The 70520-nt window shown below is 50.9% G+C and overlaps 1 protein-coding gene across 4 annotated transcripts; it reads left to right on the top strand.

The window, feature by feature from the left end:
* The first annotated feature begins 2709 nt into the window (after nt 1-2709).
* Nucleotides 2710-60237, top strand: SYT6 (synaptotagmin 6). Of its 4 annotated transcripts, none has more exons than XM_029230166.1 (7): nt 2710-2872; nt 13389-13737; nt 15541-16096; nt 48727-48847; nt 53340-53511; nt 54722-54872; nt 60166-60237. In XM_029230166.1, exons 1-7 carry the CDS (start codon nt 2710-2712, stop codon nt 60235-60237), a joined length of 1584 nt encoding a protein of 527 aa, XP_029085999.1. The 4 variants fall into 4 exon arrangements, with proteins under 4 accessions (XP_029085999.1, XP_029086000.1, XP_029086001.1 ...); XM_029230167.1 differs by lacking the exon at nt 60166-60237 and adding an exon at nt 58425-58442; XM_029230168.1 differs by lacking the exon at nt 60166-60237 and adding an exon at nt 58425-58442 and having other exon boundaries at nt 54722-54851.
* The last annotated feature ends 10283 nt before the right edge of the window (nt 60238-70520 follow it).

Genomic DNA, 70520 nt, shown 5'->3' on the forward strand with positions numbered 1-70520 from the left:
TTCTAGAGAGGAAAGGGTCCCATCTTTACATGAGGATATTTTTTCTGCTTTGTGTCTGGTTATGTGACCACAAGTATCAGCAATTAACTGTGGGGGAGAGGGCAGGAAAATGACCACTAAGGCAAAGCTTTGTTCTTAATGTAAGAAAAACCACCTTTCTCTTTTCTCTCTCTTTCTGAATGAGTGTCCCTTTATACATCCCTTTACATGCATGCCAGTTCTGTCTCTCTCTCTGCTCTCTGAATCTATCTCCTCTATTTGTCTCTTTGCATGTCTCTCTCATTCTCTGCCTCTCCAGGTGTCTCTGTCTTTTATCTCTATCTCGGTCTCTGTCTCTCTTGTTTCGCTCTCTCATTCACACGCACACAGTCACTTGCACAATCCAGATTCAATGGTTATTGACTGGGGAGCCCCAGCCCCTTTCCGCAGTCCAGTCAGAGCAGAACCTTTTTCTCCCCGTTAGGATGAGAAATGCCAAGTCCGGAACTGCTGCCGGGGCACCAGAGACGCTGCAGAACCGCCTGCTGAGTGTGGAGGCAGAATCCTGGAACAATGAGAAATTATCTGTTAATTCTCGGTTCCTACCACCTGCTCTGCTCCGAACAGGCTCCTTTGCCTTCAGTTTAGATGCAAATTCCCCCACTCGTTGTAAAGCAAAATATTGATTTCCCTGCATCAGGGGCCTGGGCCCTTGGAACAGACCTGTGTTTTTTCATTTTCTGTAAAGGCAACACAAGGCGCTTTGTTCTGCAAATTTCCCCGGGAATTTGAGAGGCGGAGGGAGAAATCGCCGCGGAGTGAGAGTTGCCATAAACATGGGCAGAGAGCGGTTCTTCTCCATTTGTTGTTTTACATAAACACAAACCAACCCCCTCGGAAACTGCTAATGAGCGTGTGACAAGGGGCCTCTGAGCTCCAGTCTCTCCCAGCTACTGAGCTCTGCATAGGGTGGTGGAGGGAAAAGTGATGGGGCCTCTGGGCCCCTCAGGTGAGTTCTAAGAGCACTGGGAGAAGAATGGGGACTCCACAGCCTCACCTGTTCTTGGAACAGCAGCTGAGCACCTCCCACAGGAAGGCAGCCTGGATTGCATTGTGTGGCTGGGATCATGCCTGCTCAGTCCCTCCTGCCTGAGTTCCTAGCCCTCCCCTGTCGCAAGCTCCTGAAGTCAGGGTGGAAGCTTCGAACCCACCGCAATTGCCCGCCCCACCCCCCCTCCCTAACGGGGTGCCCACGCGACGGTCGCACCAACTGGGCCTTCAGCACCATGGACAGAGCTAGGAAGCGCATGGGGGAGAGGAAAAACCGCCCAGTTAGGCCACGGTCCTCTTAGGCCTTGGCTTGACCCTCTGTACCCAGGGCATGCCCAGGGCAGTCAAGTGTCGTCTAGCGCGGCTGGTGCAGATGGAGCACGATGGACGCCGCCAGGAGCTGGGGCTCTGAATCTCCTGCCTCCGGAACGTGAGTCACCTCCCGAGCCACTTCCAATTAGCGTGTTAATTAGGAGGAAAGACCCTCCTCCTCCATCCGCCACCCAGGTACACACCAGCCCCGTGGCTTCCAGAGGCTCCAGCTAAAGTTTCCTTCCCAGCTCCGGGAAGGCAAAGGGACCTGAGCCTGGGGTTTCAGGTGAACCGCACAGAGGGAGAGGCCCACCCGCCGACCAGCTGATGACGCAAGACTTCTGTGACAGGGCCCCTCAGGGCCGCGACCCGGTGGCTCTCCACAGACATCCAGGCTGAGTGAGGCGCCTAGGAGCCCCTCAGTCAATCTGCTCCTGGACCTCACGCCACGATTCCTGGAGGGAATTGTTCTGCCCTATCTAGCCTCAATCCTCCCGTTTAGTTTTCGGTCTTCCTGGACCTTGTTACGCTTAATAGCAAGCGTAACATCAGTGGTGTTGCACGGATGCGGAGAGATGGGTCTGGCGGGAACTGAGAGCCCTCTTGAAACACCCCCCATTCCGATTCGCCAGAAACTTTCCCTTCCCGTTGCCATGGAGAGAGACGGCCGCTGCCTCCCGTCGCCATAGCAACGTGCGGGTACCGCGGACCTCAGGATTGCGGGGCTCAGAAAGTCTTTTTGCAGTTCGCATCGCCCCGCAGTCTTAGGGTTTTCTGTCTTCGAAGCTGCGACTTGGGCCAAGTCTGACTAATTTCTCCCATCAGGAACCTTGGCCAAGGTCCTCCCACCCCCTGCGGGGTCATCCTTCTTTCTGTAATAGGTTTGTCTATTTCATTTCCACTTGTGTGGCATGTGGCAATTTACCAAGTGTTTTCACAAGCACTATCTTTATATCCCCAGGCAACCCGTGAAACACTCGTAATTATTATACCCCTTATAGAGAGAGGAAAAATTGAGGCTCAGAGAGGCCCAAGGTCACACCAGGCCGTGAATGCGGAGCCAGATCCCAGGCTCTTTCCCGAGTGTTGCACCCTCCAGGATGCAGAACAACCTGGCTCCCCCGCCTTGAACCGCCCGGACTCAGACTGGTCGCTGAGTGTAGAGGGGGCGGCCGTGAGGCGCCAGACTTGCCAGCTGCTGCGGGATGCCACGTGAGGGGCGGAGACCCTGCGGGGAAGTGATTAAAAGCCGAACGGAGCCCGAGGGGGCCGCTGCGGGGAGGGTCTTCTTGGGGACGCCTTGCCCCGCCCCAGTCCGGCCGCGGCGCGGTTTCGGGCGGCTGCTTGGAGGGCTGGGGTATCCAGGGCATGAGCGGGGTGTGGGAGACCGGGGAGCCTCGGTGCCAGGCGGCGCTCGCGGTCCTGGCCTCGCTGTGCCGGGCTCGGCCGCCTCCTCTCGGGCTGGACGTGGAGACTTGTCGGAGCTTCGAGCTAGAGCCCCCAGAGCGGAGTCCGAGCGCTGCCGACGCAGGTAACAGAAAAGCCGAGGCCCCCTCCCTTCCCGGATTCTCGCCCTGGCTGTCCCCGCTCCCCAAAGCCCCAACCCCGGGAACCCCGGAACCTAGATGGAGAACTCCGGCGCAGGATTCTGGATTCGGATCCAGCCTCGGCCAGTGCCCTGGCCCATCGCCTGCAGGGCAAGCAGAGAGACGTGAAGGGGACCCGGGAGGGAGAGAATCCCACTGCCCCCTCCTGTGTGACTCTGCGGGGCCCCCGCGGAAAGCCGGGCTCCCGGGACGCGGCGCCCCAAGGGGCCTCAGTTTCCCTCCTGTCTCTCTGCTCGCTCTGCGGGCGATCTGCCAGTGGAGGGGTCTATAGAGCGAGCAGGAGACCAGGGACATCCCGGCTGAGGAAGTAACTCGTCTCTTCGGGGGTGTCGACGTCCCTGGGTGCGTCTGTCGGTCTGTCCGTTAGCTTATCTGTTCTCTCGGGGAACGGGGCCCGAGCGCCCTGGGTCTCTCAGGGAGAAACTTGGATCTGCGGCTGGCACGAGGTCTTTGTGTCCGGGTGTCTCCGGCTGCGAGTGGCTTTCTGCGTCTCCGCTGGGGGGCGGGGGGCGGGGTGGGGGAGGGTGTCTCAGCACCCTACCCCCTACCCCCCGCCCCTATAACTTGCTCCCTCGGTCTCTCTCTGACTCACTCGGACTCGGGGCCGGTGCGCGACTGAGCCGGTGCCTCTTGCCGACTTTGCCAAGCGGGCGCCTCCTGCCCGAACGGTGCGGACCCGGCGCCGGACGCAGTCCCAGGCGGCCGGCGAGCCCAGGCGGGAGCCCGCGCCGGTCGAGCTCCCCGGAGCCGGTGAGTCTGGAGCCCGAGCCCCGCGGGGCCCGGGCCCGGCGCACAGCTGCGGCGTCTCCCGGGAGTCGCGACAGCGGGAATGGCGTGTCGCGCCCTGGCGGCCGGAGCCGCGGGTGGGTGGGCAGCTTGGCGGCCGGCCGGTGGCGGTTATTTACCTGTCTCACCGGCGCCGCGCGGCCGCGCTCGCCCGCTACAGCCGGGCTTCTTTGTCCGGATCCCGACGTCTGGAGGGTCCTGGGCGGAAGGGAGTACCGGGTCGCGTTCCCTCTGCGCGGGGAGAGGCTGGGAGCAGTGCGAAGCCTCGAGAGAATGCGGAGTGGGGGTGGGGAGATCCTGCAGGGACCAAGGCGCCGGGGGTTCCTTTGGCTCCGCAGACTGCACCCCTCCTTGTACCCCGACGCTGACCCCAGTGGCACTGGGCCTAGAGGTACGCTGGGGTCGCTCCGCGGCTGCGCACCACCCGCGCGGGAAAGCGAGGAGGGGGCCTCGAGAGGCGGGAATTTCGTCTCCACACGCTTCTCCTGGGACCGGAAGCCGCGGTTTTTGGAGGAGGTACAGGTGGGGTAAGCTCCCCAGAGGCCGCAGGTTCCAGGGCCCTGTTTTCACTTGAGGTTAGAGGTCGGAGATACAGATAGGTTCTAGGTTAGGAACAGTGCCGCTGGGGGATGGGGGAGAGAGAAGAGGGTGGTGGGCCAGGGGAGGCTTGTGTGCGTGAGGTGGAGCTGTGTCCAGCCTCGGGGCGCGTGGAGCCCACCTCGGCCCTGTGTGGGTTGTAGGGGGGCGCTGCTCCCTCTCTCTCTCTCTCCCCGGCCCTGGCAATGTTTAATCAATGGGTCGATTACTGCAGCAGAAGGGACTGAGGTTAGACATGCAGAAGAACTTTTAGAGCGTGGTACAGTGATGGAGGTTGAAGAGGTTGATTCTTCTTGAAGAATCTCTGAGCAAATTAGGCCCAGCAAGTATTATCAGACTTCGGTTCTCCGTGCCCTCACCATCTACACCACCCAGCTCCCTATATCCAACAGACACACAATTTTCCCCAAGTCAGGGTGTCTCTTCCTTCCTGCCTCCCCAGCTCCTTCCATCCTTTCCTCCAGTGATCCATCTCCAGTGGGGCCCTTAATGCTGGTTCTGACCCCTCCGATCCTAAAGGGGCTAATTCAAGGTGAGAACACACCTGTCGAGTTCCGTCGGGTATGGAGGCTGTTTCTCCTGTCTGTTTAGCGCAGAAATGCTAAGAGTGGAGGGGCGGCTGGCATATGTGTGTAGCACATCCTGATACAGGGAGGCACTGGTGTTCTGACTCCAGAGGGACACCCCATAGTCTGGAATGACAGGTACCTGGATGGCCAGGCTGCGGGTGAGAGAAGGCTGAGGGGTGAGAGCCAGCAGGCCCAGATGAATCAGTGTGCCTTTCCTGCAGGCTGCTTCAGAAAGCGAGGTTGAGTTGTCAGCCTTGGGGAACTTTAACTTTGGCTGCTGAATCACAAGTCTGAGTAAGCCCTGGGGCCAAGCTGGGGCGGGGGAGGGCTGAAGGGGATGGGGCAGGCCGAAGGACACCCTTGATCATAGCAGAAGAAAGAAAATGGTTGAGTGTGGCTTTGGGATCTTGGGGGTTTAGGGGAGCATGGCGTCTGGGGAGTTGCTGTGGTATTCGGGACCAGGGCCCACAGGTATCACATCTCCCAGCCTACTCCCTGCATCCCAGAGCCACTGTCTGGGTCCAGATTCTCCAGTCAGAGAAACGCTGCATCTTTTCATTTGCAGTTTTGTGAAAAATGCAAGTGACAAGAGCATGCCCAGTTCCCTTTACCATTGTATGTTTTCCCCTGCCTTCACTCCTTCTCTAAGTCTCTAGCTCATGGGATTTCTAGTAACACCCTGAGATTCAACAACAGAGATTCAGACTCTGCTATCATTTACTGTGACACTCCTATATGCCAAGGTCTGTGCTAGGAACTGCACAGGAAATCTCAATCAGACCCTGACTGGGAAACATCTCTACACAAACTGTCCAAGCTGAAAGCAAGTCCCATCTTCTTTTTATAAAAAAAAAAAACTCTAAAGGTAAAGGGTCTGCTCTCCTTCTTAATATCCACCCCCACAACCCCACCCCAGGGGAAATTGGCAGGCAGTTCGTCACCTTTCTTTATGTCATTTGCCTTATGGAGGTGAATAAACTTTTTCCATGAGCCAAGTTGAAGAGAGTTAAGTGTGGGTAGCATGGGTTCTGCGTTGTATGGTTCTCAAGGTAGTGAGCAGAAGTAAAGAGTTGTTCCAGAAAATGCAGGAATCTGTTGAGAGAGCCTGAGCTGCCCTGCCCCTCCCAGACTGGTAGGCAGGAATGGTTATTCTCCGGCTTACCTATGGCCATGAGATGTATGTGATGTTTGTTCACTTTTCTAATGACTATGGAGATGTTCTGTGATTCAGCCACCTGGCTTTAAAGTTGGCCTTTTGCAGCACAGGTATTTTTCCTGCTTGTGATGCCAAATTAAATGCACAGCATCTCATCAAAATACAAAAGTCCTGTTTCTATAACTGAGTCACTCCCTCACTCCTTGATGGAAGGAAGGAATTCTGCAGATTTCGCCTTCTTTGGGGAAAGGTGCAATGCACAATCCTTTAGAACCCATGGTGATGCTATTCGGACACTATGGTGTGTCTCGGGCTTTACAATTCTAGAACCAGGGTCCAGTATCTAGGGGTTGTAGAGCCCTTGGATTTACAGGTCTAGAAGTTCTCTTCTCTCTGTGTGGAAACTTCAAGAGTGGGGATGGTAGATCCAGAATGCTGCATCCCTCCAAGCTCTGTATAAAAGCTGTGTTCTCTTCTAACTGTCCTAATGTTACTCTGTCCTCCCTGTCCACAGAGTTGGGGATGTATGACTGAAAATAAGGAGGAGTAAGACTGAGGCATGTGGATCAGGCCAGGTTTCCTTGGTCTCTGTAGGGCTGTCTGGAGCGGGGTGCAGCAGGCTAAGAGAAAGACCTGACCCAGCTAAGTGGCACCCCTGCTGGTCCAGCTTAGGAAAAGAAGCCTCTAAAAATGGAAGGACTCAGCCACACTTGAACTGAAGGCAGAGGGGCTGAAAGTAGAAGTGAGCAGGGCATCCAGCCCTGAATGCTCCAGGTGTCTGACACTACCTCATCCCTCCCTTCTCTCTGTGCGGGGCGCTGAACTGTTTTTCTCGCTCCACTAGGACCCAGGCAGACCTCTCTTCTCACTAGTTGCAGGTATAAACAGGGAGAGGGGAGTAGAGGGAAAAGAATGAAGCTGTCTGCCTCTCCCCCCATCACCCCAGGCTTGATTGCCCCATTCAGAGGGGCTACATGCCCTGACCAATCAGGCAGAAAGGCACAGTTATACCATCTGCCAAAATACTAATAATTGCTAAATTAACGCCAATGCTCTAACACTCCACATTAGTCTCTGATTTATCCCTGAATCCCCTAATGATGGTGGAAACAGGCTCCCGGTCATAAAGCTTGGTGCGGCCGTAATTAACCCAGCATTGTCTTCCTCATCACAGCTTTTCCAAGAGCATTAATTCCTTCTCTGTCTGGACTCTGCTAATTATCCCCATCGGTAGTTCGGCCTGGATCTCAGAGAGGAAGCAAAGGCTTTCTGCTCCCCCTCCCCCAAACCCTAAATTTTAATTATACTACGTTCTCCTAATAAATTTACAAGCCACAGCAGAGCTTATTATTAATGGAGAACGTCTGTGAGCCTCAGAACAGAATAGCCCCTGTTGCCCCCAACACATACACACACGCTCAGGTATTTCTCAGGTACATCTCTGAATGGGACTTTTCCAGGGGCCATTGGTTATTTGCCTGGTGGCTGTAGTGTCTGCATCTTCCAGGGAAGGAGAGAGAAATGGAGGATGGGGAGGGTGGTCATAATCCTAGTCCCCGGGGCTCTGCCCAGGTTCAGAGGGTCAGGCCAAAAAGTAGATTATGCAACCCACCCTCTCCTGATTATAGTGAAGAAATACCTCTCTAGCTTCTCTGCCCAGGCTTCTCCTCTGTAGTTCTTCAGCTCAGCCTTCAGACCCCTCAAGGGCCCGGCTCAAGAACCTGGGCTTTGGCATCAGAAAGTCCAGGTTCAAATACCAGCTCTTCCACTTAACTGAGGTACACTTGAACAAGTTATTTTGTTAACATCTCTAAACTTAGTTAATTTAACTTAACTGAATTTCTTAGGGAGGATGTGAAGGTTAAATGAGATCACTGAGGGCCACAGTGCTTACCATGTAGAAATAAATAACAAATACTATTACTAGTATTAGTAGTAATGTTTCTGCCCAGAGTCTTTTCCCTTCCCAGACTACCCGCTGCTCCTTCCAGGCTTTAGGGCCTCTGAGTTTCTTGCTGATTGGCCTCTGGGTTGTGCTGGTCTATCTCTCCATCTGTGTCTGAATGGCAGCTCCTTGGCCAAGGCAGCTCCTGCTCTGCAGAGCCTGGCGTTGCCCGTTTCCGAGGATCCATCAGCAGCCCCAGACCCTGAAGCTAGCCTTCTCCAGCTTTGAGGGGAGCAGGGAAAATGGTCCTTTCTTTTCACTTCCTCTCCCCAGTTTATCTTTTCAATTACAATCTGTTAGCGAGAATGTCTGTTACTATTACAAAATGGATCTTCCTGACATGGAGGCCCATTAGAAAAATGGAAACAATAGCAAGCGATGAGGACTGCTGATAAATCCTAACACTGTGGGTGGAGAGAAGAGGAGGGGGCACTGGGGCACCAGGGCTCTGTCTCTGGAGAAAGAAGTGTCACTGGGGTGATAAGAAAGCCCTGGGTTGCTAATTAATAGCTTACCATTTTCCAGAAAGAGAGGGAGGCCATGAGCCATCACGCCTGTCAGACAATCTCACTTAAGGTGACAAGCAGGTCCTGCCTTGATGGCATTCAGGGGACCTTAACTTCCCAGGAAAGAAGGAGCCTGAGGTCTCTCAGGTGCTTTGCCCTCTGGTCCTGGGTCCCCTTCCCTGCCTCAGATGGCCAAGCTTTGGGTCCCTCCTGTACCCAGTAAACTATTATCCTCCACCAGACAAACAAACAACAGACAAACACAAACAAAACAAAACAGGAAGAAGTAATAGCAGCTTACTTTGGGGAGCATTCACCATGCATTGGGCACTGTGCTCAAAGCCTTAGTTTATTTAATATTCACAATGATTCTGTGAAGTAGTGATAATTAGAATCCCCATTAAATAAAAGAGGAGACCAATGTTTGGAGAAGTTAAGTAACTTGCTCAAGGTCACGCAGTTAGAAATGTGGGCGGGTGTGCTCTGTGGTCATTCTGGCACTGGTGCTCAGCTGAGATGTCTGCCTGGTGTCTGAGCACCCAGTGATGCCCACTTCCCCAGCCCAGGCTAGAAGCCACATGCCCTGCACAGCGCCAGGTCACTGGGTGTGTTTCTGAAGCCGAATTCCACAGCTATTTGCTCTCCCAGAGGCTGCTGGGTGACTGGCCAATAGGGTTTCCGAAACCAGGGACCCATGGAATACTGATCCCCTCTGATACCTCCATGAAGATGCTTTGCACCTAATACTGAGTAATGGACTTCTTTCCCCCAGTTTCCAAGAAAACTTTGCAAAAGCATAGCATGTTCTCGGTTGAACATTTTTCTTCCATGAATTTCTTCTCATTGCTTTGGAGCTTGCTCCTGTTCACCAGCTGGCTGGTGACAGTAATGACAAAACAACTGAATAAGTAGCAAGCAAATGAGTGTTGACAGAAAAACTTGGAGATGTGAGATCTTTGATATATTATGTATTATGCCTTGAGATACAGAGACACCTAGCTATATATGAAATCGTTATATTATTTCTACTAGTAAGGCGGTTCCTAGTTTGTAATGATAAAGTTAAAGCTATCTCTGTTTATTAGTGTTCATGGTTTGCACGTGTTCTGCCCACTAAACAAATTTCAGAACTAGGAGATGTCCAAAATCATATTGGGCAGAGCTAGATAATTCGAATAAAAATAACAAATATTTATTATATGGCTTCCTACATTCTAGGCACTGTCCTTAGCAATTTTGATGCACTTGATCTCATTTAAATCTCACAATGACCCTATGAGGTAGATACTATTACTGTACCCATTTTACAGATGAGGAAACCGAGGCTGGGAGAGATTAAAACCAGTAGAGATGGACATTGAATGAGCCCAGTCTGACTTTAGAGCAGTGCTTCTTTCTCTCCAGCCTGAAGGGGAAATAAAGAAGGAAAAAGACAGAGAGGAAGAATACAAATAAATACGAAGAGCACTGGGTCAGGACTCAAAAGGTGGCTGAATTGCCCGTCAAAATTCTATCTGCCTCATAAGGTTGAGGTTCAAACAAGACATGAGTGGGAAGAAGGCTTTGAAGGCTGCTGTGCACCTGTGATTTACTAGAGGGCAACACATCCTGGTGGGTTGGTCCCAGCAGGCCTAGGGTAGGAAGGCACATATCTTAGGTCATCTGGGCCTTTGGACAGCCCTTGGGCCATTATGTACCTTCAGCCAGGCTACACGGGCTGGCTGAGTTCAAGGCCACATGTAGTGATTTTAAAGGGGCTAAATCCTATACAATCATACCCATCCTGGCCTAATTCTGGTCTTACCAGCCTTGCTCACCACCTTGTTCCCCTGTGTGGGTGAACCCACTCCGCATCAGGACCCAATTCTCCTTGCATTGCCTGCCTGTGAGATATCCCAGAAGAAGATTCTCCATTCCAGAGGAATGGCCTCCTGGTCTTACGTAACCAGTATTGAGCGCTGGGTGCCAATTCCCAATAATCCATACCTCTGCCTTCCCTAATCACATCTCTGAGGGAATAACAGCCAGGGCGGGGGTCACGTGGAGACGCATTCAAAATAGCAACCACACGGAGGAAAAATTGATTCCTCCACCTCTCTTTTCATTTATGAATTCAGTTTTTTTGTCAGGCTGAACATTTAAATGCACTCTCCGCTCTCTGGATTTCCCCCATTCTCCCGCTTTCTCATTAAAATTCTAACTATTACCAGAGCAAGCAAGATGTATGATCAAAGGAAAGCAAAACCCTAGAAATACCTTTTGTTTTAAGGTGACCCATATTGCAGAGACTGCACCCGGAACAGAGGACAGATGTGGAGGGCCCAGAGATGGCCAGATGCTTAGAAGAAGGACACCCGTATCCGTGGTAGCGTTCCTGGTGAACCCCAAGGGGATCCAGGCCTAAAAAGCAGTCTTCAAATCATTTAGATCATGAACTCATAACAGCAAAAGCTATTTTGATTTAATACCTCCAATATGTGTTTTTTGTTCCCACGTTCTATACACACATACAGAGGGTGGTATTGTAGAGCTGAACTGTCTGGGTTTTATCTCAGTCCAAACACTTACCAGCTGTGTGACCCTGGGCAATCTATTTAACCCTCTGTGCCTCAGTTTCCTCATCTGCAAAGTGAGGATAATAATCTTTACCTATTTCACTGGAGAGTATTAAATGAGTGAATACATAAAAAGCGCTCTGTACCTTGGACATAGTAATGTTCAATAACTCGACTAAATCCAACAATAAAATGGTATCATTCCTATTACTGTCAACCTGTATATTACAATTTTGCTTTCTTATTTTTAAGATAATAAATAAATATTAAGCAATCTGATATTTTTTCTCTTGTGCTCCCAGGATGCATGCACACCATAATTGCAGACCTTCCGTCTAGAAGTTAAATAGGAATCAGTTTTTCTGGTCCCTGGCAGTCTCTGGTGGACTAACCTCAGTTCCTATATTGGGGAAAGACTCCGCTGTCTCCATGCAGGGACCTGGGGGCTGGAGTAGGTTGCTAAGGACTTGAGGATCCTGTGCTCTCATCCCTTATTCCTGCAGGTGGTAGCTGGTCAAGGCCAGTACCCTCCAACCAGGGAGCTGGGAGGCAGTGCTAACTCCCCAGAGAGGGTGGCTGATGTTCTGGCCTCCTTCTCAGGTGCCTTTGGATGGGGGACAGCTTTCGCGGGGGCCCATGTGCCGTGAGAGTACTCTTGATCCCCCAGGGAGGGACTGGGTATCTCTATACTCCCAGTCTAGCTTAGCACCTAGAACATGGCAAGTGCTCAGTAAATGTTGGCTGAGAGATAATGACAGCTGTTTTATGTGCCATTGATTGACTCATTCATTCATTCATTCTCATGTGTCAGTTTCTATGCTGAGCCCTGAGTCAGACAAATATAAAAAACACAGGGCTATAGTAGCCTATAGTTTAATCAGGGACAAACAGTCTGGGACAGTGGGATGAGCCCCAGGCTGGGCAGTGGGCATCTGTACCCTGGTCCAGGCTCTGTGTCTGACCTGTGACCCCAGGCAAGTCCTTTCTCTGGACCACTTCTCCCATCTGCAAAAGCACAGCCTCACTTGTAGGGTCATTTCTCACCTTAAATCCCAAGATTCTTAAGGCATGGGGACAGGATAATCCAGAGACTACAAACTCACAGGCCTGCAGGGGCCAGGGAGGTAACAGTGAGAGCAGCTGGTGAGCACGCAGCCTTCTGAAGGGCATCGCCAGTTCCCACCATGTGGAAGCATAGGTCCAGTTAGCAAGTCCTCAGGCCTTTTCCAGAGAAGCCAGAAATCTGGTGTGATGACGATGATAGTGATGATGGAATTGCTCAACGTTTCAATCATCATGTAAGCCAGACGAGCCTCCTCTGCTGGCTTGTCTACAAGTGACCTTTGTGCAAACCCATCATTGGTTCAAGGCCTCTGACATCTCAGAGTAAGAAGAGGCCTTGGGCTCAAAGGTTCATTCCTAAAGGTGGGGTGGGAAGCCTGCTTAATAATTTCTCCCAGAGGGAGACATCCTTCACAGCTCTCCTGGGGTATTGGGCATCCTACTGGGGGCAGAGGTGGCCTGGGTGTGGGACAGTGAATGCCTGCCTCTGAACAAATCACGACATTCAGTTTTACAGCAAAGCTCTCACATAGCCACAGGAATGGGGGGAAAGGACAGCTATCGGAATCATCTGTATTTAGCTTTGAAGTCAACTGTGTGGATCAGATTCCGACTTAATACAAGTATTTATTGAGCCTACTATGTGCAGAGTTCCGGGAGTACGGCAGAAGCATTAGACCTAATCCCCCTCCTTGAGGAGATTATGCCCGATCTCATTCACTTCAAGTCAACCTACTAACTATACATTAGCTCCTGCTGTGGGCTTGGCAGGCGCCGGCTAAGGGAAGGGAATGAGGGTCCCCAAGGCCCCACAGCCTGTGGAGGAAGAGAGCTGTCTGCAAAACCAACCCTGCTGTAAATCTGGCCATAGTGACAGCTCTAATAGAAATTCAAACAGCATCCAAACGTGAATGCTTCACGAATTTGCACATTTGCTTAGGCTGCTATTTAAATTACGCTCCCTTCCCTATACACGTGCCCATGGGGAGGGGAGGCAACCCAGGTGCTCCCCAAGCTGGCGGTGGGGGGAGGGGCAAAGCTGGAGAAATGAGACCGAGGTGAACCCGAGGCTGCAGGTATTTTACAAGGTGGATACGGAGCATCAACCCTACAACCATCCCTCCTCTACCTGGGCAGCCTTCTCATGACCACTCTTTTCTCTTCTTCCGTCTCTGTCCCTTCTGTGTGGCCCCTCTTTGAACACCCTTCCCTGCTTCTCCCCTCCTGTGTCTGTCCCTGTCGCTCCCCGCCTGGCTGAGGGCAGGCACCTCTGTCAGCCTCCTCACAGTGGTAGTTATTGTGTGTGGCGTGGCCCTGGTGGCAGTTTTTCTCTTTCTCTTTTGGAAGCTGTGCTGGATGCCCTGGAGGAACAAGGAGGCCTCCAGCCCCTCCTCTGCTAACCCCTCCCCGGAGGCCCTCCAGAGCCCCAGCTCCAGAGGCAACATGGCGGACAAGCTGAAAGACCCCAACACCCTGGGCTTCCTAGAGGCAGCCGTGAAGATCAGCCACACGTCCCCAGATATCCCTGCCGAGGTGCAGAGGTCGGTCAAAGAGCACATCATGCGTCACACACGGCTGCAGCGACAGACCACAGAGCCAACGTCATCCACCAGGTAAGGGGTGGACCCCTCCCTTCCCTACCTCCACATTCCTGGATCCAATACATTAATGAGATTCCGGCCTGTGAGGATCAGAGACCAGAAATAATCATGTGCATATTCTGGTTGGAGAATATGTCCGATGATGTGCTCCTTGGTGGGTGATCAACTCGGAGGTGGGCGCCAGGAGAGGGGAACCTTTGAGGTGGGGTGCTGTGCAGGTGGTAAGCCCTGGGATGTGTGTGGGTGCGAGGTGTTGGCTTATCCGGAGGGAAGGAAAGACTTCAGGCTGAGGGAAGAGAACATGCAAAGGCGCAGAGGCATAGAAGTTCATGATGTGTCTATGTCAATACAGCCTCCTAGATGGAGGCTGCAGTGCGTGGGAGATAAAGCAAGAGATTCCTAACACTTTGAGAATGAGGATAGCTTTTGACAGCGTTCCCCGTATGACAGCAATTGTATACATGGCATTCTTTAACTGAAAAAACAAAATGACAACAAAAAACAACCACCACATAATGAGAGAAACCTACTCCAAATTCAGAAACACTTTTAAATGATGTGGTACGTGCAGGTATAAGGCATTGTATTTATTAAAAACTTGGGGCGACGCAAGAGGGAAGAGATATGGGAACATATGTATATGTATAACTGATTCACTTTGTTATAAAGCAGAAACTAAGACACCATTGTAAAGCAATTATACTCCAATAAAGATGTTAAAGAAAAAAACAAAAAAAACTTGGGGCTCTTGTGGATTCCTGGGTCCGGGCCCCCAGGGGACCAGCCAAAGGGAAGCAGGCCTGGTCTTCAGATTGAAAGCCAGAAATGATGAACGTGCTGGGTCACGTTTACAGAGTTTGTTGTTTGACCTCAGGCAAGTTGCTTTCCTTTCCTGAGCCTCACTTTTCCCAACTGTAAAACAGGGCTAATGACTCTCATAAGGGTATCCATGAGGAGCCAGTGAAAGAATCCGTGTGATAATAAGAGCTTAGTATAGGGCTTCCCTGGTGGCGCAGTGGTTGAGAGTCCGCCTGCCGATGCAGGGCACACGCGTTCGTGCCCCAGTCCGGGAAGATCCCACATGCCGCGGAGCGGCTGGGCCCGTGAGCCATGGCCGCTGAGCCTGCGCGTCCGGATCCTGTGCTCCGCAACGGCAGAGGCCACAGCAGTGAGAGGCCCGCGTACCGGGGGGCGGCGGGGGAAGAGCTTAGTATATACCTGGCCCTGTTCTAAGCACTTTATTGTATTTATTCATTTCACCCCCACAGCAATCCTATGCAATTGCTACTTTTATTATTCTCATTTTATAACACAGAGAGGTTAAATAACTTGCCCCAGGTCATACAGCTAGAACGTGGCAGAGCCGAAATTAACCTATGCAGTCTGACTCCAAAGCACAATAAATGTTAACTATGGTGGTGGGGATGGTAGTGGTGGGGATGAAGGAATGCCACGTGGAGGGTGGGAAAGGATGGTCCTTCTCAGTCAGGGAGCTTATGGTTTAATGGGGGAACCAGACTCATGCCTACCAGGAAAGAAACCTAGAAAGCAGGTAGCAGGAAAGCAGGAAAAATGATAATGATCACAATGGCTAACACTTACTGAAGCTCGTTATGTACCAGGCTCCATTCCAACTACTTTTCATATATTAAGTCATGCACACCGAGTGTGTGCAGAGGGAAAGGGGGTCAACTGGCAGGAGGAAAAGGGGGCCTCACAAGGGGTAGGATGAGCCAGGGCCCTGAGCCATGCCTGCTGGCATTCCCCCACTACTTCCCCCACCTCACTCTCTCACCCCCTCCTGCCCTCCGCCAGGCACACGTCCTTCAAGCGCCACCTGCCACGGCAGATGCATGTCTCCAGCGTGGACTATGGCAATGAGCTGCCCCCTGCGGCGGAGCAGCCCACCAGCATTGGCCGCATCAAGCCCGAGCTCTACAAGCAGAAGTCAGTGGAGGGGGACGATGCCAAAACTGAGGCCAAGACCTGCGGGAAGATCAACTTCAGCCTGCGCTACGACTACGAGAACGAGACCTTGATCGTGCGCATCCTGAAGGCCTTCGACCTCCCCGCCAAGGACTTTTGTGGCAGCTCTGACCCTTACGTCAAGATCTACCTCTTGCCTGATCGCAAATGCAAGCTGCAGACACGGGTGCACCGCAAGACCCTGAACCCCACCTTCGATGAGAACTTTCACTTCCCCGTGCCCTATGAGGAGCTGGCTGACCGCAAGCTGCATCTCAGTGTCTTCGACTTTGACCGCTTCTCCCGCCATGACATGATCGGGGAGGTCATCCTGGACAACCTCTTTGAGGCCTCTGACCTGTCCCAGGAAACCTCCATCTGGAAGGACATCCAGTACGCAACCAGTGTGAGTACCGCCCTGCTCCCTGGGCTTCTTGAGGATTTGCAGTCCTGGATTTGACTGGGATGTGTCCCGCATCCTCCTCACCCCTAGAGACAAATGGGCCTCTGCCCTTCAGGGTACGAAGGGGACGCTGACTAATAGCCCAGCCCACTCTGGGGAAGTCCTTGCCCTGGGGCCCACGTTGCGGGGTGGGGGGGGGGGCAGGGAGCAGAGCCCCCATGTGGGTGGGAAGGGAAGGGAACATATCTATGGCTTCTGATCGCATGTTCTGAAGTGGTTCTCTCTACCTGCCAGGCCTCAGGTCTACCACCTATAAAATAATATATGTCTTTAATCATGGGTAAGGATTGGGCCAGGCCCGTAGACTGACTCAGACAGCAGTGTGAGCCATGGGCATTGGTGTGTACTGGAAGCCCGGCACAAGCAATCAAGAACAGGCTGTATTAATTGGGATAAACCAGGTTATGCCGTAGCCACAAACGATCCTAGGATTTGGTAGCTTAAAGTAGCCAAAGTTTAGTTCTCGATCATGTTACATGTGCTTTGCAGCTTGGCCATTCTTCCTTGTTACTTAGGGATCCAAGCCAACAGAGGCTCCGTTTTGACCTGTGCCCCTATAGTTACCACCTGAGGAGGAAGAAGATGTGGCAAATCATGTGCTAGTTCTTAAAGCCTCCGTGCAGAAGTGGCACATGTCACTTTCACTCATATTTCATTAGCCAAAGCAAGACACATGCAACTCCTACTATCAAGGGGGCCGGGCAAAGCGATCCTACCATGTGTCCAGAAGGGGGACTGGAAGTACTTAATGACCAGCACTAGTGACTACCATGCAGCAGAGCCCCTGCTCTTAGGCCCTGCTTGCCTGGGCCAGTCCGGGAGTTGGAGCGGGGCGGGGGGGCTTGAAGGGAGACCTGGCTAATCCACACATGCGGGAAGGGGATGCTTGGCTGTTCATGATCAACTGGAGTTAACCATGACGGTGTCAAGGAGCTGGGGCTCAAGTTGACTTTTAAGAGGGAGGACAGGTTTGGCACAGAGAGTTAAGAGGGCATCTCCAGAGCCCTTTGGTCCAGTGTAGACAGTGTTCTCCAGTCCCCTGGGTGGCAGTTGAGGAAGCTGTGTAATTGCATCCCACAAATGTAGGTAGCATGCCTCTCTCTAAGCCCAGCCAGACAGCTGAGAGCCCTGCAGGGGTGTTGCCACCAAACACCAGTGGCCTTGTGTCTGGTGTCTTGAACGCTAACTGATCATCTCCTGGGATATTTCTTGCACTATTTGCCTGAGTGCAGACCCTCCCTTTGGACAATCAATACTCAATATCTATGGGCTGAACTTGTAAGGAGAGAGGCTGGGAGAATCAGCCCCACTCTGGTGGGAAAAGGATAAGAATCGATTTGTTCAAAGAGAGAAAGCTTGGTGGACTCCGTTTCTGCTCCAGAGAAGGTCTCTGGGACAGCCCATTCTCCTAGCTGCTGCGGACTTTGACCAGCCCAGTCCGATGTCTCAGTGCCTCCCCTACTTTTGCTCTCCCGAAATGTCATCCGCAAGAACAGCACAAGCAGCGGGGCCGGCAGACAGGGCGGGCAGACGGGGCGGGCTGGAACAGCAGCTGTGTGCCAGCCTGAAACCCAAGAGCTCCGCTTTATAAATCACTCTGAAGTTTACATCTGGTGCAGCTCTTCCCTCGTGGTCTCGTAAGGCAGCAGCTTCATTATCGTGACTATACAGGTAGAGAAAAGCGGCTCAGTCCCCCCCATACTGAGGCTGAGGCCCAAGTGCTCAGAGAGAGGTAGGTGTGAGGGCCAGGGGCTGTGGGAAGCAGGACTCAACTCAGCCCTCTGAAGAGCCTCCCTTCTCCTCTCCAGAGGCCTCCCTTTCCTGTAAGTTGAGCTCCAGGCACGATGAAAGCCCTAGTCCTGGAGCATGCGGTCCGTGCCCAAGGATGCCCCTCACCTGAATGCTAACTTCCTACATCCTAGAATTCTGTGGCTGTCCCTGCACTCGTCCCACACCCCTTCCTCAGCCCCGCTTCAGAAAAAGGCAGATCGTCCGAGAGGAGCGGGACAAATCATTGCCACCCTCATCATCCTCAGTCAGTACCACGCTAGCCCTCCTCCATCTCCTCCTAAGCAGGACTGTGCCAGGAGCCGGGGAGCTTGGGGGGCTGGGATAGAAGGCAGCCTCTTTGACCCACAGAACTTTAATGCAGTAGCTAGTGATGCAAATACCGTGAGGCTGTAAGATCTGAGAGCTAGGACAGCCAGGGAAGGTTTCCTGGGTGGGGAAGGAGAATTCAGGTGGGTAGGGAGGGACTGTTCTATATAACTTGATAGGCAAAAGCAGGAGGAGTCTGGGCCCAGGAGTTTCTGAAGCAGAAGATCAGGTGATTTGCTCACACTCTCTGTCTTGCTCGCAGTTTGTCTGCACTGAATGTTCTGCCTGGTGAGGCCCCTGGGGCCCTCCCATCCACAGCCTCCCCAGCAGGCCAGCTCTCAGGGGTGGGCTCTTTATCCTGGGGGGTGAGGAATCAGACAAAGGAAAGGAAACGGAAATAAAAGACTGGTGCTTTTACCTGTGCTTACTCTAAAATTGTAATTATTTTGAGGCCAGAGAGGCCCAAGCCCTAGTAACGGGGAATGATTGAGCACTCAGTGTACATGAAATCCTGCAGCCAGCACTGTGGGGCGCGGTGCACATGAGCACAGCCGGCTCCCATCTTTCCTGCATGCCAGATTCCTGCCAGATTTCATTCCTAGAGCTGCATTTTGGCCCCCAGCTCCTCCGGCCTGCAGGCTGGTCGCCGAACACGTCCAGCATTTCTGCCTCTTGCCTTTGCTCCCAAGGTTTCCTCTGGCAGACAGGCTTTTCCCCCACCTCTCTGCGTGGCCCAAACCAATCCACCTTTCAAAGCTTCCCTGAAGTCCTTCCGCTCTCACAGCAATCACTCCTCTGGATTTATTTTCTGGGTCCCTCATTTATACACTGAGTCATATTCTGCCTTGCAGAGTCCCCAGTGGCTCAGGAATGGCTTGTGTCCCACATTTGACTGTCTCTTGTATTTTCCCTGAAGGCTGAGCGTGTCATTTTATGCAAGCGTAAGAACTCAGCATGTTCTTGTTGAATGACAGATGGCTTAGTTAATTCAAACAAAACTACGTATTGGTGCACAAGGAAAGGATTATTAAAGAAGCAATGGAATTTGGGTGCAGTTAACCTGGGAAGGCTTCCTGGAGGAGAAAGTCAAGTAGTATTTTGAAAGTGAGTAGAGCCAGGCATGGTGGGGAGAGACCTGGGCTGTGCATTCCTGCAGAGAGATGGTTCAGGTAGATGGTTTATGTCTGGAGTAGCAAAGAGATTAACCAGCCTGGACTGAAGTAGAGGGTCAGGGACCCACAGTCTGGACTGAAGTGGAGGATCAGTGACCAATAGTCTGGGTAGAAGGAGAGGCCCTGTGAGAAGTGGGCTCGGGAGGCTGCTCTGATGTCACAGGAGTCCATGAATGCTGTCCCCCTGGTACTCCTCATACTTGTGTGGGAGAATCAGGTGCAGCCCTGGCAGGTGGAACCAGGCAGGTTCCTTGTTTTGGCCGCTGCCCCAGTGCCCAAGGTGGTCTGAAGTAGCAAAGCCTGGAGCATTTGTGCTGTTTTCTTACAACCACTGAGCATGGAGCTTCAAGGCTCGTGAAGGGGAGGTGTTCATCTGGGGAGGCTAGCCCTTTGTTAATTGCAAACCTTAAGCCCCGAGGGCCACTCCCCTCAGCATCCCCAGGTTGTTCTGGATGGAAGCCTAGGCTGTAATGGAGCTAACATACACCCCACCAGAGGGCGAGAAACAGGCAAACAAGATGTGCTAGGACAGTCAGAGGTCTCTGCTGTTCCCTGGAATCAAGAAGCTCAGGCATGGGCAGGTCTGCCACTGAGGCTCCCACCTCTTGCCTGGCTTGAGGTCCTCTGGTGGTCTCCGGGCATTGCCCGTGGTCTCCTGGGCATTGCCCGTGGTTTGCCATTTTCTCTCCACACAGAGCTTCGATTGGCTGAAATCATTCTGTTCTTCCCTTCCCCCTCTCCAGCCCCCAGTCTCATTATTTCTATATGAAGCTGTAGATTTATCATTAAAATAGAGCCGCCATCACCAGGGTTTGGTAACATCTCTGTATTCTTGTAGTTATTGTTACAGAGGCCTCAGACCCCAGTGCACACAAGTATTCCTGTTGCCATTCCAGCTCCTTCATGGAGGCTGTAATTGGGGCCATAAATATGTGTTGTGCTTGGTGGCATTAATGGACTCGGCCAACTTCCTGCCTTACCAGGTCCCCGCCAGGTCAGAATGAGTGTGTGTGTGTTTGTGTGTGTGTTTGTGTGTGTGTGTGTGGGTACAGGTATGTGTGTGTTTTAGGGGTGATGGAGTGCTCTGTATAATTCCAGGGAGCCTGGACTCGGAGTCTGCAGGGAGGAGGGGGGGCCTTATGTGGTAGAACAGTCTCTTTTCTAGCCTGGGAATGAGCTGAGCTGTGTACAAAGAGCTCAGGCTTTGATACCAGACAAACCTGTGTTGCATTCTAGCTTCTGCACTTTCTAGCTTTGAGACCTTGGGGACATTGTCTAAACCATGCCTCAGTTTCTACATCAGTAAAATGGGGATAATGATGGTACATACCTCATAGCGGTATTCTGTGTAGTAAATTAAATAAAATGCACAAGATGCCTAGGGCAGCACTGTCACAGAGCAGCCTCCTGAGCCCCATTCTTACAGTGCCTTTCCTTCTAACTCGGCCTGTGGGTCACTATTTGTACCACTCCCAGGCCTGATCCCCCACTTTTTTCCAGATCACCTATTCCAACAGGTTGTTGGTTGTTATTATTCCTGTTTTATTTATTTCTGTCTTTTACTTCTTGTCCTATCATGTGTTCTCTGTGTGACCTTGGAAAAGTGATTTGCCCTCTCTGAGCTGTGGTTTCCTCAGAAACTAGTTTCCAAGTTGTGAGATTCTGAGATTCTCAGCTTCCCCTATAGAGAAGTGGTTGGCTCTCTTGCTTTCAGAGCAGGGATACCCAGTCCCTGGAAGTGTGGTCTCCCTAGTAGAGGCCTAAACCCCAGGCTGACAGGCCACAGGGCAGAACTTCCAGACACACCCTCCTCCTTTCAGTGTCAGTAAGAATCAGTCCTCTCTTTAAGCCCCTTGGAAATGTCCTCCGGGGAGTTCCTGCCACAAGCAAGTCCCCACCAGCAAGCTTCCTTCCTCCTTTTCCCACGAGGCACAGTCCTGCAAATGGGCTCAGCACCCTCCCCACCTTTCAGATCCCCCATTTACTGGTTATTAATATGCAGGTTATTATTTGAGCTCCTACTAGGAGCCAAGAGCACAACCAACCTTATCGCATTTCATCCTCACCATAAGGCTTATTATTGTGCCCTGTATGTAAGTAAAGAAACGAAGGTTCCAGGTTCAGTGACATCCAGTGTCACCCAGACAGAAGGTGCTAGAGAGCCAAGACTCAAGTCCAGGTCTTCAACAGAGCCCACATCCTTGCATGGCTAGAGGGGAGTGAGTGTGATTACATTGCTCCTTGGACAGAAGATAGACCCTGAAACTGTGCAGCTCGTCAGGGGATCCAGACGAGTGACTGGTTTGATTTTCTCTTTGTGGCCTGGATCATTCCTCTCGTTTCAGGGGGCAGCTTTTGTGCTGACACTTGGATTCCGTTACCATCTCCCCAGTGTTCTTCCTGCGGCACTGAGTTTGACATTCATTCCTCTTTCATTCAACAAACATGTATTGAGTGTCAGCTATGTGCTGTCAGTTTGATCACTGAGCATGTGTTGGATACAGAAGCTGGGCTGGGCTGTGGAAAGGATGGCAAAGAAAAAGCCCCACCTCTGACCAAGCTACTGGGAAGTGTGGAGCATGCCCAGTGACCCCCAAACCCCTCAACCCCCTTGCACACAGGGCACACACTTGGGGACAGAGCAATTCAGGAAGCTCGCAACCAAATCATGCAAGCCATGTGCAGAAGTGTTGAGGCGAGATGGAGAAAAGAAATCAGAGTCAGATGAGACTGGTCTGGGAAAGCTTCTAGAAGAGGAAAGTTTTAGGCCAGGATTTGATGGCAGTGAAGGAAGAGAGTGTTGAAAGAGGGAGGGTCAGAGGGAGGGGAGTGTGTTTCTCTATTTTCTTTGGATTGGGGGAAGGATCTAGAAAGAACTTCTCTCGAATACAGTGGGTTCCTTTTCTTTGTGCAGTAACTACTTGTGGTGTAATTACCGTGTACCAGGCACCAGGCCAGCACAGGGGATACCATAACTTCAACTCAGTCCAGTCCTCAAAGCCTCACAGCCCTATGGGGAGTCAGGAGAGCACCTCCACCATCCCAGGGGACACACAGGTCCCAGCATGCTGATGGAAGGCTGGCCTCCTGGAATGAAATTGCCTTCCTTGCCAGAAAAGAGTTAGTTGCATTCTTTTCTCACACCCACATACTCAAGTCCAGTGTGATCCAAGGGTAGCTTACAAGAAGCCTTTTCAAGTAGAGCCAAAGAATCGGCACAATTGATTCGCTGTGACTCAGTCAATCACCTGGGATGAAGCCTCCCAGACGCTCATTGACCAGCAGCTTGATGCAATGCCTTCAAAGTACCCACCTTGGATCTTAGGCTCCCAGTTCTATCCTGGCTAGGAGCCGGGCAGGAGAAGGAGGGAAGCATCATGAACCTTCATCCACTCAACATGTCTTCAGTGATCTCTTAAAGAACTTATTCGGGTCCAAGAACACTGGGTATTGAAGGACAAATATAGTCCTTGCTTTTAAGGGGCTTACAGTTGGGTGGAGCTTTCGGAGCAAGTAAAAATGTAATCCAAAGGACACAATTATTTAAGTTGCACGAAATGGGAGAAGGGGAAAATAGAGGTGATTGCTGAAGCTGGGAGAGTAAGGGAGTGGAATGGGAGATGCAGATGGCAGAAGGAGAATTTGAGAACAAGAACTGAGTTTGGGGAACACCCAGAGTCAAGAAGAAGAAGGACAGGGACCAGAAAAGGGTACCAAGCAGGGGGAGATCCGAGAGAAAAGAAGAGAACTGAGGAAGGCAAAGGAGGGATAGTTCAGGAACTAGGCAACCGGAAGTGATGTGTTCCAGCATCTGTGGGGTACCAAGCACCGTCTTAGACACTGGGGATGCAGTGGTAAATGAAGCTTACACTTGTGTGGGGGAGACAATGAGTATGTGAGATAAATAGTGTGGCTGAGAGTGGTAAGTGGCCTGGAGAAAATAAAGCCAGGAAGCAGCGGGGTGGGAGGGGGGCGGTTTTGGGGTTGGGAGGGTGGCTGGAGGAGAGGATTGCAGGGTAAAACAGGGTAGGCGGGGAGACATCCCCAAGAGGAGGCCATCTGAGTAGACCTGAAAGACAAGAGGGAGAGAACCATGCATATATCTGGAAGAAGAGAGGTCCAGGTGAGAGAATGGTAAATGGAAAGACACTGAGGTGGGAGGATGCCTGGCTTTTTCAAAGAACCGTAAGGGTCCAGTGTGGCTGAAGCAGAAATGGGACTGGGGAGAAGAGAGAATAAAAGATGAAGTGAGAGAGGTAAAGGGGCAGGAAAGGTTCATGGAGTTCCACAGTCAAAAGTTTAAAAGCATCACTAGAGTTGATGGGTTGGGAACAGACTCTACAACAAGGGCAAAGACAGGGAAATCCGTTGGGAGGCTATTGCCATGAAAAAGAGACAGTGGTGGCTTGGACAAGGATGGGGGGTAGAAATGTAAGATGTGCTTCATTCTGGATGCATTTTGAAAGTAGAACTAGCAGTATTTGCTGACAGATTGGGTGCACGGTCTAGGGTGTAGAGAAAGAAAAATCAAGGTTGTCAGCCTGAGTAACTCAGGAGGGAGTCGCCATTGACTGAGTTGGGGAATGCTGGAGGAAGAACCCATATGGAGAGGAAAGTCAAGAGCTCAGGTTTGAACATGTTGTAGTTGAGATACCGTTGGGACATCCAACTGGAGATGTTGGATAGAAACTTGGATACAGAGTGTGGAATCCAGGGATTTCCCTGGTGGTCCAGTGGTTGAGAATCTGCACTTCCACGGCAGAGGGCACGGGTTTGATCATCCCTGGTCGGGGAACTAAGATCCCGTATGCTGCGTGGCCAGAAAAAGAGTGTAGAGTCCAAAAGAGAAGCCTCGGCTAACCAACTGAATTTAGGGGATGTCAGCATATAGATGGTGTTAAAAGCCATGAGACTAGTTGAGATCCCAAATTTAGAGAAAAGACCTGAGACTGAGCTTTGGGACACTCTAATGTTTAGATGTGGGGACCATGAGGAAGTAAAAGAGACTGATAACCCCCAGCCAGTGAAATAGGAGGAAAAACAGGAAAGTACAGTGTCCTAGGAAACAAGGACAGTGTGTCCAGGATGAGAGAGGGAAGGATCAAGTGTATCAGACACTGCAACGGATCAAGTAAGATGCAGACCGAGACGTGACCACTTTGTTCAGCATCAGCCTTGCCAAGAGCTGTTTGGTGGAGCCCCATTGGAGAGGTGGCCATTTGCGAAGATTGGGACGTGGGTTGTATCATTTTGGGGGAACTCTTTTTTATCATTTATGTATCATTTAGGGAGACAAGATTTCAAGGCCTAGGAAGGCTGGTTTTGCAGTGTGCCAGCAGGCTAGCTCCATGTATGGGCCATACTTGGGGAAAAGGTGGGGCGGGGATGGGGGAAAGTGGGTGAGCAGCCCCAGTTCACGCAGAGCAGATCAGGCCAAGACAGCACGTTGCATCAGGAATTTGCAGCGAGTCTAGGTATCCCTAGAATTCTGCCTTGAATTCCCGAGTGTCTGGACTCTTGCAAGCAGAACCAAGCCAGGATAAAAGCAGAGAGAGAGAACCTTCTAAAAGAGATCAGATCAGGGTCACATGGAAGCCCCAGGAGGTGTGAAAGAAGCAAGGCTGGGCCTGGGCTGCCCGCCAAACCCATGAAGACTGTTCCCCAAGCCCTCCAGCCAGAGCTGCTCTGAATCATGTATGAATCCGGCCAGCCCTGCCTACTCTTTGAGTGGCCTGGGCCCCCGCGAGCCCTGGCTGTGCCCTCCCGGCAGCCTGACCCCACTGCCCAAGTCAGAAGCCCTGGGTCACTCCAGGGCTGCAGGCCTCTCTTGTTTACTTTCTGCTCAGCTGGAGCTGCTTGTCTCTGCTAATGTTCATTTACCCACACACTCCCTGGGGCCTGGCCTCCTTATACTCATTATTCTCTGGAATGCTGAGCTCTCCTCCTGCACCCACACCCTCAGGCTTGGGGAAGGGCAACAATGTCCAGTCCCTGCCCCCACGCAGTTTATTCCTTCAGCCCCTGCCAGTGCAGAGGGCAGCTGGCTGGGCTCTTTCCTCTGCTCTCCTCCCTGAAGAGGGGGGGAGGGGAAGGGCCTGGTTGGTTGCCTCCCGCAAGGATGCCATGTGATGTGAGGGATGTCGAAGCCAGGAGCAGCTTTTCCTGCTCCAGAATAAGACCTGCAGCCCCGCCCTCCAAGCTCATGTCCTATAATGACCAGGAGGAAGTTGGAAGGGGGTGCGCCAGGGGTCCCTCCATGCTTAAAGCTCAGGTACTGAGAACGTGACTCAACCCGCTAGGCCCCAGGTTCTGCAGCCAATGTGACCTTGACTTTTCTGGGAAATACTCAAAGGGCCAAGGCTCCTCTAGCAAAGGGTTGCTGAAAATCCATCAAGAACCTAGAAAGGGGGAGAGGCGGGGTGTAGGGTCCAAGCTCCATTCCACAGGCAGCGTGTCTGTTCAGGAGAGAGAGGGGATAGAATCCCAGAAGGACAACACGGTCCCTGCATCACAGGTGAAAGCTCCAGGCCTGCAGGTTGTCCCTTCAGCAGAGGTGATGGATGTGCACCTTCCACACCCTCTCACTTGGGCCATGTGGGACCAGTAGCTGTTCTTGGGTACATGGGGTTAAAGGTTTCCCATGCGGGGCTGGAAAACATAGTTAATCGTTCCATGCAGGGCTCTGACCCAGCTGTAAATAATGGCTCCACTGGCTTCGTTTAAGTTGTTTCTAAAATCAGCCTTTCACAATAGGTCGTTCCCTGCAGCTTCGGAAGAAGTGGCCTTAAGAGACTGCCAGAGGCTCAGAACAGTGGAAACAGTTCCCTTCTCAGCCTTGATAAATTCCTAGCTTCCAGACAGCCCCACTGCCCACTTTGGCCAGCTGCCTGCAGAACCCAACTCCCACTGGCAACCGGACCGCAGCCCTGGTCTGCCTCCCTCCTCTGCCAGCAGCTTGCCATAGCTCCGATCTGGCTGGGCCAGCCAGCACTGCCCTGCCCTGGCCCCACGTGCCCTTCATTAGTATGCTGTGCATCTCAATGGTATAAATATCCAATCTTTCCCTTACAAGAGAATGAACGGGAAATCAGTAGGCAACAAGCTCATGCATCAACAAAAATCTGTTCCTCCAACACTGGTGCATTTTATGCTTCCCCCACCTTGCCGTGCAGAGCATGCACTTGTCTTACGGCTTCTACCACCTGATAACTCACAGTGACATTTTTCTCCTGGAGAGAGATTATTTGGTCACAAGGGAAGCAACAGCCAGACATCCCTTCTAGACACTATCAAGGACATTCAAACTGCAGGATTCATTAGGGAGGAAGGGATTGCAGTGGGTTCCCTACATCAGCAGCAATCCAGAGAGACTGGGGCCACTGGGTATAACTACGACCAGCATGGCAACTGACTTGGAAGAATTGGGGCAGTCCCTGAGGGGTTTCTAATTTCTGCGGATCCCGGTGTTATGACTCTGCTTTCTCGTGGACTCAGGGAAGGTCAGAGCTGGAAAGGGCCTCGGAGATGATCTGGCCCAACGTCCTCCTGCCACAGATGAGCAAGTTAAGACCAGAGAAATCGCACAACTTGTCTGGGGTGGCTCAGTGAGTCTGTGTGAATCTGGACCCCAACCCCGGTCTCATGAGACCCAGCCCTGTGCTCTTCTGACTGTCTTCCTTGCCTCTAGGCTTTTATAGGGAATTCTCTTGCCCTGGTTATTTTACTCCCTCCTTCCTCCCTTCCCTTCCCAGGCCTCTGCCCATTCCCTGTCTTCATTCTGTGCCTGTGAACCTCTCTATCCTGTAGGGAAGAGGGCCAAGACTTGGAGTCCAAGGCATGAGGTGTCAAAGGGCACAGAGCAAAGACGACATTCTCTCTGTCACAATTAGTCTCTTCCACGCAAGAGACGTCCAGTCTCTACTGGGAGTGGAAATAGGCAAACCAACAAGCAACGCCAGCAAGGAAACCAAGGAGGGAAGAGAAACTACATATCAAAGTGCCTTGGACCCTAAGCCAACTAACCCCCACCTCCAAGCCTCCCACTGCGCACACATATTTATTCCTTGGAGGAGGAAGGAGACAAAGCTAGCTGTAGAGTCTGGGTCAGCCTTGTCCAAGTGCTAGCCTATTTTTATGATGTTTCCATGTCAGCAACAATGAAGAAAGATGTGGCCTCTCCAGCAGGCAGCTCCCATCCCCACCCCAATCCCTTGCCAACCCCGTGCCCAACTGGTCCTCATTCACCCTCATCCGTCGTCCCCTGTAGCCACGTTTTCTTTGCAGGTCTGAAATGACACCTACTCATTCTCCATGAATGTTTAATGCCTTCCTCTCTGGACAAAGTCTCTGAGACCTTGAGGGTTTCTCTAGGGCTGCAGCGAAACTTGGGATGGAGGGTTTTCCATGGAATCCACTTGGCCTTGGGAATTAGAGTGGGGGAGACAGCCCCTGGGATGGGAGGGGCTGGGGCAAGATGTTTAAACCCTCACCCCTCTCTGGCCAGTGCAGGCTGGCATTGCCTTCGGTCTTGATGGCCCGAGAAGTGCCAATGATTGCTTCAGAAGACTGCCTGTCTTCCTGCTAATGGTCTGGACTTGGCACGGCTTGGAGTTCAGGGAGGGCGCCAACATCCTTGACAATGGGACCAGTTTCTCCAGGAGCTGTTTTCTATTGTGATAAGAAATCGTGTGTCTGAGCACGTACGTGGTGGGAAGGAGTCGAGGTGAGATGGGAACCGATCAGAGAACAAGATTGAGATCGCCGTCTGTGTACACAATTCCGACTGCAGGCATGAGCGGGGCATCAGCTGGGGCCTCTCTCCCTCCACGTGCCAGGCTCTGTGCGCTTACCTTTAACCCTCACTACCACCCTGCAGAGCGGGTACTGTTGTGATCCACTGCTCACAAAGCCAGTGGGAAGCAGAGCCCGGAGTCACACCGGGTGCGTGGGCTCCACTGTATGTGCCCCTAACTCTCTCTGCTGCCTCAAGAGCTGGCTCGGGGGGCTGTCCCCGAGAGCCCCCTCTTCCTAGGATGGATGGGGACAGCAGATGTTCTCCGGGTCCCCCTCTGGCGCTAATTGTCTGTCTCTTGTGAAGGGTCCCCTTCTCAGCCTTTTCTTTCACTGACCCAGTCACGGGATGCAAGCCCAGCTCCACCCCACCACAAGCAACACAAAGTGAGTAGCAGAGCTCGATTGGAGGTTTGTTCTCGTGGGAATCGGGTATCTATGCCCCTCTGCCCAGTGAACAGCCTCGAGCGGCAGGGGAGGCTGTGGGAGGCACCTGCTCCCAGAGGTTCTTGCTGCCCTGCCTCCCATAGAATGCCTGCTCCCCTCAGCCTAATGGCTCCTCTCCACCTTCCCCAGGCTCTCTGCCTCAATCACAAACAAACTATGCCCCTCTTTAAATTGCCCTGGGAAATTTTGTTCTTGCCAGCCCTTAAGCCCGGGCTCAGTTCCAGCCCCATCTGCAAACATTCACAACCCAAGAAGGTATTCAACTGAATGACGGGCCCTCTTCCCCAGGAGCAGTGGAACCCTGAGACTCTTATATTGCCTTTGCTGGCTCCACCCTCCATAGAAGGCAATTGTGGTTTCAAATAGCATTTGTTTTCTCTTTTTACCTAAGAACTGGTATGGTCACTGGCATTCCTTGAGCCCACAAAGGGGCATGTAGGGCCGTCCCTGTATATGCAGGAGAGGCCCCTCTTTAGGGGGACAGGTGAAATTGCTACCTGAGATAGGAAGGGGGACCCACTTTCCATCTCAGCTCTCCCAGTTCTGCCAGTAGGCTGAGAATGAAACAGCCCCGCCCACCAAAATGAGGCCTAAGTGGGAGGCCCCAGGTGGTAGGATTGGATGAGGTTTCAGCCAGGAAGGATACAGGCTGTTAGGAGACCACAGATGAATGTCCGGAAAAGAGAGGGTGCCACTCCCCAGAAACGGGCAGAGAGCTTCCGGGGAGGGGCGTGTGAAGTTGTCCCAGCCCTTTGGGCCTGGAGCCCAGTGGTGAAAGGCTTCGAAGGCGCCCTATCTGTGTGCCGTTGTGTTTTCTGTGGTTACTTCTTTTGTTCACCCTCAGCATTTGGAGTTCTTTTTCCCATTGCAGGGCTATTTCAGGGATGCCGTGGGAACCAGGAGTAGACCAGGTATGGGTGTACACCTGGGTTGGAGCTTTAAACAGAGTGCAGAAGGTGATAGGGCAGATAGAACTGAAGAGAAAACCCTAAAGGGAAGATGGGGCAGCTCAGGGTCGGGGGAGAAGGGAGGTACTGCTTCAGCCCTTCCCCCCCCAGGCTAGCCTTCTCCAGAGCCCTTGTGGGGAGGGATGGCGTGCGGGGTTCTCCCAGCCCAGCCCTAGAACAGCACTGGCATGGGACTCCTTCCCCGCGGGGCTGATTCCACTTTCGGAGAGCCTTCAATTGACTCACAACCCTGTAGTGACACATTGGACCATGTGCTCGGAACAGTCCAGCTTCCAGAGAGAGAAAAACAGCTCTGGTGGTGTGTCATGAAAACACAATAAGCATGTCCCTTCTTAAGAAGTTGGGGACAGGCTGGCTTTGTGACTGGAGGCAGCTGCCTGGAAATGCTCTAAGGGGAAAAACATGGGACCAAACTTTCTTCTTGCTTCTGGGCTGTTTTGGTAGGCCTGGGGAGAAAAAGGGGCCAGGGAAAAAAGGCAGGCAGCGAGGGCCTTTGTAATTCCAATTCCTGCTGACACGGCTTTTTGTTTTGTTTTGGTTTGGTTTGGTTTGGTTTGGTTTTAGTAAATCCTATCCAAGGCTGGGCAGACACCCAGCTCACTTTCGGGAGTGAGTGCACCCTAAGGAAAACTATTTCCCCAGCCCCATTTGGGCAATGTTTACCAGAGAAACTCTGGTTGAGCAACTATTCCTCTTGCGTGAGAAAGGAAGGGAGGACTCAGCAGGGTCTCTTGACCACCTTGGGTCTGGCCAGCTGGAGGCAGCCTGGGCCTCCCTGGGCCAGACCTCAGGCAGCCCTGTACGCACGCGCGTGTACACACACACCTGCACGCACGCTCCATCCATCAGACACTGGGGACCCAGCAAGAGGCTTCTTCCCATTCAATCTTGCTTGATTGGCTCTCTGGGACTCCGATCCCCCAGAGAGAGACACCTTTTGGTTGCCCCGAGAAACTGCATTTGGAAAAGAAGAATTTCAGGAAGACCTTGCGTCCTGAAGGTTATGCAGCTTGTGACATACCCATATGGGTGACGATAATAAGCCCACAACTGCTTCCACAGGCTGCCCCCCACATGTTGAGAAGGGAGGATAAGGATTATCTCTTCACTCTTGGGGAAGCTGAGGCACTGATAAGGGAGCAGGACTGTTCAAGGCCACACGGCCAGCTCTGGTCTGTCAGTCAGGATCCAAGAGGCCTCCGCAAGGCATTAGGCAAACACGGTGCCATCCCCCAAGAACCTGCAGGTCAGCAGGACTGGGAGTCAGGAGACCAGAGCGAGAATCCTGCCTCTGCTGTGTGGCCTTAGACAAATCACCTCACCTCTATGTTTCCTCATTAGAAAAATGTGGGAAATAACCTGTATTTCACAAGGTTGAGGTGAAATGCCAATGAGAAAGGGCCTCCAGAGGTTCTTGCCGCACTTGATTGTTCCCGGGACTAACAACAATAACACCTAATGTGTTTATAAAGCATGTTCCAAGTACATTATCTCATTTGACACTCTCGACACAGTAAGAAATCAGCATTTCAATTTTGTAGATGAGGCAAACTGAGGAGATTCCCTGGAGTCAAGTTTTAAAGCGATAGAACAGAGAACCAAAAGTGAGATCATTTTCTTTAAAAGCTGTAAGACTGTAATATATTTTACCCTTCCTTGCCTCAAGGCAAAGCATTATATTTTTGTTTTAGATATTCTGGAAAATACAGAAAGCCATAAAAAAAGAAATGCAGAGCACCATAAGCCCATTATCCCGAGATAACCTCCATTAACATTTTGATGAAATCCAGAATCTTCCTCTTACTTAGAAAAATCACCTGACGGCATTGAGGGGCAGGAATGCTCTGGAGACCAGAGAGGGTTGAAGCATTGTCTAGGTTAGGCCTGGAAGTTCCTGGGATTAAGTGATTCTGGAAGAATGCTAGCATGAAGGGAAGGATGCGGTGTGGAGAACAGGAGGGAGAGACTGTTAGGCGAGCAGGGCCGAGGCTCAGAGGTGGGGTTGTGAAGACCAGGCTCAGGAACCTGGGCCCCCCAGGCCTGCCTTCTCACCATGGACCATGGCCATTGCTCGTCTTTATCAGTGGACCCCTGAGTTCCTAGGGATGTGAGGAGTGATCTCCTCTTCCCAGCTGAATGAGGTTGGGACATCCTGGAAGACCCTCTGGGGAGCCCTACAGCCTCACAGTGAGCGCTTGACCTTCTTCTGGGGCCCGGGGGTGGCCCTGGGGATATTACCTCTCCCTCTTCAGCCAGCTGGCTTCCTAGTGGACAGAGCCCCAGGGACAGCCTCCAGGTATGGGCGGTGTGGTCTGGCACAGCTCTAACCCCACCACGGCAGCATTTGGGCCACTCTGAGAAACCCATCAGCAACTCTGGGTGTCTTCCCAACATGCAGGACTGGGTCGCAGCCGACCAGGCCCTCCTCACCAATCCCTGGGTCCAGACCGCTCACGGGGCACGTGCCCCAAGGGCCGGGACCCCATCTTGCTATTAATAACAATATTACAAGTGCACCTGGTCCTTACATAGCACTATTGAGTTTACAGGACCCTTTTACACACATTGCCTCATTCAGTCCTCAGCAAGTCTTCGCAGGGACATTATTCTAATTCTGCAGATAGAGAAAATTATGCTGAGGCAAGACAGAGTGAATTGTCTGAAGGTTGCACAGCAAGTACTAAAAACTTTAATTTATTTGTGTCTGTCACTTTGTGTTGCTCTAAAAAGGATTTAGCTATCTCACAAGACCTATAATATGATTACAAATAAACTTAAGACACCATACCAATGTGGCAAAAGAATAAATGAAAGAAAGTCAAATGGAGTCCAGAGGGGCCAGCACCCAGTACGTGTGCCCCACCATCGGAACGCTGTCCGGAGCAGACTCACACTTGCCTGGAAGCATTCTAGCAGCTATGCGAGAGGGAAGCCTAGTCACAGGGTTCTGTGTCCATGAAATAAGTATAAACCAGATGCTTGGGGAAAACAAAGCTACCCCCTGCTCCTGGGACCAGAGGAAATAATGAACAACATCGCGGGGCCAGTTCAGAGCCTGGTCTTTGAACTCCAAAACCTTATGAACACCTCTAAGCTTCAGTTTCTTCAAAGGGGGTGGAGGTAATCGTAAGACCTAGTTCATGAATTTGCTATGACATGTAAATGAGGTTCTTAAAGACACAGACCTACTAGAGAATGGACTTGAGAATATGGGGAGGGGGAAGGGTAAGCTGGGACGAAGTGAGAGAGTGGCATGGACATATATACACTACCAAACGTAAAATAGATAGCTAGTGGGAAGCAGCCGCATAGCACAGGGAGATCAGCTCGGTGCTTTGTGACCACCTAGAGGGGTGGGATAGGGAGGGTGGGAGGGAGGGATACGGAAGAGGGAAGAGATATGGGGATATATGTATATGTGTAGCTGATTCACTTTGTTATAAAGCAGAAACTAACACACCATTGTAAAGCAATTATACTCCAGTAAAGATGCTAAAAAAAAAGATTTATAAAAACAAGTAACTGAGATAACAGACGTAAAGCACTGACACACACTGCTTCACCAGGGCTCCAGAAGCATTAGAGGAAACCAGAACACTGGCTAGTGAGGGTAGCGGATATGACCCCCGAGGACAACCTTTCAGAAAACCAAGCTGGTTTGGCACGGTGGTTGAGCGAGTGGCCCTGTGGTCCGGCTGCGTGGGTTTGAGCCACATCTCCCACCTCTTTAGCAAAGTGGGCTGGTTAATATCTTTGTGAATATCTCTGGTGCTTGCGTCCTCATCTGTAAAATATGGCCAAGAGTAACCCCTAATCTATAAACACAGAGCTCTTAGCCACGTGCCCAGCACACCGCGAGTGCTTGATGAGTGTGAGCTACGAGTGGGACCTTGAAGGCTCTTCCCTTGTAATAATCCTCACCGTGGTGGAGGTTAGCAGTCTCTGGAGTCCAGGGCTCTCGACTTTCCACTGCTGCCCCTCGGGGTCTTGTTTATTTGCATGTCCCCTGTAGCCCTTAACCCTGGCCTTCACCTGTAGGTACTCAATTCATACATGTGGAATGAAACTGGAAAGTGAAAGAAGGGGATTCCAAAGTGGTTTAGGGGTTAAAAAACTCCATCTAGCATCAACTGGGCCGCCCAGGCTTTCAAAGCCTCTGTTTTCTGATCTGTAAAACGAGAAGGGATCTTTGTAATATCCAAAGACCCTTGAGCTCTTATACTGATTATCACAGAGAGGTCTTTACTCTCAAACTGCTAATTGCAGTAGTTGCAGAAGGTGCTTGGCTAGGAATTCTATAAAGAGACCCACTTCCCACCTTAGTCTCTAAAAAGGGCGTGGGCCAAAACAGAGTGGCGGGTGCTCTGCAGAGCCGTGGGGTGCGTGGTTGGTGGTGAACGCACGTCCCGGAATCTGTGATTTCGCATTGCCTGGCCTGGCAGGAAGGGCCCGGATCAGCCTGAGAAAGGCTTACCACCTTGAGGACAGGTGGCCTCACTGCTGCAGACAGGAGATGGTGCTGTCTGGCGTGAGAGCAGAGGCAGGTGGAGGTGGGGTGAGAGGAGGAGCTGAGAGAGGACGGCAAGGAAAGCCAGGCTGCATCTTGCGTAAGGAGCCTGAGAGGTGGGCCTGAGAGATGGGGGTGTCCAGGGAGTAGCAGGCCCCCGGTCAGCAGCAGTCACCACAGCAGGAGTAGTGGGAACCCTGGGGATGCCCAGCATGAGGGGCTGAGGCTGGGCTGGGCCAGGAGTACGGCTGTGGGGTATGGCCTTGCCTTAATGCCAGGCTGGCCTCTTCCTGAACCTGGGGGCTGTCCAGGCTCATTCAGTGCCAAGAGGCAGTCCCTCCGGGAGAGGGAAGGAAGGATTTGAAAGAACGTCCGCTCTGGAGCTCAGGCAGCACTAGCCGTGGCTCTGGTAGAGGGCAGTCAGGAACACTGATTCCACGAAACCTCTCTTCCCCACCCCCAGGGCTGCCTCCCAGCCTGAGCCTCATTCTTTGTTTCTGCCACTCTGCACTTGGTGCCTGGAAGAGAGGAAATAACCATTAGTGTCACCTGCTCCCCAGTGGGAGACATTAGCTGGCTCTGGCAGAGCATGTAGCCTATAATTTTTGGAGGAGTTACAATAATGGGGCTAATCTGGTGTTTCATCATCATGCTTCTGGGTGAGCAGAGGGGGAAGGGAGGCCCTGGGCCTGGTGCAGAACAATCTCCCGGCACAGAGCTCTGTACTTCCTCGGGCAGCTTTAGGGGTCCTGGAGCCACGCTCCCTCCTCCCTTGCCCTCCTCTTCCACCAGCAGCTTCTCCTTCCAGAGGTGGATTGTCAGAACGCAGCCTGGAGACTCCTGAGGCCAAGCCCAGCCCGAGGCAGTGCCACAGCAGGACAGAGCAGGAAGGGGCCTGGGCGTTTGAGGAAGTGTATGAAGAGCCTGCTCTGCACTAGACCCCCCGTGCGAGCGGTTTAAGTGCACACATTCGTTCATCTTCACGGTTAAGCCCATTTTACAGATGAGAAGGTGAGGTCATCTGGTACAATGCTTTCATTTTACAGCTGAGGAAACCGCAGCTCAGGGAGGCCCGATGACGCACCCTAGATCACTCAGCCAACCGTCAGCAGAGCTGGGATTTGAACCTAGGCCTCCTGGCTCTAAGTTCAATGTTACCCCTAAGTTTATCCTGTTGCTGGGGACACCTGAGCTGGTGCCTGGAGCCCAAGAAGACCCACAGGTGTCCTTCCCTAACCCCACTTATTGAAGATGCTTCTGGGTGGGGAAGCCCAGGGCTGGGAGGAAAGAATGAGGCAGGCTGCTAGCCAGCACAGCTTCCCATGGGCCTTGAAGTCAGGAGCTGTGGCCTCTGAAACCCAGGCCAGAAGATGTCCTCGTTCCCACCCTCTACCCAGGGACGTGCCCAGGGCAGCTGCCCCCTTTCCTCTTCCTGACTCAGATGTCCACAGAGCACACCTGGCCCCTCAGCCCACCAGGTGGGCTTTGGATAGCACATCCATTGGGTGCAGGGCCACCGCCTGCCCCAATATGGCAGGAGAATGATTGTATGCTCGCTGCACATAAATTTTGATTTTTCTACTAGCAGCTGGCAAAGTCTTCCCTGTGGTTTCCTCATATGCCTCCAAATCAGGGGCTTAGAGCAGCTGCCCAATAGGGAACCATCTTGAGGATGGCTGATGCTCGTTGTCAGAGAGGGTTAGACAAGTTCAATGGCGTTCACGGTTATGCAGCTGGAATGGAGTAGAGTAGAGATTTGAACCCTGGGTTCTGCCCCAAACCCCACGCATCCCCCACTGGGGCTGTTCTGTAGCAGAATTGTGATGCCCTCCCCTCTGGTTAGATGAAGAGCCAGGACCTCAGCGTCCCACCAACCCCCCAGCTGAGAGTTCTTTGTTGATGACTGTTGTGGGTCTGGATGAGGGCCACTGAAATGCCTGGAAACTTGAGAAGGCCAAGGACACTGGACTTCCCAGCTTTGGAGAAGGGAAGGCAGTCAAAACTGATACTGTCTTCAAGACTGTGAAGGCATAATGTCTGCGTTATGATGAAACAGCAGGTGGGAACTAGGAGGGAAGGGTGTAAGTAACCTGGGAGGCACTGGGTTGCACGTCAAGGAGAATTTCCTGAGTTCCAGGATGATGGAACACTGCGAAAGGTGTGAGTGAGATGTCTTTAAAAAAGGCCTCATTTGTTGAGTTTAATGTAGTCCTGCTTGGAAGCTAGGATTGGATGAGTTGACCAGTCACCCATGGTCTCTTGCTGCCTAGTGGCATGTGGAGCTAGCTGTCTTGCTCCGATCCACAAAGATCCCACACCAAGGGAGTGAATTCCAAGATATGATGCTTGCAACTCTCCCAGGAGGCCCACAGGGACTGTAGACCATCCCCTCTCCCCACCTTAAGACCTGAGGAAGCCGGAAAACAAAAGTGAGGAAAATAACTCCAACTCTGCAGGACACAGAGGGAAACACTTTACCTGCCCAAAATTTCTTCATGAAGGGTTTCCTCCTCCCAGACCTGGTGTCTGCACCCCAGAGAAGTTCAGGTGGGAAGATCCATGCAGAGAGAGCACAGGGTCCTTCCACTGCTGGCCCGGCTTCCTCCTCTCCCAATCTTCTTGCATGAGGCAGTGTCCACTGGAGCAACTTAGCTCTGGGTGAGATGATGACATATAGGTGCATTTCATGAGGAACGGCTGACTGAGGTTGCCGGCACTGGCTGGTTGAAGTGAGCAGGAGATGGATCCCCTCACATCACACACTTGCCCCTTTCAAGAGGAAGCAGACTGGGGCAGCCAGAGAGAAGCAATGACTCTGAGTCTCAGAGCCTTCCTCTTTAGGGCTTCTTGCTTCCAGAACACTGAAAAATTTTGCTTTCAAAACCCACATGGGAGGTTTTGAAAACCCACGTGGTGGTGCAGTGGTTAAGAATCCCCCTGCCAATGCAGGGCACACGGGTTCAAGCCCTGGTCCGGGAAGATCTCACATGCCACGGAGCAGCTGGGCCCATGCACCACAACTACGGAGCCTGCGCTCTAGAGCCTGTGAGCCACAACTACGGAGGCCACATGCCACAACTACTGAAGCCCGTGCGCCTAGAGCCCGTGCTCCTCAACAAGAGAAGCCACCGAGATGAGAAGTCCGCACACCACAACAGAGTAGCCCCTGCTCGCCGCAACTAGAGAAAGCCTGCACGCAGCAACAAAGACCCAACGCAGCCAAAAATAAACAAATAAATTTATTAAAGAAAAAAAAAACCCGCACGTGTCCTTAGCCCACCTGATCCTCAATAACCAGGAGCAGAAGGTAGGTGGAGTGGAGCACAATTCCAGAGGAGGCTGGGTGGCATGAAGGAGGAGAACAAGGCCTCAGAGTCAGCAGACGGGAGTCCAAATCCAGACCTGGTCGATCACTCTGAGACCCTAGGTGATTATTTGACCTCTGTGATCCTCAATATGGCAATAATTGTGGGTTCCTGCCAGGAATGTTGTATGAACGAAATAAATTAAGTACAGTATGGTAAGTACCCAGCATGGTCCCTACAAACAAGCAGATGCTCCATATCTGTCAGTCCCCTTCTCTCTTAACTTTGGCTTTGATCACGAAAATAAGGAGACAAAGTGGAAGAAATGTCAAAATCCCAGCCAGAGTGTGTGTGGTCAACTGGCTCTTCTAACTCCGCAAGGCAATGGTTCTCAGCCCCTAAGACTTCCCTACAGGGCTTGTTAAAATATGGAGTGCCAGGTCCCACCCCCTGTGAGGGTGGGCCCAATAATTTGCATTTCTGGCAAGTTCCAAGTTCTGCTGCTGTATCAGACCTTTCTAGAGTGCCATCCAGTTTTCTTAAACCACCTAAATTTGGGTGAGGCCCCTTCTTGCTAAAACTCAGCTCTGCGGCGTGCCTGAGGCGCGTAGGGAAAAAGTGGAGGGTGACGGTGAGCAAGCGCTCCAGGTGGATCAGCGTGGCTTTGATCCATCGGAACTTTGTTTGCACCTAAAAAAGGAGAAGAGGCCCTTCTATGATCCTAACTTTTGCTTGGCAACACTGATATTGAATGACTTTCGTCATACTCCATGTCACAGAGGCTCTAATAGGGTCTTGTCCAGGGCAGCCTCGGAATCTCCTCGTTTGCCTTACGTTACAAACCGAGCATACAGAAGAATCACCTGGGAAGCCTGTCAATCATTCGCACATGTAGGTCCCACCCTCAGAGATCCTGACTCTGTAGACCTGGGGCGCAGCTCAGGAGTCAAGCCCCCACCTCCCCAAGTGAGTCCAACTCAGGAGACCTCCAGACCATGACCCTGCCTATTATGAAAGCTCTGGGTTCGGGAGCTTCACAAGTCATGTCCTCTGTCCCTAGAAAAGGCCGGTGATCAGAAGGGAGTCTGTTGTTAGAGGACAACCCCCTTGTGGCTGAACTGGACCACACCCTGAGCAACAACTTATGAGGCTCCACCCTGAGCTGTCACCCACATGGACACTGCCGGACAGACCCAAGGCTGAGGTTATGCAAGGGCCCACACCCGTCCTTTTCACCGCCTTCTAACCAGGTGCACCTCACGAAGCTGAGTTGCTCATTAATTCAACAAATATTGGTGAGCCTGTGTTATTTATTTACCAGGCACTGTGCTCAGTCCCGGGAATATAGTGGTGAGTAAAATACGGGACAGGGACCAGGGTAAGGTAAGCAAGGCACCAAGAGGGCAGAATGTATGGAAGCATTCGCTCTTGGAGGCATGCGTGAGTGAAGCTAAGAATGAGGGCCTCCACCGCCTTTGCTTTTGCAACCTGGGCACTTTGGTTTACTCTGCCCTAGTCCTGGCCCTGGTAAAACAGATCCAGTCCCTGTCCTTTGGGAACACACAGTCTAGAGCAGGGGCTGTGGCTTTGGAGGAAGCGGCCTGAAGGATGAGAGGACACCTGCCATATGAAGAGTTGTGAAAAGAATGATCAAGCAGAGGGAGATGAATGTGCAAAGTCCCAGGGGGCACAGTTGAGGAGCTGAAAGAGCCTGAGGGGCTAATGCGTAGTGAGGAGGGCTGAGGCAGGGGGAGGGGGAAGGGTTGGGCCCTGATCATGTAGGGCCCTGTAGGTCTTGGGAAGGGTTTTGGGCTTTTATTCTACCACAGGGGGAAGCCACTGGAGGGTTTCAAACAGAGGAGTGACGTGGTCCATCTTACAGTTTTGGAAGTGCTTTCTGGCTGCTGTACGGAAAGTGGGGCAGGAGAACAAAGGGAAGCAGGGGGCCTGTTAGGAGGCTGTGGCATGGGAGCAAATGAGAGGGGATTTTGCCCTCTGTGTGGCACTGGAGGTGGAGAGAGGTGGGTAGACTCAAGATTGAATTGAGAAAGAATTGACAGGGCTTGGTGTTGAACTAAATGCAAAGGAGCAAGGAGGGCAGGCATCTATGACGAGGTCTTGTTTCTGCCTGGAGAAACTGGATGGATGGAGGGGCCATTTCCTGAGTTGGAGAAAACAAGAGGAAAATGTAAACAGAAGAAGCTCAGAGTTCACCCTGAGCATCTGAGAAGTTTGAATTTCTGTGAGATGTCCAGGATGGGATGTCATGTTGGACATACGAGGCTGGAGTCTAGAGGAGAGGTCGGTGAAGGCGCCATAAATTCGGGGGTCACGAGCATGGAGATGGGTGTTAACGTTGTGGGTGAGTGAGGAGAGAATGAGTGTTTAGAACCCACTGCTTAGCAGTAGGGACGGGAGGAGGATCCAGCAGGGACTGGAAGGTAGCTGCAGAGGTGGGAGGAGAACTGAATGAAGAGAATGCTTTAAGAGCAGCATGGGCAACTCCATGAAAGGCTGCAAAGAGGGTCTTCGGAGAACAGCCTCATCACAGCAAGACCCAGAGGTCTGGAGCATCTGGAGACAGGTGAAAACCTAAACCTTCAGGTCAGCAGAGATATGAAGAAGCTAAAGCCCCCATCACTGGTGGTTCAAGCACGTGCCCTCATCTGGCAGCAAAGCCCTCCCTGTTGACATCCCCGGGGCACCTGTTTGCAGAAATGTTCCTCGCTGTCCCAGGAGACTTGCCCCGCTGGGACCAGGGCAGCTTCCCTCCTGCTGAGAGCCCTGCGGCCACAGCCCTGCTCAGGCAGAGAGCAGATCACTCACCACTGAGTTGCCCGCCCTTTCTGGGGGAAACTGAGAGCTGTTTGACAGACATGCAGCAGGACAACTTGAGGCAAGAAATGAAGACAGATTCTCATCATTAAGTTCGTTAACGTGCCATTAACTCCTCTCTGTCATTAGTGAAGATGCCCGTGGATGGACCAGAGCGGAGGTGAACTCCTCGACCCTGGTCTCTCACAGACAAGCACCCATGGTGCAAACTTTTCCACTTGACCAGGCATTGCCTCCATCTCTTCTAGAACTTCCCCAAACTCTGCTCTCCTCAGACTCCTTCCAGCCCCTCATAGCTCCTCTCCCTCTCTACCCACTTTTTTTTTAAAGTCATTAGGAAGAGATCTGTACCTCCCAGTGTGATTCTGACTCATGGATATTTGCCCAAAAGTAATGGTGCGTGTGAAATGCTAAACCTCTTTTCAAGGGCAGGTTCACGAAGGAGAGGCTGTGAAAAAGTTTCCTAAATAAAACCATCTGTTTCCCTGAAGATGTTCAGATAGAGAAACATTTGTCTCCCACTGATGTGCTGTAGTGTCTCAAGGGGTCCCCCGGGACCAAACCCACTGCGAGAGTCTCCCTCACCTCCCCGCTCCCTGTGAGCTGGAGGGCCTCCTTCTCCATGGGCCGGGCTGGGTCCCAGGCTTTCAGTGTCCACAACACAGGCTGCAGCCGCAGTGTATGGAGTTCGTTTAAGGCGCCTCCATTCCGCTAGATCATTTATTCATAACGCTGCAATGCCCAGTGGGGCAGAAAACACTTGAGAGAAAAAGCAGGCATGCAAGTCAGAAGAAATAGAAGCTGCCCCAGCTCCCAGCAGGGAGCCCAAGCAGCACAACAAACACAGCCCGCCCTTCTACCCCGGCCACCCCCAGCACTGGGCATTCTCCCCAGCCCTGCAAGCCCAGGCCCGAGGGGGAGCAGGGAACAGCCCGGGGCTCACAGCCGGAACCCCCATCTGGCACCCCAGGAGAAGCACCCACCCCCTCCGCTCCCCTCCCCCAGCAGAGAGTTGATTCAGCCATGCGGGCACGGGGCAGCCGGGGTGCCAGTCTCCACCCTCCTCCACTGCATCCCCTTCGGCCAGTGGGTCACCAGGTCCTGCTGATTTCTTCCCAGATGTGCCTTGCCGGGCTTCAAGGCGTTTGTAACTCCTTTCCGCTAGGCCATTAGACCCAGGGGCCATGGGAGACACCCCAAGTCTGACCAGAGGAGTGAGAGGAGGTGACCCAAGAGGAGGGAACAGGACAGCTGGGCTGGAAAGAGGAGTGTTGTCCAGGACAGTCAGAGGGAGGGAGAGGTTATTTCAGGCAGTGGAAAGAACAGGGTGAAGACACGAAGGTACAAAAGAACCTGGAGGGTTTGGGAGGGGCAGTTATAGAGAGGCAAGATGCTGTAGTGCCTGAAACTGTGGGCTCTCGAGCCTGGCTGCCTGGGGTCACATCCCAGCTCTGCCATGTAGTAGCTGTGGGCTGGGCCAGAGGCACAGCCTCACTGCACATCAGGGTCCCCGTGGAGAAAATGCAGATAACCATAGGCTTTTGTGAAATTTATATGGCTCGGTACGTATGAGCACTTAGGACAGGACAGCCCATAATAGGGCACCTGGACCAGAATGGTTGGCAAGAAAGGCAAGGGCCAAATCATGAAGAAACCTGAATGCCACACGATGCTGTGGGTAAGGGATTTTCAAGCTGACTCCTAGAAGCTCCAAGGAGGGGTTGAAGGTAGGAGCTCTGGGTGCTTTGTCTCTAAGCCACTTTTCATCCGTTGTGTATATTTGGACTTCTAACAATGTTTCATTTGAAGAAGAGTTTTCCAGTTACAAAACAGGTATGGAATGGGGAGCCACTGAAGGATTCTGAGCAGGAGAATGACCCCCTGTTTATAGCAAGGAGGATAGATCAGAGGGGTCGGGGGGAGGGAGTCAGAAAGCTGGGAGGTCCAGGCAAGAGTTGGTGCAGGTCAGAGCTAAGGCAGTGCAGGCGGGAGGGGAAGAGAGGGCCTCGGAGTCTGCGGACTCTTAGGTGGCAGAACGGCATGGCGGGGTAACTGACTGGGTGTGGAGGCTGCAGGAGGGCAAGGAAGCTGGGATCCTTCTGGCATCCACTCTTCCCCCGGCCATTCATTTTCTGCAAGCCTGCTGAGGTCCTGCTTTTCAGAGGAGAGAAAATGCAAACATCTTTCAGGGCCTCTGAAACCTGGGCCTGTCTCCCTAACCCGGGGCTCCCCAGCACAGCGCCTGTCAGCCACTCCCGTGGTGGTCCTCACTGTTCCCTCCTGGCAGGCCCCCTCCCCCCCCCCTCAGGTCAGACCGGCTTCCCGACCCCTCTGTCTAAACTGCCCCACCCCCACCCCGCCATTCACTACCCTCTGTCCCAGCCCTGGTTCACCCAGCGCCTTCGGATACTCTCTTGCTTACTTTATTTTTGTCTCCCTCCTCCAGAATATAAGATCCTGGAGGGCTGGGACTCCGTCTGTCTCACCACTACTGTCTCCCCGTATTTGGGAACCTTTAGCAGGCGGGTGACGAATGAATGACACACGTGAAGATGGTCTCTGGTGTGGCGGTCTGGGTGGAGGGTGGTGCGGTGGGCTGAGAGGGAAATGGGGCAGAAGATACCTGCAGGGTCAAGGGCAAGCTGCTAGGTGTGGGCCCTGAGGCAGACACGGTGGGCCCTGCCCTGTTCACAGCCTTGTCTGGGCTCCTGTTGCCCACCCTGCGTCCACGTTGCCCTCTAGCCACGTGGGACCTCCGCGCCTGCCCCCTGTGTCTTTATGCACCCGCTGACCCCCTGCCTGGAGTGTGCTTGCTTGTTTCTTCTGCCGTCAGCTCCTTTCACTCGCCTCACCGGATCCTACCAAGCATCACCCCCTCTGGGAAGCCTACCCTGAAATCCCTCTTAGGGTTTATTCTTCCCTCCTCTACCTCCTACATCTGTCCACACTTCTCTTACAGTGCTCACTGATCAAGCCAGATACCACTGCTTACCCACGTGCATTTCTCTCCCTTGCCCCTGCACCAAGACTGTGAACTCTTGATAACAATAGTCATTATAGTTATAATAATTATAATAGCAGCTAATGCTTCCTGAGCGCTTACTCTGTGCCAGGCGCTATGCTAAGTGCTTGACACAAATTACCTCATTTAATCTTAACAGTCCCAAGAGGTAGATACTGTTATTAGCCCCATTTCACAGATGAGAAAACCAAGACTGTGAGAGGATTAAAGTAAGCCACACTCCTCATAAACGTCAGAGCTGGAACCTAGACCCAGATCGGCCTGACCCCAAATCCATAGGCTCAACCATTCCTTCGTCAAGCCAGTTATTTCCTGAGCTCTTACTGTGAATCAGGCCCTGGGCTAGACGTGGGGGTTGATGAGTAACACCAAACCCTATCCCTGCTCCCAAAGAACCCACCATCTAATGAAGACACAGCATTCATCATACAATCCCCACAATCAAGGTAAAGGTTACGGTCGTGGTGTGGGCTCTGAAGAGGTCTGGGGGGCTGTGGGAGCAGTCCCGGCATCCAGCCTCCACATCTGATTCACCTCTAACCCCGCTTCCAAGCCCCAGGCCTACACAGAGGCTCACTGGCCATTTCTTTACCCATTGGAGGCAAACTCGCTTCCACCCCATCTCTCTTCCAGCCCCCCAGCCCCAGGGTAACTTAACAGCACTTCCTGCCTAGTGCTTCAGAGATCCTTGTACCCTCCTGTGGCTTTTCTGAAAGTGTAGCGGATGCTTCTCTGCTGTTGATGGGAAATTCAGGCAAGCCACTTAATGATTAAGAGACTAGAAGTGTTCTCTAAGAGATGGGGAAGCGTCGTTCTTGTTTCCGCTCAGCCTGGATTCCCAAGAGGGATGCTGAGGCATTGACGCTGCTCATTGCCTATTTAGGAGGAGGAAGGCTAGCCCTGGAGAAGAACAAAAAAACACTTGGGGGGCATTAGGAACGGAAGGAATGAGTGTCTTTGAATTTCAAAACAAAGTTGCTAGATACCTTGAGGTGGGTAATAAACAGACACCAGTTAAGCATCCTTGGGCCATCTCAGTTGATGATGCCTGACAATGGATTTTCCAGTTTGAATGCTTGGTTTTTATGGCTGGCAGGGGCCTTAAGGCTACAACATCTAGTGCAACGCCCTCATTTTTACAGACCGAAGCCCAGAGATATGAAATGATGAGCCCGACATCTCTGGGCTAGTTAGTGGTGGAGGGACTAACGCCTCCACAAGCAGTGACTTGTGGTTCACTGCTCTTTCCGGCACAGTCCACGGATAGGAATTCTTTTTCTATGCCTACGGCTGTGTGAGTGCATCAAGGAGAGAGAAGTGCTTTAATGAGCTGTTGCAGATGGGCAGCTGGGGACAGCAAGGGCAGTGTGGTGCAATAGATGGGCCTTTACAAATCTTCCTGCCCAGACGCCTGGATACTGCAGCCAGGGGAGAGTGCTACCATAACGGGCGACAATGTAGCTGGACAGGCTGTATGCCTGTAAAGACAGACTGCTCCAGGAGCCGACATCCTGGCTGAAGGCCTACCCACTGCAAGCATTAGCCAAGACGCTTACCAGCTGCTACTGGGCTCAGACCCATGCTGTCAGCCCCTGGGTTAGCAGTCGAGAGGGGCAACTTGGATTCTGCTGCTTTCTGGACAGCAGTGACCTCCCCAGCACCAGGGAGCTCATTACCAGCCAGGGGCCCTATGGCGGCCTCCCCTGACAGAGGGTGAAGATGAAAGCAATAAGACGCTGGCTGTTCTGCGGCCCCTGGTCACCCCTGGTTTTATTAAAGCCAAAGTCGCAAACATCCCTAATGAGGATAAAGGGCTGGCAAGGTGCACAGGATCTGGGGCTGAAACCCCCTGAGAAAGGGGGTGGTGCTGAGAGAACCCAGGAAGGCCGCCCATGGTGTCAAGCTGGGCCTGGCTTTGCAGAGAGGAAGGTGGTGAACAGGAGATGCTGACTCTGTTTGCTTAGCTCCATCTATTTACTCAAAAGTAACCCATTTATTTTCCTTTATCAAATAACCCGTCCTCTCCTGCCTACGTGTGCAGGGGAATTAAACCCCCCTTGATCCACGGAGCCAAGAGCAGCTATCTTGCCATCAGGTCCAGCGAGGCCCAGTCACCCACGGCAGAAGGTCCTGGACTGGGCTTCGGGCCCCCCGGCCCCAGTTTCCTCTCTGCGTCCAAGTCGTAGGGGGATATTGGCTCACTCCCTTTGCCTGTCCGGGCCCAACGATGGAGGGTGGACCTCACTATTCAGTGCAGGGACCAGGATGGGGGTGGAGGTTCCAAACCTCGCTGCAGACTCAGCACCACGAGTGCCCCCCAGCTGCCACAGTTCTACCACAAAAGGAGGGGGCCTGCTGGGTCGGTGCTGTCCCTGGAGGGAGCCATCCTTGAGGGCAGCCCATAGCACCCCAGGTGATTCCATTCACCCTGAGGGATCTCCCACATCCCCAGGCAAGTCTCCCAAGCTCACAAACCAATCATCTCAGACTCCTGCGACAAGACAGCCTTCGAAGGCTCCAGAGTAGCCATGTGGGGAAATGGTGACAGCAGCCTTTTTTTCACCCCCCTCACAGGGGGGCCCTAGGAGCTTCCAGATTCCTCACCAGAGCCCTAACATGATCCGGGCGTGTGTGTAGCTCCTCTTGTACTATCGGGCACCCCTGAAGCTCAGCAGGTGTAAAGCAAAGCCCCTGCCCCTAAGGGGCCTCCAGTCCCTGGACGGCATGGGAGGGCCCAGCTGCAGCAAGGCAGGGACTCCGTAACACCTGTGAGCAGCTCAGGGACAGAAAGTGCTGCAGGGGTGTAGGGGAGATAATGCTCTGTGTGGGCTGGACCCTGGGCGAGGACCCCTGTGAGGGGCATGGCCCTGGGCCCTACAAGATGCATGGGATTGTCCAAGCAAAGATAAGAGGAGGAGCCATTTTGGCCAAAGGGACCAAAGATATACCGGCCAGTTGGAGCAGAGGGTTGGCATAGAGGAACAGAGAGAAATAATCAGGTGAGGAGGGAAGACAGGACCCAGTTGTTGAGGGTTCGGAATGCAAGCTGGGAAGATGGGTCTTGATTCCAGGAGCTGAACAAGGGGAGCCACTGAGAGCGTGCAAGCAGCAGCGGTGGCCTATGAAAGGCTTAACTTCACCAAATAGTCATTTCCTCCTGTGTGCAGTAGGGATACTAAGATCACCTACCTCACAGGCCTGTGGTGCGACTCGACGGAGATAATTTAGCAAAGGATTTGGCGCCTGGTACACATGCAATAACCTTGGTTCTTATTCCTGTTATTGAGTCTGAAAGGGTTTCTCTAAGTCTGGGCAGGATTGGAGAGCTACAAGGAAATAAAGGGAGCTGGGGGCCTCCTTGTACCTCGGTGCCCCCGCCAGAGATGGAACATTCAGCCAGGTGCACTGCTGACCTGACCCCTGCTGCATGAGGGGACAGTCATACACCCACAGCACCTGTCATGGGCCACTTCCTGTGTCTCCCTGAGGGAGAGGGAGATCCTGATGCCTTCTTTTAATTGGTTACACCCCACTAAACATGGTGCCTCTAGCAGGTTCTCAGCAAATACAAACAGAAGAACAGGTGAAGTTGTGGTCTAAGGTCTAGAGGAGCCAGGGTTACCTTGAGGTGCTCCCTAGGTGGGCTGGGAGGGCGTTGCTCTCCTAAGGGTCGGAGTCCAGCTGTGTCTCCCACCAGCCACGCAAGCCTGGTCGGGACTTTACACCCAAGTTTAAACACTGAATTCTTCTCTGTGAGATGGAGGGAATAATGACAATGCACCCTGCCTTGCACAGTGGCTGTGAGCCTCAGAGGTGGAGCGGCCCGTCACAGAAGAGCTTCGTGGGGCACAGGAGCTCGTGGGTGTTGGTCTTGGCTCTTGTGCTGGGGTGAGGGGGTGGGGGTAGCTCTCTCTACGCTGTGTCCAACTCTGCCCCAGCCAGACACCACCCTTCCACCCCTCACACCCACCCCCAATACCCCCGCCCCCTCCACCTCTTCACCCAGGGAGCCGGGAGGATTCACCTGCTACTCCTGGGATTTGATTCACCAGCGGGTTAAAAAAGGACAAATCCTGGGCTAGGGAAAGGGTGGGTATCAGTGCCACCTAGGGGAGAGCATTGAGACCACAGGCTCTGGAAGGGGTGGCGGGTTATTCTCCAGGTGAGGCCAAGTATCAGGGGTCTCTTGGCGTCCCCAGTAGAGGGTGGTTCTTTGTGAGGAGAAGGGACAAGAACATTGAAGCCACCCTTGACTGCTCTCTTTCTCAAAAGTCACCTCCTCCGGGAGGCCTCCCCGGCTAGCCTGTCTAAAATTTCAACAACTGTGGTCTCACCCATGAGCATTTCATATCCTGTTTCCCTGCCTTATTTTTTTCTCCTTGATCCTTTTTACCAACTTACTTACCATCTTTCTTGTCCTTTGTCCTATTAAAATGTAAGCTCCGTTAGAGCAGCGATTTTTGTCTATTTTGTTCTTTTCCATATCTCCAGTACCCAGAGCAACACCTGGCACATAGCAGGTGCTCAGTTACTACTTGTTGACTGACTGAATGAGCGAACAAATGGATATCTGCATCTGAAATCAGAGCCAGCCCAAACCCCGACCTCCTCTTCTTCTACCCTGGGTCTGGGAGATTTAAGAGAGGAAACACCTCCATGTCTTGGAGCCCCACGTCAGCCTCAGAGCCCGAGGGAGAGGTTTTGCAGTAATAGCACCCTCATCCACCAGGCGTGGCACAGGAAGAGGAGGCAGTCCAGCGGGGTGGGGAGAGGGCACCCCTGATGGCCAGAGTGGGTCTTGTACAGAATACTGTCATGACCCCAGGCCAGGCAGGGTGGGGAGTCAAGGGGTCCAGTGACTGAGAAGGGTAAGTTGGAGAATAGGGCTGGGCCCCAAAAGGCCTGGTGGTCTGGAGGCTGCAGCCAAAGAGCATAGGTAGGGCAGGTGAGGCCAAAGCAGGAGGGGGAGGACCAGGACTAGAGTCTGATTAGAGCTCAGAAGGAATACTGAAGGGGACAAATTCTGCTGAAGAGCCAGCGTTGTTATCATTGCCTTTTTTTTTTTTTTTTTTTTTTTGCGGGCCTCTCCCTGTTGTGGCCTATCCCGTTGCGGAGCACAGGCTCCGGGCGCGCAGGCTCAGCGGCCATGGCTCACGGGCCCAGCCGCGTCCGCGGCATGTGGGATCTTCCCGGTCCAGGGCACGAACCCGTGTCCCCTGCATCGGCAGGCGGACTCCCAACCACTGCGCCACCAGGGAAGCCCTATCATTGCCTTTTATACCCAGTTACTCTCAGCATAGAGGCCAGAACGTCAGGCCTTAAAGACATAGCACTCTCCCTCAGAGAGCCTTCTCCTGGGCTCCGGAGCGGCCCTGCAGCTGCACTGGAGCTGTGTGCCCCTCATCTGCCCTCTTGTCTGCTTCTTTGCAGGAAAGCGTGGATTTGGGAGAGATCATGTTCTCCCTCTGCTACCTGCCCACAGCAGGCAGGCTCACCCTCACTGTGATCAAATGTCGGAACCTCAAGGCGATGGACATCACAGGCTACTCAGGTACCTCTCCTACCCGAGTGCTTGCCAAGTGGCCTCCCAGCAGCCTAGATATTAGGATGTGGAAAGATGTTCAGAGAGAAGGGGGAAGAAATGTCAGTATTCTTCGAACAGGAGCACAGCCCTGCAGGCAAATGGTCTGGCTCTGAATTCCAGTTCTGCCACTTCTTTGTGGTGTAATGCTTTGGTTTCCTGATCTGGAAAAAAAAAAAACAAAACAACTTACACAGGTTGCTTTAAGGATAAACGAGTTAATTCAAGTAAATGCTTAGAAATGTGCCAGATACATAATAAGCAGTCAGTAGATATTGGCTATTACTATCATTCTTTCTCTTTGAGGATGGAGAGAATAAGAAGCAAATAAATAGGTGAAAAAAATTAAGGAACATCTTTCTAGTTTGTGTGAGGCCTCAGGACTTCCAAGGGTTATGTCAAGTTTGAGTGTCTTAAGTGTTTGTAGGTCCACGCAGCGACGGCAGCCCTGCAGACCGAGTCAAAGGAACAGAGGCGCTGAAAAACAAAGTGCACTTGTATTTGAGGTTTTCCTGCAGGGCTCTGGGCCTCTGTCTCAGCACCAGGAGAGCTGCTAGGTACAGCAGGAGAAAGAAGTCCTGTTCTAGCAACCGAGGAGATGCTGGTTTGGATGCAGCCTCAGAGCCTGCAGGCTGGACCCGGCGTCAGAGATTTGATCCTTTTCCACGATTCTGCAAGTCATTGTCAGAGAAGGTTTTTGAGTTTTGATATAACAGAGGAGTCCCAGGAGCCTCCTTCCCCGTGTCGGCTCAAATTAGCCCAAGGGATGGGGTAGAGCATCCCAGAGAGCAGGCACGTAGAACTGCCTGGGCTGCACTCAGTAGCAAATGCAGGGAAAGGCTTGGTTTGTTTCCCTAGACCCCTACCCAAGAGGCTCTTCTGGAGATCCCAGTTAGCGATGTAAATCCACTCCACAGGTGCCTCTGAACTTGGCTGGGAGTATATGGAAGAGTTTTCCTTTTGCTCATTAATTTTTTCCTTAGTGTAATCACAGTTGCCATAAAGAGGTGACCGTCTAGCTGAAAACATCTTGGCCCAGGCCCAACCTGGTGCATTTGGAAGAAGATGAGATATTAGGCCTTGAAATATGAGATTTCAGGAAAGGGTGGTCAAGAAACGCTGAAGTGAGGTGTATCTGTTTGTGGCTTTGAATCCCTCAGAGCCTCTGCTCCCAGCCCGCACTGTCTCTCTGCAACACTCATACCTTCCAGGCCCAAAGCTGCCCCAGATAGCGCCTGACCCAATGCCTCTAGCACTGCCCTGACGCCTCTCCTTCCACTGAAGCTACCACCACACATCAGGATGTGGTGAGGAGCTTAAAGAACCTCTTCCGACACGTGCAAAGCTCTTAGGCAGCAGCAAGCTGGCTTCCTCCAAAAATACAACCAATGTAGATTGCATTTTAATATCAAAATAAGTGTGTGCAGGGACAGAAATTCACTGAGGACGCTCAAGACTGCTGAAGGAAATAGGATTTTGCTACCCAAGTCCCCACACTATCTTCTCTGGTGTAATTAAATTGATGTGCTAGAGAGAGAGCTTACAGCGAAGTCGCCAAGGTAATCGTAAAGGCTGTTCCACATCAGAGGGTTGGGGGTGAGAGACTTTTCTCACGCTAAGTTCTAACCTCCCTCTCATGATTGCCTCTCTTTTCTACCTGGGTTTGGAATCTGGTATTAAATCTCAGCTTGATTCTGAAAATTCAGGGGTCCTCTTTTTGCTAGGGATTTCTATTTTGTTCATTGAGGTAAGCAAGTGTCTGGGACAGTTCATGGAACACACTAAGCATTGAATAAGTATGTATTGAATGATGAATGAATGAATGAATTTATAGGATAAAGAACTTTGTGGGGACACACCTGCCAGGGGCCTCTCAAACTAGATCTCCTGTTTTGGAGGATAAGTTTGAGGTTGCCTTCAGCCCGGACTGCTTTGATGTTGGACTAAACTAGGGAGCGGATGTTCTTGATTCTTACCTGTTCTTGATTTATATGACTTTGACCTCTAAAACCAAAGACCTTCCTATTCTCCTCGATCTAAACTAGTCGTGAATCAATTCTTTAAGCCTATCCACTAGAGCCATGACAATAAAAAATAATACAAAATAATAATAAGGATCAGTATACCCCAAAGGGATGGTGAGTGAGTAAACACACCCATCTCTGCCACATCTGGTCTGTACTGCTTTCAGTCTAGTGGTTACAAATGTAAACTTTGGAGTCAGACCTAAGTTGAAATCTTAGGCAAGTTTCTTAATCTCTCAAACCTCAATGTCCCTGTCTATAAGAGGGGGATGATGAATATTTTATAGGGTTGACATGAAGCTTAAATGACATGATATGTGTAAATCTCTTAGCGTGGTGCCTGACACACACTGCATGCTGAATTATGATGGCCCTCATGACAAGGAGGCTGAAACACACTGCTGGTCGTTGTGCCGCCTCCCTCAGCTGCATAAACATCATTGACTGCTGGAGAGGAAAGGGCCTCAAAGGTGGTCTGGAGCCAGCATTCCATTAGAAGCACAGGCTTCTGCCCTAGAGCAAAAACCCTAAGGAACAGTCCTCTCTCTGCTTAGCCTCTTGGATGATGGTGAGAGTATGGGTTCCTTCAAGGGAAGCACCCACTGAATTTTATAAATTAGATACGCCTCATACGAGTGAATACAGTTAGGGAAGGAAGCTGAGAATCTCCCAGCTAATCATCAGGCATTTGCCTAGTGGCCCGTGGGACAGGTAGCTCTGTCACATCTTCCCAAGCCTGGCGACATGGAGGTTTGCTCCGCTGTGGGCGTGTATGGAAATAGGCATGGCAGGGAATGAGACAGCACTTGGGCAGCCTCAAGCCTGAAGACGCTTTCCAAGGCAATGTTCACACTTCAGGAGCATAGAGGTTGCCAAGTTAACAACAGGTCTCGGAGGTAGCTATCCCACCCATCTGCTTGGACCTCAACACGGTGCGGGGCGTATCCATAGAGAATGGAGCCTGCGGACACGAGAAAACGATCTCACAGCAGTTCTAGGAACTCCTCCTTCCTTTTTACTGAACGTCCTCCTGAGAGAGAACCCTTGCAAATGGGTCGTCAGAGACAGCAGGGTGATTAAACACCTCATGGTCTCCCCAGGTACCCCATAAACCCAAGTGCCCCCATGGCTAAGGCACAGCTGCTGCTGTCACGTTGGTGAGTCCGTAGCACATGTGGGCATCTACAGAACTGCCTTTAAGGCTTGAGTTTCTGATCCCATGTCACGGGTCTCTGTAGCTTCCCCAAAGCTGTGCACCTCTTCTGCCACCTGAACAATTCCCCAGGGAGAATGAGCGCCTCGTTGGGTACTTGGGTGCCCAGGAGATAGAGCCATATGCCTGTGAATGAGGAGCCGGGAGCGGCTGCTTTGTCCGCACCTCCTGACAGAGTCACAGGAGCCCTGGCTTCTGGGCAAGCAGGTGTCTCAGCACATCAGTGTCTCAAAAGCTATTATTACCTGTGAGTTGCCGTCCCGTTTCTTGAGTTGTGCAGCATAAATAACAGTTATGACGGTGACTGAGACACCTGAGCTATGAGATACAATCGGTGTCACTTCACTTGGATGAGTAGAAAATTTCAGGGTAGGAAGCTGACCATGAAATACCCATTCAGAAAACTAAAGAAGAGACAAGGATGGGAGGCGCGTGGGAGGTCAGTAAAAAGACATCTCCTCGAGGGCTGGAGAGATTCCAAGATCCCACTGAGAGATGAAATGGCAGCCGGCCACCCTGAGTCCCAGGAGGCTGCCTCACTCAGTCCCCCGGCCACGGCCCCCTCCTCCTCCACTGCCCAGAGTGGGCAGGAAACAGCTTCCGGGGAGGCAGAGAGCAGGGCTCCTACCCCCTCCCTGATGCCAGATGGAAATGAGCTTGATGGGACAATGAGACCCATAATCCTGTCCTCAGGTAGGGAGGACCGGACAAGCATCGTGACTGTCCCTGTTCATTTACTCTGTCTCATTGCTACTCCTCGGGTGTCATTGATTCTATTTTTACCCACTTTATGCTTTGGTTAATAATGCTGACAAGACCCCCCAGAGAAAAGGCTCCAAGTAGGTGAAAGGAACAGAGTGCCTTTGTTCAGCTTCCCCACCCTTTGGAGCCAGCCAGCCAACCATAGAGTTGAGATTTAGTGAACTGCATACCCGTGGGCAAGTATCCTGTCTGATTTGGGGCCAGCTTCCCCATTAGGGGAAGTCCGTTAAACACTCTGCTAAGAAGCCTGAGGTCACCAAAGACTCTGTGTTTATTAAGCACAGAGCATCTGCAGAGACAGGTGTGCTACATAAATACAAGGTGGTTTCATTATTTTAACAGCCCACTGATACCATCTGAGAATAACAGTAGGTCTGGGACTTCCATCCTTCTGCTGCACATGATGTTTAAGGACATCTGTTTAACACGCTCCCTTCCCTTCTCACTGCCCCCATTGGCACAGATCCATACGTCAAAGTGTCCCTGCTTTGTGACGGGCGGAGACTGAAGAAGAAGAAAACCACCATAAAGAAGAACACCCTCAACCCCGTCTACAATGAGGCCATCATCTTTGACATTCCCCCGGAGAATATGGATCAAGTCAGTCTGCTCATCTCGGTTATGGATTATGATCGGTAGGTACAGGTCCCTGAGGGCCACGATTCCCTGCCCCTCGTCCCCACCTCAGTGCAGCACAGGGCTCTTTGACCTTGGACCTTGTGGTTCATGGCTCAGACACTCATTGGTCTCAAATCTGGCTCCACCCAAGGAGGGTACAGGAGTTTGAGGAAAAGCATGGATTCCCCGCCAAAGTAGAAGCTCAAGCTTCACTTCCCAATGGGCTCATTTCCATCAGGGGCTGCCCCACCCATCAATTTCCCTGAATTCACCCCCGACTATTCCCATTCCTCCATCTGGCATCTGTCCTTTAGAATCCCGCCCACCCCCCTCCCGCCGTCCTCTCCATTTCCACTGCTGCTACCACTCCCACTTGGGGATGTCTGTGCAGCCCTCCTAGCTGACCCCTGGCTCCATCACTTCCTGCCTCAACCCAGCCAACATACCAAGGCACACCTTCCTAAAAGACCACTTTGTTCCTGGGCCTGCCCCTCTCAAGAACCATCAGTAGCTCCTGCTCTCTGGACAAGCTCTTCCCCTGGACTCCCGAGACCTTCCAGATCTGGACCCAGCATATCCATCCAGCTTGATTTCCCCCACCTTGTATGTGTTTCTTCTCCACCACTTTCCAAATCCTGCCTCCCCGTCAAGGCTGGCTCAAACACATTCTCCAACTACGTCAGCTACTGTGACTCCTTCTCTCCAGGTGTCACTTTCACTGAAGGAGAAAAAAAACATGCAGTAAAGCCTCAATCCAGGATCTTTAGCACAAGTTCCCAGACATAGTAGATGCTGGGTGAACAAATATGAGTGATGACTGATGTTCTTACTGAGCAAATGAATCACATCACAGCCGCTAGGTATGGAGAAATGGTGCTCAGAGCAGGTTGATTTATTTCCCAATAGCGCTAATGTCTCAAGTGCTCGCTGAGTCAAATAAAGGAAGAGACTTAAACTCTCCCACTCCCCAGAGTCAGGCCATCTGCCCACCATTCCTGAGATTCCAAACAAGTTGAGAACCTTTTGCTCATCTGTCTGTGTCCAATGTCCACCCAAGGAGACTGGGCAGTATTTCACTGCCGCTGGCACCCTGAGGCCCTGCCGAGCATCTGTTTACAGAGCTCAGTATTCTGAGTTAGACCTGGGGGGCTGAGACCCAGACCGCGGGACTTCCCTTTCTGAGAGCATGTCTGGTCACCGATGCCGGGCCCTTTGTTTCTCCCTTAGAGTGGGCCACAACGAGATCATAGGAGTCTGTCGTGTGGGGATCAGTGCCGAAGGCCTGGGCAGGGACCACTGGAACGAGATGCTGGCATACCCGCGGAAGCCCATCGCACACTGGCACTCCTTGGTGGAGGTAAAGAAATCCTTCAGAGAGGTGGGTGAGGTCACGCTTGGCCCTTGGCATGTTTGCTGCATGGCAGCGTGGGCTGGAGAATGGCAGTTGGCTGCTGCGAGACCTCGCCTTTGTGGGTCCTTGGGGGGCACTGGCGGGGGGAGATACACGCTTCTCACCCAGGGTGTAACAGGCAGAAAGGAAATGGGGGAAGATGGTGGGAAATTGCTTGATAAAAAGCCTTTGATGTTGAGTATATTGAAAGTGACACTGAGTTCAAAACAGAAAAGAAAAACTTGGAGGAAGCCTTCCCAGCAGCTCACTGTGCCAGGTCCGGAATGCTTCCACGAAGCCCCTGAGCCAAGTCAGTCCTTTCAGAGAGAGCCCCAAGAGGGTGAGATCAGAACTTGGCAAGAAATTCTACCCCTGTCGAAGCAGTAAGTCCCCTGAGGCTCTAGCCAGACAGTCCTGGGGCAGTTCTCGCCACGTGGATGGAGCTGGCCAGAGAGAGGATCCTACCCTCGTGAATGTTGCTTCTCCCCGTTGTTGGAGAAGAGAGTGTGGCTTCAAGGTGGCCCAGTTTCCAGCCGGATCCTAACAGAGACGTAATGGACACAGCACTGCCTGGGAGTCCCGAGACTTGGGCTCCAGCCCTGGACCTTTCCAACTTGCCTCATAACCTTGAGCTAGTTATTGCTCTCTCAGCTGCAAAGAAAATGTTCCTTCCAGTGACACAAGCCTGCCCCACCTCCACCAAACGGTACCAATTTAAGATCCTGCCGTTCATCACCTTGGTGGTCCTCCGGCCGGCTTTTTCTTAAATGGTTTGGGACATGGGGGTAGCCAAGCAAGTTTTAAACCTCATCTTATTACTTCCACCCATATCCTAGAAAGCCAGGTGATCATTCACTCATTTTAATAGGTTTCCAGCCAGGGAGTCTAGAGAGTTGTATAAAAATTGGAAAATCTACTAATAAAAAAATAAGCCACATGGCCCCTCAGCTTAAAAAACAGCATAACCCCTTCCCCGTGCTCTATGACACAGAAAAGGTGTGGGCAGCAAACCCAGAGAATCCGCCGTCTCCTCTTCCTTCTCAGGGTGGTCAAGCCTGCTGGCCAGCAGCGTGAGGCTTCACATTTCTGTCTGGTGTTTGCCTTGGTTTTACCACAGCTGTGGAGCTTTAATGAGTGAGGCCAGTCCCTCAGCTCCTGGGCTCCCCTTTCTTCCAGAAGGCCCTCTCTGCAGGGTGTGGGTGAGGTACACACAACCAGCCTGCACCTACACAGGAGGCAGCCAGTGGGCATCCAGCACCTCACCGACTGCAGGGCTGATTCAGTCTAGAGAGGGGGTGTGGCACCCCTCCTTTTAAAATCCTTTGCAGGTATTTAAGGGTAGAATAAGTATACTAAAACGTTCAGGATGGCGTGGGGCAGGGGCAAGGAATGGGAGCTGAGAGGCCTCTGATGGGCTGCAGGGCCTCAGGCACCTCACTGCCCCACCTGCTCTTCAGTTTCCTGGTTGGTAAAATGAGGGGGTGGGCTCCTCCCATCTCAGCTTTTCTAGGAAACTCTGGCCCAAAATGACGGGATGACAGGTGGCAGGTGAGCCCACATCTTGCATCGCCTTTCTGACCTTGAAGCTGCAATAATCCATTGCTGTTGCCAGGTTAGTCTGGCCACACAGACTGGAGTAACCAGCCAACAGTGGCTGGAGATGGGGCTGAGGTGCAAGGTAGCACAGAGGGGCTGGGGCTCGGCCCCAGCATCGCTCTCCATGACGCATACCACCTAATTAAGCCAAATAATTGATTTCAAGTCCTGTTTCTTTGAGAACTCCGACTCACTGGTCCAGACTACAAAAGAAAGATAAAGTAGAACCAAGCCCTTGAAAATGAATATTTGATAAGACAGAAAAGGGAAAGTAACAGTATATGGAAAACGGAAAGAGAATAAATTGATTCATATCCTTTGGGTTTACTTTTTTCTTGACCTCGCACACCAAGTTCCCGAGACTTTCCCTTCCCCCACTCCCTGGCCTTCCATTTTCTGCTCAGCTGATCATTTCTCTGTGTGAAGAAGCTGAAAATGACATTCATCTTGGCAACTTAGGATTTCTTCAGTACAAATTTGTAAAAATGTGTACCTACACTTTTTAGCATCTATAGTTTAAGTACCTTTATAGAGATGCATCTAAAAACCTCTAGGGTAATATTAAGTACACCCTCTTTTTGTTCATGTGATGCATTGTACTTGAACATTTATCGTCTCAACCATCCTTAGAGCTCCTGCCTTCTTTTTGGTCCTGTTCTGGACACTGAGCAAGAACCTTGCTCTTGGAGCTTGTTTCTCCCGTTTGTATAATACATACAAAACTCTTATTCTCCCCCTCCTGGGAAGATAAATGGCATCATATCTAGAAAGCACTATATTTATATTCCACATTTCTTAGAGGAGTTTCAAGTGCTGTGATCATTTCTTTTTTTTTTTTTTTTTTTTTTTTGTGGTACGCGGGCCTCTCACTGTTGTGGCCTCTCCCGTTGCGGAGCACAGGCTCCAGACGCACAGGCTCAGCGGCCATGGCTCACGGGCCCAGCCCTCCGCGGCATGTGGGATCTTCCCGGACCGGGGCACGCACCTGTGTCCCCTGCATCGGCAGGCGGACTCTCAACCACTGCGCCACCAGGGAAGCCCTCATTTCTTTTTTATTAACGAGAACAGAGGGCACCATACTGGCTTGTTTGTTTGGAGTTTTAAAATTAGGTTGAAGGAACAAATTAACTGAAAAGGTATTTTTCCCTGCTGGGATTTTTTCATGAATAAAAATTGATTAAGCCACAGTGAGCATCCTTCCCCAGCAGAGGCTGTGGCCTCTTTCCTCTCAGCACTCCTGCCCAATGCTACGTGCTGTCGCTGTCACCACACACACAGCCCACGTTGACCAGCGATCTTCTCCAAGGCGGTTTACTATGAAGGGTCAAATTCAGATCATCTGCCAGAGATTTTATATCTCTGTTGGAATGTCACACATTTCAGAACAATAAAAGATCTCACTGGACCACAGCTGCCCTTGAATAATTATCCTCATTGGTGTCCTGGAGACCAATTCACTGCTATTTCAGAGCCACCATGATAAGCCTGCAGGAACCATTCATCTTCCCATTGTCCAGGAACCCCATCTCCTCCCTCTGTTTATCTTCACAGGAAAAATCAGGGGCTGGCAGGGGAGCCAGTGTGCCTTCTTCATGTGTCCTGGATAAACAATTATGCTCCGTGCGACTTCTCTTTGAGCTATTATATAAAGGAAAAAAGATGTACTCTGTGTAGCCGTTTCTTTTTTTCCTCCTCTGAGCTGGCCTATCAATCAGTCAGGTTGTTTAAGAGGCATGCTTACCCAGGGGAGAAGCCGGTAATTACAATGTACCTTTCACCGACATTAAAGGTTGTAACAGAAAAAGCAGAAGCTCTAAAATGAAGATCTGTTAAATGAAAGCATTAGTAATCATCTTATGTCACCTTCTGGTTAAGAAACACTTGAGTCAGAAGTCACAGTGGGCTCAAAAACCAGGCATTTATTTATGTAAAATATTTCACCAGGGAAACCCTCGGTTGTGATTTCACTCACGTGGATGCTGCAATCAGAGAGACTGCCACCGGAGTTAGGAGTAAGTACCTGGTATGGCACCAAAGAGGTTAGGTTTCTTATTCCATTGTGTGTCTCCTTCTTCTCCTGATGTGGCCAGGTGCAAAGGTGGCCACAGGATGGAGCAGAGGGAACACTGAGTGTGGACGGAGTTAGGAGACCTGGCCTCAGATCCTGGCTCTGCTCCTAACTAGCTGTGCGTTGACCCCTCTGCGTCTTGGTTTTCTTATCTGCAAGAACAAAAGAGCTAGCCTCGATGATCCCCCAAAACTGCCTCCGGGTTTCGCATGCTAAGATTGCTCAGGCCCAGGTCACACTATGGTGGTCATCAATACCTGCCTGTCCAGCCTTTGATTACTTGTAAAGATCTTCAGGTTGGCTTGCCCAGTGGGTACTAAAGGACCATGAAGGACCGAGCCTGAGGACAGGTAACAGAGGCTTTCCTAAGAGCCAGGAACATGAAAGCAATCAGCAGGTCTGGGTCTCTCCTCTGCGTTGTGGGTTCCCACAGGAGATGCTGGAAGGGATGGTCTAATCCTTAAGTGGCTCGGCTCTGTCTAGAAAGCGCTGTGTTGTGAGGTGTGGGGTGGAGAAGGGACCGCGTCCTTCCCCATCCTACCCCTACACATAACACAGAGGTGTAGTCCACTTCTCCTCAGCCCCATCACTCCACATGGAGACCCCAAAAACCCATGAGAAGCAAAAGGGGCTGCACTTCAGGTTCAGAAAGGCCATCTCACCCACGTACCTAACTTCTCTCCCTGGAGCCTTGTCCCGCAGGCACCTAGGAGAGTATCGCGTCTCCTCTGCTCACAGAAAGGATGGAGTGAGCAGTGGACACTGACTTGCTTTGAAGTTATACAGTCACCAGACGGCTCTGGAATATTCACAGGGTCAGATCCTTGTCCAGAAAACATGGCTCCAGCTCTGCCTGGCTTTTCAATGTAAAGAAGGGTTCGATGGCCCAAGCGTGGGTCATCCACCCTCAGCCCTCTCCTCACTCCATTACACCTAATTACATCACCATCTTCACAGAGGGGTTAGAGTCGGGCTGAGGGGGTGGCAGCCTGTGAGACAGGAGAGGGAGGAAAAGAAAGGTGGAGGCACCCGAAAGGGCAGGGGGCTGCCATCTCCTCCCACCTCTTCACAAGTTGAGTGTGAAGGCCCCCAGGAAGCGCTCAGACTGAAGAGGAGAGCCCAGCGCGGAAGCGAGATCAGGGCTTTAGCTGCACGAACAGCTCCCAGACAAATTGCTAAGAATTCATGATTGCAGGATCTTGGCCGTAAGGGCATACTCTGCAGACGGCCTCTTTCGCTGCTAACAAAATCCGATTTTCAGCGTGAAAAATGGCTGAAGCATTCAGAAATGGTCCAGTCATAGCACCTCATTAACTAACACACATGCACGCACGTGCACGCACGCACGTGCACACACACACACCTGCACACATGCATTCCACACGCTAGAGAAAGCTTTCATTATCTCTGCAGCAGGTCTTTTCTAAAACTCAGGCCTTCCAAACTAGAAGCTCGAAAGCTGGTCTCCTTACGTTTTTGCATGGCTAACAGCAAAATTCACGAAAGCTTATGAAAAGCCGGGAAAAGGTGAATTCAGTGCATGGGCCAGATGAGCTTCAAAAGTTGAAATGTACATTCCTTTGGCAACGGGTAAGTGGCTTTTTCTCCCCTCCCCAGTGGCAGGGCCGAGCCGCCAGCTTCGACAGCGAGAGCTCGTGCCCATCTCCGAGACCACCTCCGACACCCTGAGCTGCACGCTGGCCGGGCCACACCAACGAGACTCAGCAGGGTTCTTTTTGCACTTGTTCAACCGTCTAAAGACAGTGCTGTGCAGCAGTGGCGGTAGGGGCAGTGCCTCTCACTCCAGAGTCTTAGCTGCCCCGTGTAGGTCAAGGCCGAGACAATTGTCGTGTGGTCGGATCTGTCTTAGTCTTTTCTGTCTCCCAAGGTGATGTTTTTCTGGTTCTTTCACTTTTTATGGATCTGCTGTCAGGAAGAAAAGAAGAGAAAAAAAAAAAAAAAGAGGGGAGAGCCCCGACATTGGTTCTATTAAATACAGTGTAACATAGTCGTCTTTGAGGGGGAGGTGGTTTGAGTTTCTGAAATTTTGTGTCTCCACTGAACTCCCTAACCCCGGAGGAGAGGGAAGTGGGATGGGCAATGGCTACTTTGTTAAGTGGGCTTCGGCGAAGAGCCTTTACAAAGGCTACTACTTACGACTCTTAGAAGCGCTTTGCTGATGTGACATAAACCGAGATGTGGACTCCTGGCCCCATGTTGAAATTGGGAGCATTCCGAGCTATCTGTGAACCTTCAGCTGGTCGTGCAGGGCTCCTCTCTCCCAGTCCTCGTGAATTGAACATGTCTTGATTCCTCATGGGAACTGAGTCACTTCCTTTAGGAATAATTCTGTTGAAACGAACATGCCCTATGTTTTCTGGCGCGCCACAGTTAATGACCATATTTGTTTGAAAACAAGATCTTTGTTCTCAAAAATAACCTTCTTGTAAAAAAAGAAAAAGGAAGCACATATGTTCTGGAATGATTTCTGCATTATACCTAGCTTTATAGTTCCATGAAGTATCAAGCAAATGTTTAAAATGCCTAAAGAGATCAAAGAAAAAACTACATAAAACGTTCTTTTCTGAATGGGAAGTTTTGAAATCCAAGGAATAGGTGTAGTCTTTTTATGAACAGTACCTTCTTGATTAAAACCAAGTCAGCTTAAGTCTATTTCAGCCCCCTAGATGCTAGGACAATGTTCATCTTAAACTTTAGTTCTATAGATTATTAAGGACTTTAGTGTTTGTTTCAGTGGTAATGAAGGATTTTTTTTTTTCTTTAGATCTCTACCGTAGGTCAAATTCAGTTTAGGAAAAAAGAATGTTTGAACTATTCTGTATTGTAATCGTCCATTTCTGTTGAGTTAATAGTGGCCTTCCCACCAACCCCCTAGAACTAGATTGATTTGCTCCATCTCAGTCTGTATAGCCCTGGTAGATGTGTGGGTGGGTTTTCACTTCAGTTTGTGGCTGTGAAATGCCAATTTCCAGAGCTGTGTGTGTGACTGCTGCTGAAGTCTGCTGAAGAAGCGCTTCCTTCAACAATGGCAGGTCAAGAACGTAAAAACTGTTCACACACCTTGCGTCTCACTCTTTACATATGTCACATGCTTTAGGAGCAGCGATTCAATAAAGTAACCCTTGTTTTAAGCCAAGTTATCAGGTTTCCGTGCTGATATTACTTTGGGTAGTGTCTCCTAAGTCCTAAAAATGACCAGATTGGGCAGGAGGTAACAGGATATTGTGGCAAAAGAAGTTTGCATCTTAAAACAATGTAGATAAACTGAGAATTCACCCTGTACTGAGCTTTAGGCTGGGGCTAATGTGTCATTGGTGTAAAGATAAGTTTTCTCCCCAAATGTCTTGTGACTGACAGGCCTTCCCAGTCAAGAGCCTTGCAGCTGGATGTTCTCTTGAGAGAAGAAGAAACTCAAGGTCATGACAAGACTTCCAACAGGCCATGAACTTCATTCTGTTTCTTGACTCTAGAATGACCCCATCAAGATGGCCATCTCAATCATTGGGCAGGTGCTGGGGGTCCTGTAACTATGAAGGGGGCATTGACTTTCCAGCATCATAGGGAGCCCAGAAATTATTGTGAGGGGTTCCTTCCAGAAGTGAGCTTGAAATGCATCTCCAGCTGTCATCTTCAAACCTGTAGGCAGATGGGGAGGACTGAGAAGGGAATAGGATCAGTGCGAATCATGGAAGAGTCACTGCTCTGAGGCATTCCTTTTATGTCCAAGCAGCTATCTCACACGAGTGAGCCTCCCCAGTGGCTGTGAAAAATCATTTCCTGAGCAGATTATGGTTAACCTCCACACCACCCTGACCAACTGCTACCAGTCCCGCTATGGCAGTTTTAGTAAACGTCTACAGTCTGGGGAGCCCACGCCAGGGAGGCTCTCAGCTCCTGGACCCCCGCCTCCAGCATCCTCAGGGGAGACTAGTCCTCTACCCAAACCATGAATGGCACCTGAATTTCTGCCCATTTCGTTGTCTACCCTGATCTCTCTCCCTCAAAGATGAGCATAAAATGGTTACAAGTTGCAGAATAAAATGAAATACAAGGTTGATTCATTTGTCAGCTTCCTCTGCCACGAGTAACCTCTTTCTTGGGTTGGTGATGTGGGCTTCGCTGAAGTCATGATAACCAGGGCCTTTTGTACATCGATGTCTTTTTGAAAGTGCAAAGTTCCCTTTATGGAGCAGTGTTTCTAGGCTGAAGAATGCTTCTCCCCTCCCCTTCCCTCCCCTTACACTCAGGGTGCAATTAATTGCATTGTCATTTTAAAAAGTATGCTGTTAATTACTGCTTTGTGTCGTCCCACCCTTGTCACAGCCTGGAGTTTTTATTCAATTAAATCTCCTCTTGCCCGTTTCTCTTATCATCGTACATTCCTGAGGTTTAGCAGTCAGCACACACACAGGACACTGGAAGGCTTTTACTTTTAATCTGTGTTTCACATAGATAACCACTTCTCTTCAATCAAGGTACAGCGGAAGGGCTTGTTCATATTTTATTCTGCCCAAGGAATACCTGTGTACCCTGGAAGGCTGGAATCCACCTGTTTTGTCAGGTTTGTAGCTCACAGGGCATTTGGTACACGGGGCTCTGCTGTTTTCTCAGCTGTTGAGCTCAACAAGCAGCCACTCCAGATGCCGAAGCTTCTCTAGGGAAGGGGTCACACACTCATACTGGGAAAGTGCAATGCTTTCGCCTACCGGGAGAGGAATCCTGCTAATTCTCATAAAACACAACTTGAGAAAATCCTGTTGCAGACTCGAAAATTAAAAGAAAAAGAAAAACAAAAACATTCTAACTTAATAGAATATCCTCTCTGCTCACCCCCAGCTTTTAATTAATTTAGAAAGCAACCCATAGAGTAGAGAGTGGAAGGTACTATCTCTTCCTGCACATCTGCATCTGAATTACTGGCACTCCACAGTGAGATGACACCAAGGGAGCCAAACTGCTGAGACAAGCACTCTGTTGCCCAAAGATGCAGCTTCCTCTTGCTTCTGACTTCCCATCAGGTCACCCACCAGCCACCAGGATCTGCCGATGTGCTAGTCACATCTAGAGCAGATCAGCCATCAGGGTAAATGCGTCTGGCTGGCTGGACTGGGTTATACAGCAGTAACAACATTCAGATTTCAGCGACTGAAAACAACAAAGGCTTATTTCTTATTCATGCTATATGTTCATCACAGGTCGGCAAGGCGGGGCTCTGCTCATCGGAATGATTCAGGGGAACTCAGGATGACAGAGCAGCCAACATCTCAGACATTGCCAGTTGCCACGCCCGAGGGTAAGAGCACTCGGAAGGGTCTCATCCCGGCCTCAGTGCTCTGGCCCAGAAGGAATATATGTCACTTTCCTTCACAGTTCATTGCCCAGAACTACTCATGTGGCCTCCAAAACATAAGGGGTTCAAGCTCCCAGAGGAAGAAGAAGTAGAAATATTTGGTCATCAGGACTTGGTAGGACCACAGTGAACTTCACAGACCTGTGAAGGGTGACAGCCACTGAAGGTCTGATTCCGAGAAACCAATAAAGGGAAACTGTGGTCTATTCATTTTTGAATGAAATCAAGGTCTGTACGTTGAGTCACACGGCTATATATTGGGCCACACACCTGTGCTAGCCTCAGACTTGAATCTTGCCCACAAAAAGCTTTTTAGTCTAGTAACTTGGTAACATAAGTAACTCTAGTCCAAGGTAGAAAGTGGTAAATGCAGGAAGGGAGGTGAAATAAAAGGCTACAGAAGTCCAAGAAAGAATACCACAGCTCTGCAGATGGAGTGACAGCTCAAGGAAGAAGGGGCCCCTGATCTAGACCTTTTAAGGATGGGTAGGAGTTGGGGATGTGGAAGTTGTGAGGAGGGGGCACATTCCAGGCTGAGGGGTCCATACACGTGAAGACCCAGAGCTGAGGAATTCTGAGGGCTGCCAAGCCACCTGCATCCAGGGGAGACAAAGGAGCCCCCTGAGCACCACTGCCCCCTTGCTTGCACTGCTCTTCCCAGACAGAATCCTGGACTTCTGCCCGAGAAGCGCTCCTTTCCCCTACCCTGGTCCCCGCGTACTTCTTGCCAGCTGCCTCCACTGGGAAACAGACTTGCTGCCCACCCCCCATTGGAGGCTAGGCTTCTGCTCCCAAAAGAGCTGATCACCTGGAACTCAAAACTTGCCTGCATCTGAGACTTCGCCCAGCTGCCACACCTCATCCACTTACCCAGTCTTACCTCCTCAGGCTATTTCTCAGCGACAAGCCACTCGGGACTTTCTGATTTGTCCTGTCCTGCTCTGCTCCTCTTTGAAGTAAGCCCTATCCTCATGTCTGATCTTCTAGCTCAGGGAACAGGACTGGCCTTTCCCTGGCTTTCCTCTGGCTGGGTCGCAGCTGCACCCCCCACACAGCTGTGGCAAGCCCATTGGGAGAGACTGGAGACGAAGAGACCAGCAGGCAGTTGAGTGGACCAAGGGCTGGGCTAGCATAGGCAGTGCACAGGGAAACAAGGGCGCATGCACAGGATGTGGTGATCACAGGTGGAAAACACCACAGAGCTGACAGCTGAGCAAATCTGGAAGAAGGGAGAGGGAAACGGGATTCAAAGTTGTTGGCTTTACACTTGAGGCACCAGAAGAATGATGGTGCCTTCCAAGGGAACCAGAAACTCAGCAGAACAAGAGAAAAACCAATGAGTCCAGTTTGGGCCCAGCTGAGTTTGAGATGCTGGAAGGATGTCTAGCAGGCAGCTGCAGTCCAACATGCTACTTGGCTGAGAGGTCAGGCATGAGATGTTAATTTACAGAAAGCTTACACACCAAAATGAGATGTGAAGACAGGAGGCTGACGCTGCCACGCCAATACAAGGAGAGTCTCAAAGAGATGTTCTTCAGGACCTGTAAACATTGAGAGGTCAAGGAGAACAGAAGTGATGTGAATAATAATGGAGGTGTCCCCAAGTGAAGCTAATCGATGAAAATGCTAATGAACAAAAACATCAATCAAGGGCTTCATAAAATACTTCTTCATAACAAGTTAATCCAAAGTGCTTAAACGTAACTTGACTCACTAGTCTATTTTCACCCACATTTGCAGGGACCCACCTCTTTTTTTTCCACTTCAGCTATGCTCTTGCCTTTTTTTTTTTTAATTGTAGTAAAATATACATATCATAAAATTTCCCATTTTAGCCATCTTTAAGTGTACAGCTCAGTGACTTTAAATATATTCACATTTTTGTGCAACTATTGCTGCCATCCATCCACAGAACATTTTTCATCTTGCAAAACTGAAATTCTACACCCATTATTTACCAGCCCCACCACTCCCTCTCTCCAGCCGCTGGCAGCCATAATTCCGTTTTCTGTCTGTAAATTTGACTACTTTAGGTACCTCATAAGAGTGGAATCATATGATGTTTATTCTTTTTATTTTATTTATTTTTTGGCTGCACCACACAGCTTGCACAATCTTAGTTCCCTGACCAGGGATTGAACATGTGCCCCCTGCAGTGGAAGTGTGGGACCCTAACCACTGGACTGCCAGGGAATTCCCATGACATTTATTCTTCATCCTGGATTATTTCGCTTAGAATAATGTCCTGAAGTTTCATCCATGTTATAATACGTGTCAGAATTTCCTTCCTTTTTAAGGCTGAGTAATAGTCCATTATATGTATGTACCATATTTTGCTTTCTATTCATCCACAGTGGACATTTCACCTTTTGGCTACTGGAATAATGCTGCTATGAACGTAGGTGCACAAGTGTCTCTTCGTATCCTTGATTTGATTTCAATTTTGAGGGGCATATACCCAGAAGTGGAATTGCTGTATCATGGTAATTCTATATTTAATACTTTGAGGAACCGTCATACTATTTTCCATAGCAGCTGCACCATTTTACATTCCCACAAGCAGTGTACAAAGATTCTAATTTCTCTATATCCTCACCAATAATTGTTATTGTTTGATTTTTTGATGGTAAGCATCCTAATAGGTATGAAGTGGTATCTTGTTGTGGTTTTGATTTGCATTTTCCTAATGGTTAGTAACACTGAGTATCTTTTCATGTGCTTATTGGCCCTCTGCATATCTTCATTGGAAAAATGTCTATTCAAGCCCTTTGCTTATTTTTGAATTTTTGCTGTTGTCCTTATTAAGTTTTAAGAGTTCTTTATGTATTCTAGATATTAACCCCTTATCAGATTTATGATTTGCAAATATTGTCTCCCATTTTGTGGGCTGCCATTTTACTCTGTTGATCATGTCCTTTGATGAACAAAAGTTTTTAATTTTGATGTCATCCAATTTTTCTATTTTTTCTTTTGTTACCTGTGCTTTTGGTGTCATACTCAAGAAATCATTGCCAAATCCAATACCATGATGATTTCCCCCAGTGTTTTCTTCTAAGAGTTTTATAGTTTTACCTCTCATACTTAGGTCTTTGATCCATTTTCAGTTAAATTTTGTACAGGCTGTGAGGTAGGGTTCAACTTCATTCTTTTATCATGTGGATATCCAGTTTTTTCCTACATCATTTGTTGCCAAGACTGTCTTTTCCCCATTGAATGATCTTGGCACCCTTGTTGAAAATCATTTGACAATATATGTGTGGGTTTATTTCTGGGCTCTCTATTCTGTTTCATTGGTCTATAGGTCTGTCTTTATGTGAGTACCACACTGTTTTGATTACTATAGCTTTGTAGTAAGTTTTGAAATCAGGCAGTGTAAATTCTCCAACTGTGTCCTTTTTCAAAATTATTTTTGGCTCTTTGGGGTCCCTTGAGATTCCATATGAATTTTAGGATGAATCTATTTCCAAAAAAAAAAAATCATTGGGATTTTGATGGGGATTACATTGAACCTGTAGATTGCTTTGGGTAGTATTGATAGAGATCCAACTCTTAAGGACACTGTAATCACCCACAAATGCCATTTTCTGACAATCTGTACACAAATTCATCCTCACCTCTGGGGTTCCTACTTCTAAACACATGTTGTGATCCTTGGTGCAGGACCAAGTCATGGAGTTCAAACCAGCTAACTAGACCTTTTACACTAAACTCAACTCTTGCCAAGTTTCTGTAGAAGTCACCTCCCACAACTGCAAATGTCCTGGCACAACTCCCAACCTGCTGACCAAACTCAACCCTATAGCCCAGTTTCTCTTTCCTGCCCACTCAGTTCCAGAACACTCAAGAACTTCAGCTGGACTCATTCCCATGAATGAAGGCTCATCTGCTTCTGCATGCACATAGGTATTCACTCAGCAAACGTGTTGAGCAGCTAGTATATATCAGGTAACATGCTAGGGCTGAGGGCACACAGATTAATAATAACTAACAAACACAAAACATTTCCTATATGCCAGACACTGTTTTAAGTTCTTTACATCCATTATATCACTTAATTCTTCCTCTAGCCCTAAGAGGTTAAGAAACTTGCCGAAGGTCACACAGCTGAACCCAGATATCTAAATCCCAGAGCTCACATGCTTAAGCACGATGCCAAGCTGTCTTCTAACAAAACATAGCTCTTCAAGGAGCTCACAATTCAGATGAGGAGATAGACACAAAAATAGAAAATTATTCTACAATATGGTAAGGGCAATGCTAGAGATATACCAGAGATTTAAGGCATCCTAGAGAAGGATTTCCTACCCCAGCCATCTATGCATATCCCCTTCATGGCGCACCCCAAATGTACCCTCTGACAGCCCAGCCTCATCCCTTCCTGGAGACAGCCCTACAATGACCTCTTTGTGAACCCTCAGTCACGCATACTAACTTGATTCCCTACATCAGTTACTCCTCTAGGAACAGCTAAAGACTTGGGGAGTCTGCCCATCACACCCAGCCCCAGTTAGTCAGCCCATAAATGTGTTCTATGTTGGACAATACAAGGAAGAGTGAAGGCTGTAATTCAGCAGCTCTACTGGAAAGCAGTGTTGAGCACAGTCAAGGGCTCATCACTCTACCATGTGCAGCTCCGAACAAAGCCTCTGCCGTTAGACGGGATGAAAAGGGAAACTGATGATGAGCTGCCATGGGAGAGGACAGACAGAAGAATTCAGAGGGTTCAGAGGAAGCCTGGAAACTCAGGAATTCACACAGGCTAGCTCTGCCTTCTTGTATCTCTTTCCTTTCAGAGCCAGAGTGGTGAGTCTCCTCCTACAGGGATCTCAGCCGAGGACGAGTAACTCGCGGTAAATTAGTCCTGGGGGTAGGAGTGGGGAGGTATGTGACTCTTTTCCCCAGGTGGCTCTTTTTTCTGCACAGATTGGGGAAGTTTGGTGACATATCAGGAATTATCCAGAGAGACACAGAGCGCCAACGTGGGCAGGAGCCTCAGGCATACTGAGACATGTAGCAGTTCTTTTCTCTGTGGCTTCACCTTGCAATCTGTGCCTGAGTCAGGTTTGTGAGGCCCCTTCAGTCTGGAGCAATAAGGAATGAAAACTCGTGGCTAGAAATTCTAAGTGTTTTCGGAAACGTGAGTCCCTGAGATGACAGAGGACTTGCTAATCATGGTGGAAAGGGCTATGGCCCTTTATACCATGGTCTTTCATCTCCCTGGAGAAATTACTGACAATGACACACTGTAGTTAAAATGGATTGTGAAATCAAAGGGCCAGACGAGCTTCAGACACTGTCATCCTTCAATTACCAGGAACTTTCTTTCCCAAATGATCCAAATATACGTGACTTGCTATGCAGAGAAGTTCTTCCTGTAACCCCTAGTCTCGAACCTGGAGCTGCCCTTATGCTCCCAGGGGCTCTCTCCCTGGCAATGAAGCAGGGGGTAGAACTATATTCTCCAGTCTTTCAATCCCAGCAGCTACCTGTTTCCTGCCAGATTTGCCTTGTGAGGGTGGATTCAACACTCTGACCCCAGTATATCTGGAAAACTCAAGAACCTAGAACCAGAAGATGTGGGTTAAGTCCTGCCTGCCTTCTCAAGCTTCTCCAGGCTACCCTGGGCGGATCACGTAAACTCTCTGGGTCTCATTTCCTTCATCTGTAAAACAGGGGTGTAGTTGCTTTGATGGCATGGTCAGGCTCCACCTCGGATCTGCATCCTGAGAGCTTACTGCAGCACAGCGGCCTGGACCCTCTCCGTTTTCCTTGAAGACCTGTCACTTTCACAACTGAGTAACCTGAGAACAAAGGGGATAAGCCAATGTACTGCTCTTAAGCTTGGAGAGGGTGGGAGGGAGCAGGGAGGGGGAATGTAAGGAATAAATCAAGTGGCTATGTAATTAATTTAGAATAACTTAAGCACTGAACGTTGAAAATTTCAGAAACAAAAGTGGTGACATTTAGTTAATGTGTCAGTCAATACCTCACTCATTCCAGCTGTCTTTTTAAATGTCAAATCTCTCACAACCCCTTTTCCTTGCAGGTGGAAGGCTCGTGCTAACAACCACCACCAATTCTGGTTGATACCCAGTAGGTCAGCACGGGCACATAATTTCAGAAGTGGGAGGTCCTAGAGGCTGCAGGAACAGTAGACAATGCCCGTCACCCCCAGAGAGCTGGGCACCGCAGCTGTTTCCCCAGGGTCCCTCACTGATCCATTCTCCTGGCCCTTCACCCATCCGTGGCCGTCAACCCCAAAAAGCACACAGGGTGTCCACACCAAGAGAAGACAGTCAGTGTGTTGTCATGTCCATCCTCCATTTGTGCCTCCTCAAACTTCTCAGAACTTGAAAGTTTTCAAGAGAAAACCTTAGCTGAACTCCAGGGAGAGAGAAAGCCAAGAGCCGGTTGCTCCAGAGAACTCCAGGCTCAGGAATTTCCATTCCGAGCTGATTGGCCCTTGGTTCGGTCCTCTATAAATACCGGATACATCTTCAGAAGCAAACCAGGGAGAACGAGCCAGCTGGGTTTTCACTTTGGGGAGAAAAACGTGAAGCCAAGTGGCACGGATCAGTTTTCATCCCCAACTCCATGCCTG

The sequence above is a fragment of the Monodon monoceros genome, unplaced genomic scaffold, assembly GCF_005190385.1.
Source record: "Monodon monoceros isolate NGI ecotype Baffin Bay Population unplaced genomic scaffold, NGI_Narwhal_1 Super_Scaffold_18, whole genome shotgun sequence".
In the NCBI taxonomy this organism is placed as follows: domain Eukaryota; kingdom Metazoa; phylum Chordata; class Mammalia; order Artiodactyla; family Monodontidae; genus Monodon; species Monodon monoceros.

Bases quoted from the DNA above. Each gene is read 5' to 3' on its own strand.
- SYT6 (XM_029230166.1), top strand. From the start codon at position 2,710: ATGAGCGGGGTGTGGGAGACCGGGGAGCCTCGGTGCCAGGCGGCGCTC. The intron at 53,512-54,721 runs GTAGGTACAGGT...TTTCTCCCTTAG, and splicing joins TCGGTTATGGATTATGATCG to AGTGGGCCACAACGAGATCA. The intron at 54,873-60,165 runs GTGGGTGAGGTC...TCCCCTCCCCAG, and splicing joins TAAAGAAATCCTTCAGAGAG to TGGCAGGGCCGAGCCGCCAG.